Consider the following 72089-nt stretch of genomic DNA (forward strand, 5'->3'; position numbering starts at 1 on the left):
TCCCATACTTTCGATTTACAATTTTTATTTCTAAAAAAAATAACTTTTGCAATATTTAGAATCAATTTGAATGAAGGATTTGCATAATTATAATTAGAGAATATAAAATCACTTTGATATTGGTAATTAGTGGAATCCATAGCCCCAGTCTTCTCAATATGTTTCATATCACTTTTATTTAAGTTTCCTATATATTTATTTAAAATTAAGTCTAAAATCTGCTTTCACAAGTCTTGAACGAATCTTATTACTACAACAACTTTGAAAAAACATCAAATTTTTGGCCCCTCCGACGCGGACTTGTCTTTGGGCTAGATTTTTTTTGGTTTTTTTTTTTTAGGTTTTTTTTTATTTGTTCTTCTTTACGTTTTTGGGTTTTTGTCATTTTCTTTCAGGTTTTGGAATTTGGAGCGAAAGAAAATTTTGCCAAAGTTTTTGGTGAATACTTAAAGACTGGAGTAAAAGGCAAGGCGAAAGGAGCGAAAGAATAAGATTTGTTTTTATAGAAAAAAAGAGAGATGTTTTTATTTTTGTAGAATTTTATTTTTTTAGACTTTCTTTTTCTTTTGCACTTTTTCTTTTTTTGGACTTTGGACTTTAAATTTTGGGACATTATTTTTAAACCCTACAGAAGGGTAGTTTAAATATAAATTGTTTGCAGAGAAGGACGGTGATTACGATATCACCTCGGCCCCTCGGGTTCGTACATGACATAGGAGTCGTGGCCCGAGTCGACTACAAAGGTTCATCCCCCGTCTGGTACGGGAGGTAAGTTTGTCGAAACACTCGCGAATCCCCTGTCAGCGAGTTACTGTCTTCCTTCGTATGCATATATATTGAGGACTTGAAAACGGATGCTTTAATTTCCTAGTAAAGGGTAAGGACTTGCCATACAAGATAAGGGTTCAGATTTCATCACCGTTCTCTTCTTGTCGGCCTTAGGAAAACGACACCAAATGCGAACCTAAGCCTAAAATTTTGACTAGAACGAGACCGATAGGGTAACGAGCTTAACAGGAAAGTCATTCGAAAAATATTGTTACTCTTTTAAGCATACTTCGAAGTTCTTGACGGTTTCTGTAAGTTGAATGCGTGACTGCGCCGCTTTGTAATACCAGTGAGGCCTTGGGTATCAAAGCTCCACCGAGCTTCCCTCGCCTCTATTCAACTTACTTTGACTCGGATTGATTCCAGAGGGGTTTGCTTAAATTGTAACGAATTCCCGTTCGAAGGATTAGAAGCTGGTCTAGAAACAATCTAAGTGGAGCCATCATGATTTTTGTTTGCTAGAAATCAATAGGTTTGCTGTGGTGGAGTCAGCCTTGTTTGTGTTTGCATAGAACATCCCTTCCGTTTCAGGACTTTTCTTTCTGATTTTGTTTTTCTAGTGTATCCCGAAGTTTTTAAACGGGCTTGGAAAAGAAACACTCTAGGTCGTTTGATTAGTGACAAACCTAGTAGTTCTTCTTGTGAAGGCGTGGAGATCGAAGACTCTTCTTTTGAGAGCCCCGTTTTCGGAAACTTCAGTTTTGAGAATCTGTCTCTTCGTGAGGAAAGTACCCCAAGTACTCCTAGTCCTTTGGTAGTGCCAGAAATGGCAACTTTGAAAGCTTTGCTAAACCCAACTAAGACCTCTCGTCCGTCTTGTATCAAGTTAGCTGAAACCGAGGCAAATTATGAACTGAAACCTGGGACTTTACAGATGCTCCCAATGTTTTTAGGGAAGGAGAATGAGAACCCCTATTTTCATGTTAGGGAATTTGAGGAAGTTTGTAGTACTCTGAAAATTAAGAACCTAAGTGATGATGCGTTGAAACTTAGGTTATTCCCCTTTTCCTTAAAATATAAAGCCAAATCTCGGTGGTATAGTTTGGACTCTGAGTCAATTGAAACCTATAACCAACTTACTTCTTCCTTTATACATAAGTTTTTCCCAAGGCATAAAACATCGTCTATTAGGACACAAATATGTACTTTTTCCCAACAAGAGGGAGAATCTCTATATGGGTACTTAGAAAGGTTCAATGACTTGATATCTCAATGTCCTCATCATGGTTTGGAGAAGTTTAGGTTAGTTCAGATCCTCTACGAGGGTTTAGATTATTCAATAACAACCATGGTTGAGTCTTTATGCACAGGTGGGTTTGAGAATAAAACTGTTGATGAAGCGATGACATTTTTGAATGAAATCACCGATAAGACCCAACAATGGGAAAATAGTAGGGCACCCCAGAAAACAATTCTTCTAAGTAGAGGAAATGTTAATAGGGTAGAAGGATCTCATGAGTCAGATGCCAAAATAGCAGCTATAGCCAAAAGGTTAGAAGCCTTAGAATTAGGTCATTCTAGTGGTAGTAGTGGAAGTAATGAGCCTTTTTGGGAAGGCCATGCTGTTGAAGAGCAAGATAATGCTCTTTATAACAACACTAGGTTTGATAACCGACAGAAGTTTGACCGATATTCAGAAACCTATAACCCTGGATGGAGAAACCATCCAAACCTTTCTTGGTCCAAGGGCCAGAATCAAGGTCAGTCTAGTAATGCTCAGGTTCCCCCAGGTTTTGGCTATACTAAGAATCCTTCAGCTCCGGCACAGTTTCAGAACCCTTCGGATAAGAAGATTATGAGTTTAGAAGAGTCTCTTGCTTTGTTAACTCGTAACACTGTGCAGTTTCAGCAATCTGTTGCTCAAGGTTTAGAAGAAAATAAGAGAATAGGTCAGGCTAACTCTCAGGCTATTTCCGAGTTTAAAACCCAGGTTAGTCAGATAAATGAGTCTTTAAGAGAAAGAGGTAAGTTTCCTAGTCAGACTCAACCCAACCCTAGAGGAATTAATGAAATAGGTGAAATACCATCTGATCATGTGAATGCTATTAAAACCCTTAGGAGTGGTAGAGAGATAGACAACAAGGTTTCCATGCCTGATAGTGAACATGTTGTAGTTCACCCTTCTGAACCAGAAACTGAGGAGACTGATAGAGTCTCTAAAGAGACCAATGAGGGTTATATTGAGACCGGCTTTGTCCCTAGAGCCCCATTCCCACAGCTGCTAGTTCCAACTAAGAGGGAGTCCAATTTTAATTATATATTGGAGGTTTTTAAGCGGGTAACTATCAACCTTCCACTACTAGATGAAATTAAGTAGATTCCCTCTTATGCCAAGTTTCTCAAGGATATGTGTACGCGAAAGCGAAATCTTAATTTCCAGAAGAAAGCCTTTCTAGCTAGTCAGGTGAGTTCTATTATTCAGAATACCACTACTCTTAAGTATAAAGACCCACGGTCCCCTACCATTTCTTGCACAATAGGTAAATACCGTGTTGATAAAGCGTTGCTTGACTTAGGAGATAGTTTGAACTTACTACCATATCATGTGTACCTTAATATAGAACTTGGTAAGATGAAACCTACCTAGATGACACTTCAGTTAGCTGATAGGTCCGTTAAAATTCCTCGTGATGTTATCGAGGATGTTTTCATAGAGGTTGACAAGTTTATTTATCCAGTGGATTTTGTTATCCTAGATACCCAACCTGTCCCTGACCCAGAGAACCGGATACATGTAATTTTAGGTTTCCCGTTTTTAGCTACATCCAATGCGATCATTAACTGTCGAAATGGTATTATGAAATTGTCTTTTGGTAATATGACTACTGAGCTGAACATTTTTAATATTAGTAAGCTACCCTCTGAACTAGATGACTCGAACATAGAAGAGGTGAACATGATAGGAACATTAGTCGATGAGTCATTACCAAACACTTTGTTAGAATATCCATTAGAGAAATGCCTAGCTCACTTTGGGATTGATTTTGATGATGATAATGTGATTAGTTAGGTGAATGCTTTGTTAGATTCAACCCTTTGTTAGATACTAGTAATGGATGGAAACCTTAAGTCGAACCACTACCAGTTTCTAAGTCTACCATAATTCCTTCGTTAAAAGAGCCTCCTAAGTTGGACCTAAAACCATTGCCAGATTCCCTGAAATATAGGTTTTTAGGCCCGTCTGAGGCTTTACCTGTGATTATTTCTTCCATCTTGGATAGTGACCAGGAAAGTAGGATAGTAACCGTCCTTCAAAACAACAAGGAAGCTTTAGGGTGGACCATAGCTGACATTAAGGGTATAAGTCCCACTGTTTTTATGCATCAGATCTATTTAGAGAGTGATACCAAACCTTCTAGGGAGATGCAACGTCGACTAAACCCTAATAAGGTAGTTCGAAACGAGGTCCTTAAGTTGTTAGATGCAGGCATTATCTACCCCATTTCAGACAGTAAGTGGGTCAGCCCCGTTCAGGTTGTACCCAAGAAATCCGGTATTACTGTAGTCCAGAATGATAATAATGAGTTAATCCCGACCCGAGTGACCACGAGTTGGCGTGTTTGCATTGAATATAGGAAATTGAACAAGGTCACTATGAAGGACCACTTTCCCCTTCCCTTCATCGACCAGATGCTTCAGATTATGCTATTGGTGTTGTTCTAGGTCAGCGAGAAAACAAATTACTTCATTGATTTACTATGCTAGCAAAACTCTGAATGATGCCCAGTTGAACTATACCACTACCGAGAAGGAACTGTTAGCCATTGTGTTTGCCTTAGACAAGTTTAGACCCTATCTCTTAGGTTCTAAGATCATCATATATACTGATCATGCTGCTTTGAAATATCTTTTGTCTAAGAAGGATACAAAACCTAGATTGATTAGGTGGATCCTTTTGTTGCAAGAGTTTTCTCCATACATTAGAGACAAAAAGGGTTCCGAAAATGTTGTAGCAGACCACTTGTCTAGGTTAGTTGTTAGTTCCCCTGATGATTCCCTTCCTAGAAGGGATAGCTTCTCTGATGAACAATTTTTCTTTGTTACCCAATTACCTTGGTATGCGAATATAGTGAACTATCTTGTTACTGGTCGAATGCCCCAACATTGGGGTAAACAAGATCGTTCTAGGTTTTTAGCTGAGGTTAAGCACTTCTTCTGGGATGATCCTTATTTGTTTAAGTATTGTCCAGACCAGATTATTAGGAGATGTATACCTAAGAGTGACCGGTCCAGTATTATTTCTTTTTGTCATGATCATGCTTGTGGGGGTCACTTTACTGCTAGGAAGACCGCTGCTAAGATATTGCAGTGTGGATTCTATTGACCTTCGATGTTTAAAGACTCCCACGGTTATTGTTTGACTTATGAACGTTTCCAGAAATTAGGAACCATTTCCCGTAGGAACATGATTCCCTTGAACTCTATTTTAGTTGTGGAGGTCTTTAACGTGTGGGACATTGACTTTAGGGGTCCGTTTCCTAATTCTTTTGGTAACCTATACATCCTTGTCACTGTAGACTATGTCTCTAAGTGGATTGAGGCGTCTGCGTGTAAAGCCAATGACCATAGGGTTATGATTGAGTTCTTGAAAAATAATATACTTACACGTTTTGGTACACCGCGAGCTATAATTAGTGATGGAGGGTCGCACTTTTGTAATGGACCTTTTAGGATTTTGATGAAGAAATATGGTATTACACATAAGGTAGCTACCCCGTATCATCCACAGACTAGTGGTCAGGTAGAAGTTTCCAATAGGGAGATAAAACGTATATTAGAGAAAACAGTTAATCCTAATCGGAAAGACTAGTCGTCTAGGCTTACTGATGCCTTATGGGCTTACCGTATTGCGTTTAAGACCCCAATTGGAATGTCACCTTATCGACTTGTGTATGGCAAGGCATGTCACTTAACTGTTGAGTTAGAACATATAGCTTATTGGGCTGTTAAGCAGCTAAATTTTTCACTTGACAAGGCAGGAGCCCATAGAAAACTCCAGCTCAATGAGTTGGAAGAGATTCGTAGAGATGCATACGATAGTGCTAAGGAGTATAAGAACAAAATGAAACTTGTGCAGGATAGAAATATCTTAAGAAAGTCATTTTCTCCAGGTCAAAAGTTCTTTTGTATGATACCTGCTTGCATCTTTTCCCTTGGAAGTTACGTTCTCGGTGGACGGGTCCTTTTATTGTTCACACTGTCTTTCCCTGAGATCGAGACACCGGATGGTAGTAGTTCTTCGAAGGTTAACGGTCAGAGATTGAAACCCTTTTTAGAGCCCTTTCCTACAAGTGATATTAGTTTTTGATTTCTCTCTTCACCCAGGTACTATCTTTCCGACTTCTCTCTTTACTAATTCCTCATGTTACTTTACTGTTTGGTATTTCTCTTTCATTAGAAACATTGAGGATAATGTTAGATTTAAGTTTTGGGGTGGGGAAGAAACTTTTTGTTAGCTTTTAGTTGCAATAAATAAACTCCAGAGCCTAGAAATTTATGCTTATTAAGGTTGGCGCTAACCAATCTAAGTGGATGGGAACATCTTGGTTATAGGAGTTGAGGAACCAATATGATTAGATGGAAACATCTAAAGAGTCTATTCATAAAAGCATAGATCTCAGGTGTTAGAATTAAAAAAAAAAAAACATGGTAGTTTCGCCATATCTCGTTGAATCCTAATCCTTCTGTTTTTATTTTTTTAAGTAACTTGGTGGGGCACACGATTCAAGTTGTTACCTTTGCTAGGGTGGAATAGAGTGATTGAGATACCAAAAAAAAAAAATACAAAAAAAAATAAAAAAAATGAGACCAGACCATTAGACCAACCGGAATAAATTCAATAAAGTCGACCACTGGTTCCCTTGTATATGACAGTTGTGTTGACCTAGAGTTAGGTTTATTGACAACTGGTGCCCTTGTGTATGCCAGTTGTGTTGATATTAGTCAGACCGGTATCTCAGTCCATTAGGATAGGTTCACCTTGGAAGAGGCCTTCAGACAGATATGGGAAACACCGTTCACTTTTAACCATTGATGAGTGCTAAAAAGTGCATATTTCTATATATTTTTCTTGGCATTTAACTCATCTTTTGTGCATTAATTCTACATTTTATCCCATATTCTGTATTTTCATTGTTTTCAAGAATAAATATTTTTCTTACTTAATTTTGCATTTTTAGGTAATAAATAAAGTCTGGATGACTTGCGGAGCAGAAAAGAGCTGAAGAGTAGTGAAAAGCCGGAAGAAATTACGCAAGGAAGCCGCAAAGAATGGAGCGCACGTCCAAAAAGCTAGGAATGGGCTCAAGAAGGAAGAATTGTTCTTAAAGAAGATATGGGATTGGCATACCCAAGGCCCAAAACCCTTACCCAAACCCATTTTCTATATCCATACCCGCCTCCATTCTCAACCGTTAGATTGGATCCAACTCATCATCCTACGGTCGCTCATTCATAGAGCATCAAAATCTGAAGTCTCCGCCAAACACCACAGCGCTTAAATTCCAAGCCTTCAGATTAGATTGTATTTAGATCCTACGGTCGCTTCTTTTCCTGCGCATCAAATAGCGATACTTCCGCTAAACACTACAGCACCTAACCTCGATCTTCGCCGTTAACTTCGTTGTATCAAGACATCCGACGGTTGCTACCAGACTCTTCAGGGGTAGCCATCCGATTCACCTACAGCTTCGCATCCAGTGACTCAGATTCGCCAACATCTAAATCCCCTACACCCGACCAACACTCTAGTACCTAATGCCTATACCTTAACCAAACATACCCTCCATCATTCCCATCGACTTCTTCTCCCCCATTCCTCTGCAGAAACACCCATTCCGCCACCATCACCTCCACCTGCTACTTCCACTGCCGCGCCACCAAACGCCCTGCCACAACCACCTCGAGCTCACCACTGCCACCCTATCATCCTACACGCGATTGATAGCTTCCCCCATCCTTCTAGCCCTTTATCCCATCAACTTATTACCTAACCTAAACCCTAGGTTATGGGTTGATGGATTAACGTGTGCTAGAGAGAAATTGAAGGCATGGAGAGGTAGAGGAGGACAAATAGAAGCATGGGTCGACATCAAACTGGAGTGGTTGTGTCAAATTGGGTGAGTAATCCCTAACCCTAGCCTCAACTTTTTTTTTTTTTGGGGGGGGGGGGGGGGGAGTTTGGGGAAAATGTGTAGAACTATAAATTGAGCGCTGGGGTGTTGAAGAAAACTGTTCTTAGACTAGCCAAGTAACCACCCAATTTGGGTTAGGTTCACTTCTAATTTCTAATTTCAAATTCCAAATCAATTTAGGGTTCTTGTTTCTAATTTCAGTTTTAAATTTCAATTTTACTTTCAATTTATGTGTGTTGTTTAATTTATATCATTGCATGTTTCAATTCAGTTTTAGTTTAAGTTAGCTTAATTTGCATTTTCAATTCGAAATTAAATTTTAGTCTGTGTTAGTTTAATTTAATTTGTTAATCTATGTTAGTTTACTTTTAGTGTTTCAATTCAGTAATTGTGTTCAAATGTTTTGTTTAATGTTCACTGTTTCAGTTCATGTTTGTTAGTATTATGCCTGTTTTGTGTGAATGTGAAGCATTGGATTGATCGAGCAGTGGGGAGAAACTAGTGCTCACTAGTGACTGTGAGCAAACTGGTTCTCTTCCCACTCTAGTTGTATGCCTAGGCTCTCTTGTTTTATCAACTGTTAGCTTCTCAAATGTTAGGATTAGTTTACTGTTGTGTGTCAATGCTAGGTTAGAGCCTTAGAGCATTGAGTTGATTGAGCAGTGGGGAGAAACTAGTGCTCACTAGTGACTGTGAGCAAGCTGGTTCTCTTCCCACTCTAGATGAATGCCTAAAGCCATTGCCTTGGCTTTGCTTTTTTCCTTCCTTTTTTTTACTTCACCATCTCCCCTGCCCTTGGCTTAGGCCTTGGTTCCATTGGTCTTGTTTAGTTTCATTGCACTGTCACTTTTCCTCATTCCTTCACTGCCACTGTTATACTTTCACTTGTCCTTCATTTTGTTTGCTATTTTCTCCTGCTACTTCAACTTCTCCTGCTGCTGCTCCAGCTTGCTTCTCTTGCCCTGTGCTACAGCCACTGCTGCTGCTGCAACTGAGTTTGGCTCACAGCACAAGCCCAACTCATCATTAGGTTACCAAGCCCAGTTCTCAGTCATTACAAAGGCCCAGGTCACTTTTAAAGTAAAAGCCTGATTCAATCAAACCCTGAACTCAATTAAAAGCCCAGTGCACTTCAAGGGCCAAGCCTAGTGCACTTCAAGACCAACTGAGCCCAAGCTCAGTTCACTGTCAAGGGTATTCAAAGCCCATTGACATTCAAAGCCCAGTGCAATTCAAAAGACCAAAAGCCCAAACTGCTTCACAGTTAATCAAAGCCCATCTTGCTCTTATTGTGAAAGCAAAAGCTTCAAAGTTATTCAAAGCCCATTGATATTCAAGACCCGTTGGTACTCAAAGCCCATTAGCAATTTAGAAACCCAAAATAGTTAGAAACTACAAAACACACCCAGTCTCTGTGGATCGACCCGTACTTGCACGAGCTACAACCGACGACCGTGCACTTGCGGTATTACTGTAGGCCCGTTTTTATTACGCTTAATTTTTACGTTTTCCCGGGTCCACCAAGTTTTTGGCGCCGCTGCCGGGGATTGGTGCTGTGTTTTTCTTGTAGTTTTATTAGCTATTTTTGCATTTCACTGCATAGCATTTGCATCTGCATCTGCTTCACTTCATTTGTTGTTGGACCTGCTGTTCTGAACCTGTTTTTCCTCTGTTGGGACGCCACCAAGGAAAAGAACCAAAGCCCAACTGGGTTTTTGCAACAATATCAGAGCAGCTGGGCTGTGCTTAAAAGGTAACCCATTTAAGAGAACCCGAATTGTGGGCTTCCAATTTTTAATTGTGGGCTTGTAATATTAAAGCCAATTTTTGGGTTTTTATTTTCTGTTGGGTTTGTAATTAATTTTTCTGGGCTTGTTTGTTTAATTTGTGGGCTTGTTTAAATTCTTTCATTGGACTTGTATTTTGGACTCTGGGTTTAAACCCAGCTGAGCTTGTAACCGATTGTGGGCTTGTTTCCACTCAAGAGTGGACCTCGAAACCAAAGTTTTAAAACAAACGTCGGGCCTTAACCAACTGGGCCGAATTAAACTTTCAAAATTAAAACTTAGTGTTTCGTGGGCCGCATCCTTCCTCCCATTCCATTAGAGGACCAACAGTGGGCTTGCTCCCAATTTCAAAAACCAAAAATTTCTCCCATAAAAACCAAAGTTTTCCAAATGTTTCCCTAAAAACCAAAATTTTTCTTTTTCCCATCAAAACCAAATGTCTCCCGACAAAACCAAATTTTTCCCAAAAAGTCCAATCCCATTAAAAACCAAATTTTCTTGTAGATAATGTGTTAGTTCAATTTCCTTTTGTATATATTTTGTTCTCATCCATTGTGACTCCGAATATGTTGGAGTTTTGCCTTGGATAACGGAGTTTTAATTCTGCTTTCGCCGAAATCGGGTATTCTCTCTCCTTTTACTCTACTCAGCATGTCCCTTTCCATATGTTGCATTTTAATTCTTTCCATATTTTGAAACATTGAGGACAATGTTTAGTTTAGGTTTGGGGGTATAGAGTAGATACCACGATAATATGCCATAATTGAAAACAAGAACTCCCTCTTTTTGAAAAAATTTAAAAAATTCCAAAAAAATTAAAAAAATGAAAAATCATAAAAATGGAGCTCATTTACCTTGAAATGTTGACTCTTGTGCAAATATGTAATTTTTAGGAGTCTTAGTCTAGATATTTAGGCACCCTGATTCTAGCACAATTCACATAGTGATAAGAAATTTGCACGCGCACGATCTACCAATACATGTATAACCTCGATCTTCAAGGTGTTTGATAGGAAGTTAGATTGCCAATCACTTTAGAATACTGAATGAGACTTGACTAGCTTGTTCTTTGGTTGGCTGGGATAGAAGTTGGAGGATACGTTAAGAAAAGCAACCATAGAATTTGACCGGATGCATTCGATAAGGGCCACCTCCTGCTAAGAGTCATGTAATTATGTTTTTCTTTTTGTTCATGTATCAAAAGTGTCACTATGTTGTAAAGATCAAAGTTATTTCTTACAAAATATATATATATATATATATATATATATATATATATATTCAATCAAGTATTTATTTATTCCATGTTTTGTCATGTTAAAGACAATATTCTCTCTTGTTCCAAAAATAAAAGAGAGTAATCAATGTAAATAAGAGTCATGTAAAGAGTCATCTTTTTGTTGTAAATAGTCTTGTAATAAGCAAGGAGGGTGCAGCCATCGATGTATAATGCGGGTAAACTGAAATATCACCAACTCATTGGGTGAACATTCACAATTCTCGTAAAGCCGGACAGCTAGCTTGGCTTAGAATTCGGTTCTTAGCCTAAAAACTATCTCTTGGTGATTAGTAGTCATAACTTCAGGTCATTCTAGACACATGTGTAGATACACTTTACACTCTTATCACATGTCTTTTTTTGTTATCAGTGCTAGGATTGTGCCTTAGATAGCTAGATTGACATCTCCATTTTGCTGTGAGCTTAAACTGACTTGCACATGTCACATTTGATGGAATATGAGCTTATATTTTGACCTAGAACTTTGTAGGTACGTTCTAAGCAAACCTTCACGAGACTTAACTCGTCCACTAGGGACACTTAGTGGTTTAAAAGGCTTAGTGCATACGCTAAATGCATTCGAGAGACCAGCGACAGTGGTATAGGTAGGATTTCCTTAGTTTTGTTTTACTTGAGGACAAGTAAAATTCAGGTTTGGGGGTATTTGATGAGTGCTAAAAAGTGCATATTTCTATATATTTTTCTTGGCATTTAACTCATCTTTTGTGCATTAATTCTACATTTTATCCCATATTCTGTATTTTCATTGTTTTCAAGAATAAATATTTTTCTTACTTAATTTTGCATTTTTAGGTAATAAATAAAGTCTGGATGACTTGCGGAGCAGAAAAGAGCTGAAGAGTAGTGAAAAGCCGGAAGAAATTACGCAAGGAAGCCGCAAAGAATGGAGCGCACGTCCAAAAAGCTAGGAATGGGCTCAAGAAGGAAGAATTGTTCTTAAAGAAGATATGGGATTGGCATACCCAAGGCCCAAAACCCTTACCCAAACCCATTTTCTATATCCATACCCGCCTCCATTCTCAACCGTTAGATTGGATCCAACTCATCATCCTACGGTCGCTCATTCATAGAGCATCAAAATCTGAAGTCTCTGCCAAACACCACAGCGCTTAAATTCCAAGCCTTCAGATTAGATTGTATTTAGATCATACGGTCGCTTCTTTTCCTGCGCATCAAATAGCGATACTTCCGCTAAACACTACAGCACCTAACCTCGATCTTCGCCGTTAACTTCGTTGTATCAAGACATCCGACGGTTGCTACCAGACTCTTCAGGGGTATCCATCCGATTCACCTACAGCTTCGCATCCAGTGACTCAGATTCGCCAACATCTAAATCCCCTACACCCGACCAACACTCTAGTACCTAATGCCTATACCTTAACCAAACATACCCTCCATCATTCCCATCGACTTCTTCTCCCCCATTCCTCTGCAGAAACACCCATTCCGCCACCATCACCTCCACCTGCTACTTCCACTGCCGCGCCACCAAACGCCCTGCCACAACCACCTCGAGCTCACACACTGCCACCCTATCATCCTACACGCGATTGACAGCTTCCCCCATCCTTCTAGCCCTTTATCCCATCAACTTATTACCTAACCTAAACCCTAGGTTATGGGTTGATGGATTAACGTGTGCTAGAGAGAAATTGAAGGCATGGAGAGGTAGAGGAGGACAAATAGAAGCATGGGTCGACATCAAACTGGAGTGGTTGTGTCAAATTGGGTGAGTAATCCCTAACCCTAGCCTCAACTTTTTTTTTTTTTTGGGGGGGGGGGGGGGGGGGGGGGGGGGGGAGTTTGGGGAAAATGTGTAGAACTATAAATTGAGCGCTGGGGTGTTGAAGAAAACTGTTCTTGGACTAGCCAAGTAACCACCCAATTTGGGTTAGGTTCACTTCTAATTTCTAATTTCAAATTCCAAATCAATTTAGGGTTCTTGTTTCTAATTTCAGTTTTAAATTTCAATTTTACTTTCAATTTATGTGTGTTGTTTAATTTATATCATTGCATGTTTCAATTCAGTTTTAGTTTAAGTTAGCTTAATTTGCATTTTCAATTCGAAATTAAATTTTAGTCTGTGTTAGTTTAATTTAATTTGTTAATCTATGTTAGTTTACTTTTAGTGTTTCAATTCAGTAATTGTGTTCAAATGTTTTGTTTAATGTTCACTGTTTCAGTTCATGTTTGTTAGTATTATGCCTGTTTTGTGTGAATGTTAGGCTAAAGCCTTTGAAGCATTGGATTGATCGAGCAGTGGGGAGAAACTAGTGCTCACTAGTGACTGTGAGCAAACTGGTTCTCTTCCCACTCTAGTTGTATGCCTAGGCTCTCTTGTTTTATCAACTGTTAGCTTCTCAAATGTTAGGATTAGTTTACTGTTGTGTGTCAATGCTAGGTTAGAGCATTAGAGCATTGAGTTGATTGAGCAGTGGGGAGAAACTAGTGCTCACTAGTGACTGTGAGCAAGCTGGTTCTCTTCTCACTCTAGATGAATGCCTAAAGCCATTGCCTTGGCTTTGCTTTTTTCCTTCCTTTTTTTTACTTCACCATCTCCCCTGCCCTTGGCTTAGGCCTTGGTTCCATTGGTCTTGTTTAGTTTCATTGCACTGTCACTTTTCCTCATTCCTTCACTGCCACTGTTTTACTTTCACTTGTCCTTCATTTTGTTTGTTATTTTCTCCTGCTACTTCAACTTCTCCTGCTGCTGCTCCAGCTTGCTTCTCTTGCCCTGTGCTACAGCCACTGCTGCTGCTGCAACTGAGTTTGGATCACAGCACAAGCCCAGCTCATCATTAGGTTACCAAGCCCAGTTCTCAGTCATTACAAAGGCCCAGGTCACTTTTAAAGTAAAAGCCTGATTCAATCAAATCCTGAACTCAATTAAAAGCCCAGTGCACTTCAAGGGCCAAGCCTAGTGCACTTCAAGACCAACTGAGCCCAAGCTCAGTTCACTGTCAAGGGTATTCAAAGCCCATTGACATTCAAAGCCCAGTGCAATTCAAAAGACCAAAAGCCCAAACTGCTTCACAGTTAATCAAAGCCCATCTTGCTCTTATTGTGAAAGCAAAAGCTTCAAAGTTATTCAAAGCCCATTGATATTCAAGACCCTTTGTTACTCAAAGCTCATTAGCAATTTAGAAACCCAAAATAGTTAGAAACTACAAAACACACCCAGTCTCTGTGAATCGACCCGTACTTGCAAGAGCTACAACCGACGACCGTGCACTTGCGGTATTACTGTAGGCCCGTTTTTATTACGCTTAATTTTTACGCTTTCCCGGGTCCACCAACCATCTCTTATCCATCTTCTTAATCTTTCCATGTGATTGGTTGACTCCGGTTATGATGTACAGAAACTATCTGAGTAGAGCTCTGTCACTTATATATGAATTTTAGTATGCTGAGTGCAAACTTGTTTACAACAATTGGAATTTCGCATCAGGGTACTTCCTCCTGTAGTCAATGAGAGTATTCCAAACAAAGAGATTCTTTAGTGCTTTCCAATGTCTACGTAGATAGCTAGGGTATGGAGTAAAGGTTTTGTGGGTACACCTATGGTAAACCCTCCGGAGACAACACACCTAAGGTTTTGTAGTTTAACGGCTTGCTGCACGTGCTAAGTGTAGTCATTTTTATTTTCTAGATTATATTTGCTCGAGGACTAGCAAATAATAAGTTTGGGGGTATTTGATAGAGACATTTTTGTATCTGAATTGTCCTTAGTGTCTGTATTGCTAGTGCTTGATTTTGTACTTATTATGGTGTTTTTATGTTTGTGTAGGTGTTTTTGGAGAAATACACTTGTGTGGAAAAAGTTGCTCTAAAAGTGCTATTTGGACCCCTGGAGGACATTTGCTATACGGACCCCAGATTTGGCTAAGAGACACCCAAGGCACCCAAGGTTATGCGCAGCCCAAATTCATCCTCAGCACCCAAATTTGTCCTCAGCACCCATCTGCTATTCGCACCCCAGAAAAGGATAGGGGCACTTCATCTTCAACATTTCAAAAATAAAAAATGGCGGGAAAAAAACTTCACTTCACTGCAGATTTTTCGATCGGATTTTGGAGGAGTTTTTGTGCGATTCAATCGCTGAAACTTCATGGGTAGTTGTGATATGTCCTAACAGAGCTGGTATGGGTATTTGTTTCGATCAAATTTGGATGGATAACTTGGTTTAATCCAAACAGGGAGTTGGAGGAAAAACATGAGCTTGCGCGAGTTGTGAGGAATTTAAACGTGTTCTTCTCATGTTTGATGACTCGAGCAACACTTTGGACCTTGACAAAGATAAATAAGGAGATTTTGTAGATGTAGAAACGCGTGAGAAGCTAAATCAGGGAAGAAAATATTCCCAGAATATTTTCCATCAAGGCCGAGTTAAGAGAGAATTATCTTGAGTTATAGCGAGATTTCTTGGTGTTACTGGGTATAAATAGGTTCCTAGGATCACATAGAAGCGTTCTGGAGAGTTTGTGAGAGTTTAGAGTAACAACAGAGGAGATTGATCATGTTGCAGAGAAAACTTTTCTGCTCCTGCTAGGAAGAAAACGAAGAACAAAAGACCACCAGAGGCAGTCGTTTATCAACAGTGACAACGACAGACACATGAGGGTCGCAGAGATACAACAACAACAGTTCTTTTCTATCGTTCTTTGTAACAGTGTTTTGCAACAATTATAAACGTTGCAAACACCCGATTTTTCATTATTTTCTCTCCATTTCATCTTTGTAAACAAATTTTGAGCATGAATCAATACTTTGAGCAAGTTTATACAATGATGAGCTAAACCCATCCTCTGGGGCGACGGAGGAAGCTATTTCGCCAATAAAATGTGGTAATCTCTATTTTATTTAATTTATGCAATTATTATATGATTATTTTCCTTGATAAATAAATAGAAAAAAATGGTTTTTGTTAAACAATTTTTATTTCAATTGATGGAGCATACTAGCCTAGGGTTTTGATGTCCCATACTTTCGATTTGCAATTGTTATTTCTAAAAAAATCAACTTTTGCAATATTTAGAATCAATTTGAATGAAGGATTTGCATAATTATAATTAGAGAATATAAAATCACTTTGATATTGGTAATTAGTGGAATCCATAGTCCCAGTCTTCTCATATTTTTCATATCACTTTTATTTAAGTTTCCTATATTTTTATTTAAAATTAAGTCTAAAATCTGCTTTCACAAGTCTTGAACGAATCTTATTATTGCAACAACTTTGAAAACACATCAAAAGCATGCCTCCAATAACTTGCAGTATCTCAAAGGCTAATAAAGAGGAAGCTCAAAAGGTTAAGGATTGTCAAGGAATCAATACAGAGAGGAAGAAGAAGGGCATATCAAACATCATGTATGATTATGATTCTGATAGTTCAGTTGGATCACAAGATGAGTCATGTATGTTGGCTTACAACAAACAAGATCCAACCAAAACCCAATAGATTCGTTCTGATAGTATGTCTCAATATATCCAAGGTTTTGACGAACTGGAAACCAATCTTGCTATGACTATTCGACATCAAGATTGGGTAAAAGAGAAGTATGAAGGAACAAGAGGAATTCTTGCTGAGCTCAAAGTTCTAATTGAAGAACTTGAAAAACAAGAAGTGGTTGCAGACAAGTCTCCTGAGACATGCTTTAAGAGTTTGAACACTGCAGAGACCTCAGTGAACAATAAGAGCACCAGTAGAGATTAAGTTATTTACTGTATTACTTAATCTAGAATAATAGACATCAATTTTTGATTTCTTTCATTGATTGTATTGGTCTATTAATGAATAAACTATTATGAATAAAATTATTTAATTGGTAATTTTTCTTGTGATAGTTTTCGGTTTACATAGCCTGTGCTTGAATGCATTTATCTTATTGCTATGTATGTTTATGGAATGTTTGATTTCGGTTTTACTACCTTAATATTCGATCTCATATATTGTAAACCCTTGTGGTTTGGGTGACTTTTTGATTTAGCAGGATTAAGTTCTATCTCATGTTGGTAGGATTTATCAAAGAATCATGAGGGAATCTGGTAGAAACAATATGTGAAAAAGTCACAATATGTTGAATCGGTTTTTGGTTTAGCATAAAAGCATATGTGTTTAAACGGTTTTCAACTCTTGCTTGCAATTGTTAAAACCGGTTTTCAACCTTTCTCTGGTAAAGGTTGAGGGTTGTTGTTATTCTTTTGTTTTGGCATAAAGAGGACAACATGATGATATTTCGATATCAATTCTCCCTGGACGAAGATGCAAACATATTGGAGAGGTGGATGCGAAATTTGAGGTAACAATCTTGTTAGTTAATTGTTTTCCTGTTTAAGAAAAGCCTGAGTTTATATTATATATATTTATTGCTTTTGCTTAACAAAATTTCGGTTCAATTGATGTTTATTCCATGATGTGTGTGTGGATGTGTGTGATTCAATTGGTTCCGGTTAAGAAAAACTATTGTTATCTTGCTTTATTGTGTGGTATCAATTGTTTAGGCTTACAAAATTTCGGTGCAATTGTGGTGCTTTTAATGTCTATGTTGTCTCAATTGCTTCCAGTTAAGGTGAATAATTATGCAAGTTGATTTATGTTGGTTTGTATGAATTATTTACGGCTTAACAAAATAAAAGGTGTACGTGATGATTTTTTTAGTCCAATTCGATTCCGGATAAGAGAAACTCAGTTAATTATGATCTTAGTTAGACTTATCAAAATGAGGTTTCGGTTATTCAAGTCTAATCGGATGCCTTAACAAGAAATGCTAATTAACTAAGCTAGTACTTGTCTTGTTTAAAATCGAAAGGTTTAAGTTTATGGATAATTAGAACCTGATGAGAAAAATAGAGTTATCTTTATTTTGGTCTTATCGAATTAAGCAGTTGTTTTTGAACAATAGGTTTATCAAAGGGACTAAAGTGATTAGTTGTTTTTTTTTTGTTTTGCTAAACTATATTGGAAAAAAAAATTCGGAAAATTGTTTCCTTGGTAACATATCAAAATAAAATACTTGTAGTTTCGGCTTTGATAGTGGTTATCAGAACATGATGTGTGGAATCCTCGTGCCTAACTCTACAGGTTGTAAGTCTACACATACTAAGGGGGAGTAACATGTCATATAAATTGGTATAACAAAGACGTGCGGTTTAACAAAGCTAATACTCTTTTTTTATTATTATTATAATTTCAACAGCGACATTTTCAAGGATTGAGTGTAAGCAGTTTACTGTGCTGTTGAATTCAGGAATCAAGCGGATGTGTAATGAATTCTTGTAATTTGTTTATCCATATGATGTAAGATTTTTGTCACTAAAATTGACAAAGGGGGAGATTGTTAGAGCATGGCTCGGTTGAACCCACCAAGCGTTGGTATGTGAAGTTTGGTTGTCATATTTTAGTGAATCAAAACTCATGTTAAAAGTCGCTTGATTATGTACTAGAGTCAACTTCGTATAGGTTAGCTTGAAAGTATTAGGATATGAGACATTAAAAGTATTGCGAAGTCTTGAAGATGTGAAGAAGCAAGGAGCTACAACGACTACAATTATCCTCCCACTTGAGGTTAGTGATATTTGACTTGAACTGTTTCATTCCCTAACGTATCTTTCAAGTCATGCATATTGAAAACAAAACTGCGAAGCATATTTGAACTCTAGATAGACATAGTATTAAGGAATACAATACGAAGTTTATTGCTTAACCATTAAACTTTGTAGATAAGATATCACCATAATCATTTGAATGCTATTGTGATTATATATGGGTAGGTGAGGATTTCATACTAGGGAACAATGTTTTACATATGTTCTAAGGAAGTATGTTCATAAACTTGTTTGTGAACCGAAAAGGGAATTGCCAGGTGTTATTGGTTTTTTTATTCATTGCATATCTTTTGAACAACCAATATGAGTGATTGAGTATAGCCGCTCACAACTTATTTTTGTTCTTGGTAGAACTATTCACAAAGGCCTGACTTATGGATTGGTATGACTTTTATTAATGAAACAGATCTTAAGTAATCACCTGAGATGGTATGATCAGGTTTGTGACTTTATGTCTGACCAAATATGGGAAAGGGGAACCGATCCTCGTAAGAGGTGCAGTACATCACAAAGGGGAACCGATCCTTGTATGAGGTGCAGCAAGGTTTATAGCAGAAAGGGGAACTGATCTTATGGAGATGTGCAACACGTTTTTAGGCAAAGGGGAACCGATCGATCCTATGGACATGTGCAACACATATAAGTTAGATACCATATATATGTGGGGAACCGATCTTAGTACCTAGTCAACCGAATTTTGGAAATCTAGTGTGACTATGCACAATACTCACATGGAAGATAGAACCGAAACTTGTTTTGGTAGAACCGTTAAACCCAAAATTGTGTTGAATGTTTGTTTGATCAATCACATATCTCTTGAAAGTCAGATGAACCAATTCTAAACTTGTTTGGAAGTGTGGAAAATCGGTTTCAAGGTTGTAAGTGTGAAAGAGAACTTACAAAGTAAGGATGTCGACATACTTTGAACATGTGCTGTGAATGTTTATTTATTTAATTGTTCAAAGTTATTCCCTAATAGCTAAGGGAAGAAAATCCCAGGATCGAAACATAAGTAAGTTAAGAATCTTTTAATTAAGGTTATTAATTTTATTTTGTAGGGAAATATAAGAATTAGTAATGTGTATTTACTAATTAGATTTTCCAAGAGATTTCGATCATTATTTTTGGACAGAGCATTTCCAGGAATTATGGAAAACGAATTTGTGATTTAGTGAATATGTTGAGAATATTTTTGGTTTTGGAAATTCCTTGGTGTCCAAACTTCCTTGTCTATAAATACTTGAAGTTTTCCTTTCTAGCAACCTAATCCTTCGTAACAACAGACTTCCTCTTTTGTTGTTGTTACTGGTGTAGCCGCCTATTTGGAGAGGAGAGTAACCTAATTAGGCGAAATCTCTTACGGGCGCTCAGTTTAAAGTATTCTTTTGTATTGAGAAGCTCTAGCATGTACCGTTGGTGGGAAACTAGATAATTGCGGTTTATCTTTTGCTTTCATTGATTTGATTGACTAACGGTAGTTGAAATCTGATTGCACCTGGTTTGTTTATTCTTAAGAATCTTATCTTCTGATATAAGATTCACTCAAACTAGTTCAGAGTTTCGACAGGGATCTTTAGACTGTTGTTAGTTCTAAAGACGATCTTGTGATAATCCATTATTAACATACTCTTTTCTGTGCGTGATTGATGACAAGAGATTCAAGTGATTGTCTGCAGGTTGTCATTGAAGATCTAAGTTGGGTTTATAATCTTTGGTGTGCACAATAGTTGTTTTGGTAAAAGAGGATCCAATTAATAATCGGTTTATCCTTGTGGTAGATTGGATTGATTAATTGAGTAGATCGGCATCAACACAATTCTTTGGATTAAGAGTTTTGTTGGCTTAATCTTAAATGATTACTTCGGTAATTGAACATAAGATAGATCTAAGGACCCGAAGAAGGAGTTTATGTTAAGATAAACGGAAGAGCCTTTATTTGACTCATATCACTTGGTTGAATATAGTTGATACCAAACATATTTGTTGTTATTTACTATTTGGAATACGAACCAAAGGAATTGTTCCAAGTACATGACTTATTTATAAGTTGGAGGCGTGGGAATACAGACGGAACTAGGTGAACTATTAGTTTAGTTGCTTGGTCTCAACTATACGAAGTTAGGTGTAATTTTGTGTAGCGGCTTAATCATGAGAGTATTCAATTCTGGAAAAGGTCCCGGGGTTTTTCTACATTTGTGGTTTCCTCGTTAACAAAGTCTTGTTGTGTCATTTATTTTATATTTCTGCATTATAATTGTTTTATTATAATTAAAGTAAATTACACAAACGTTAATTCCTATTTACTTGATAAGCAATCCTATTGTGTTTGGTTAAGTATGAACCTTTGTATCAAGTAAACATACTTCGTTGTTGTATTGTCTCGATCTCGTATCCATAGACGATCACACGAAATGTGGAACGATTAGTTGTATTGTCTCGACTCAGTCCATAGACAATCACTTTCGGAGAAATGACTTATAGGTAGGAAAAGTTTTAGGTTGAGGTATATTTGGGTACCCTCGCATTTTCAATTATGTTTGACCATTTTTTGTACACCGAACAAATCTCATGAATGTTAAGTCATTTGAGGTGTGAACAATGCCATTATAGATGTAATATACCAGCGCCACATAATGCCTCTCAACAGGTGATGGCTCTTCAGTATCTACCAAAAACCAAATATGATGATTAGCGTTTGGTTGAACTGTCTATCAACCCATAATGGCAGTTATTAGATATTGAGAATCGGAAGAGTCTACAATTAGGCTAATGGGGGTGTACCAAATTAGTGGGGGGCGTACCAGCCCCAAGGCAAAACAAGTTTTCTCTTATATGATTTTGGACACCCCCCACTAATTTGGTACACTACTATTAGCAATGTTGGAGTGTAGGAGTTAAGGAGGAGTTATGATGGGTTTAGGAATTGTTGCGCATGCCTTTGAATAGGCGTGAATATCTAAGGGACGAGACGTTCCACCGAATGTCTTAAATGACTATTAATGGCATCTTCTCTACAAATGGAAATTAAACAGCGAATTTCCAAAATATACAAAAATCATCCTAAAAGATCAGTCAAGGAAATTAAGAAAAACATAGATTAGAGATAATGGGTGATCAAGGAGGAAACAATGCTAACGGAGATAATCAGCCTTCTGCATATTTTAACTTCGCCAAGAAAGTTGCAAAGACTCTGTGTACTAGAGAGTTGGAGAATTTGATGGTTTTTCTGCAGCAAGAGATTGAAAAGAGAAATCGTCAGATTGAATACGAAAGAGTTCGTTAGGAAAATGCTCCACAATATGAACTATGGAAGAGGAAGAGAATTGCAAGAGATGTGAGGAAATCTAGAGAAAAAGAGGGGAGACGATTTTTTTGGAGAAACACCCGCAGTGCAACCGAAAGTGATTTTGAAGAGAAAGGGAATGATTTTAGATAAGTGATGACCATGAGAGAAATTCTGAGACAGATAAACAAAGTAGTAAGAGCGAAAAGAAGATGGTGGATGCATGGTATGAAAGATACTTAGCAGAAAAAACAATCCCTCGGCTTTTTGCAAGAAGCATGAATGAGAGACTGAATGTTGATTCTGATGGAGAAACAATTGATGGTCTTGATGAGAATGGTGAACCAGTTGAGGTTGGATATTTGGAGGAAGAGAATGAAGATGATGAAGGAAGTGAAGATGCAGGTGATGGAGGTTATGGAAGTGCAACTGAAACAGGTAGTCAGTATAGCAATGAGTACATCGATGATGAGATGGGCATCGACGATGATGACGGTGATGATAGTGCAACTGAAAATTCAAATATTCAGCATAGCAATGAGAACAATGGTGATGATTCTGAATAATCATCCCTGGAACATCAACAAGATTTCAATGGGAAAGCTTCGATTTTGTGAAATTGGACTAAGTGCATCTTCGTGAAAATTCAAATAAATCTTGTAGGTGTTTGCTGATTATTTTTCTCATATTGATGAAGCTGCTGACAGAATAGGTATTTGTTTTCTTGTGATTATTTTGCTATCTCGGTTGTTTTTCTTTTTTTTGAACATATGGGCTTGTTTTGATATTGTTATGCAGATGGTAACTGCTAACAGTTTTAGTAGTATGTGTGTAAGGTGTTTGCAGGGGAGTTCGAACAGTCTAGTTTTTCCTGGTATGAATAGTTAATCTCTCAAATGTTTGAGGGAATTAAAGACTAGGTTTTTGGGTCATGTTTTGATGGTAATCTTGTGAATGAGTTTGATTGTAATGAAACTACTTAGTAATTAGGGGTCTGATCAGTAATAGTGATGGTATTTGTAAATCTGGTTAATGAAATTGCAATTTCGGTTTCTTTTTATATGTTTATTTGAATATTGTAGGTTACATTTGGTATACTGGAGATGTCTTTGTGATTTCCAATAAAAGGAACAGTGGTATGTTAACAGTAGTACAAATCTTCACATTGGCCACACTTAATCACCGTGTCCATAGGCTTTTGGTCATGGATTTTTTTCACTCCAAAAATGTGGCATCAGGTGCCGTGAAAAAGAGGTATCTTTATGGCTACACAAACTTTGAGTGGCTATAAAATATGATTTACCATGGCCATAACTCTAAAACCGTGTCTATATGTTACTCATTATTTTTTTTGTAGTTAAGAATTTTCACTATCACCATAGCCATAGGATCCTTATAGATACACAATTTGATTTGACCGTGGTTAGATTTTACCTTAAAGCCACATAGATTTTATTTTAACCTTGGCATTTGTTACATGTATATGGACAGATACGATCAATGCTTTGGACATGTTACATGTATATGGACCTTATATTTTGGACAAAAAAAATCAAAATGGTTAAATAAATTCGCTTACTGCCTCGACTAAATAGGCGTGTCTAATGCCACCCAACACAATAGACACATACACAATTGGTAGATGTGACCATATACTCATCTATGACTACGGGTGATGGCTTTAGACTTAAACCCATGACCAAAAGGTGCCTTATGGCCAGAGTTGATCGGTTTAAGTTTAAACCCAAGACATAATGGTACACTATGGCTACAGGGTAACATAAAACGTAACTATAGTTAAACATATGAACAGTATACACGCAATTAATCTGAAACATGGCTAGGTTGTAAACCAAAAAATGTGTCCAACGTGAAGGTTTGTACTAGTGTAAACTGTGGTATGTTGAAATGTATTATATGATTTATGAATTCACTAAAGCATTATCTGAATTCTATCAAGAACTAGAATCCTAGTACAAGGTAAGGGAACATATTACGAATCCTATTTCTCTCCGCTTTTCATCTAAAATGCAGAAAATGCTTCTCAAAATATACTACAATCTTGATTCACTAATGGTAACAATATCCTACACCCAAACACTATAACTGAGTCTAAGTTTATCAACAAAAGGTACAACAAGTTGTAGATCATCTGTCAAAGCCGTAATAACTTGACTCAAGATTAAGTCTTGTGAAACCTACATGATTCCACTGACCCACAAAACTACTTGGTGCTGGTGGAGGCATATACACATCTAATTCTAATCTACAATGTATTTGACCACTGACCCAATAAACTACTTTTGGCAATGAATTCATAAAGAACTAGAATCTGACTAGGCAAAGGGAACAAATTATGAACAATAACTTCTCTTTGGTTTTCATCTAAATTGTTGAAACTGGTTGAGATTCTCATTAGAGCTACTGCTTCAATACACAGTCGAATGATTCACCCATTTACAAACAAATGGAGATATCCTATAAACAAATTGTGACATCCTACAAACAAGTAAAATACTATGTCTGACTCAGTCTAATTATCAACTAAACCTACAAAGTACACTGAGATATTCTTAAAACATAATAAAATATACTGCAACATCCACAATTCCATATACAAATCTTCTTAATCATACTCAACAAACACAAAAACCAATAAACCTAAAATCTACAATCACATATAAATCTAAAAGATATAGATTTTCATAATTAAACACCATCAGAAATTGATCATTGAAATTCAAACCAATAGTTTCTAACCTCCAATTTGTAAAATTATTAAACCCCCAAATGTTGAAAAAACAATGATTCAGAGAAAAACCAATAAATGAAATACCTTAGATGATGATAACCCATATTTGCATTTCCAAGATTGTGAATCAGTGTCAAAACTTCTATGAGAGATCGATTCAACTTAAATTTAGAGTTACATCGATGATTCACAGAAAAATTGACTGATTCGTGTTGTTAGTGAAGTTCTCTGCAGCTGCATCTCAATGTTTTCGAAGCTCAAATCGATGGAGTAAAATGGACGGATAGGAAAAGTGAAATGGGTGGAGAAATGTCTCAGACTCTCAGTTGTTCTCGACATATTTATTCTCTTTTAATTTTCGCACAATTAAAAAAAATGGAAAAATAATTTCATTGATTTTAGTTTTGTTTTCTGATTTTCGGTAATTAAAATGAAGAGTTATAATGGGAAACAAATGTTGGAGAAAAAAGCCATAATCGTAGGGAGGCTGGGTAGCCCTTGAGTGTGTGATGAAATTGGGAACTGATAGTAGTAATAGAGACGCTAATAGTAGTAAAGGAGGGTAAAAATGTAACTGGGCAATTTAAGTTGAGCATAGGAAGGTAATTACCCACAACCCTCCCGAAACTCTGTAACAGATACCAATTATTGCAACGATTATCCAACGTTACAAAGTTACCAACGTCGATACAACGTTATTCAATAAAAATCCGTTACAAAATCGGGTGTTACAAAATCCATGATTTCGTGTAGTGATTTATCTCCGATATGTAAGATATAAAAAGTAATCACAACAGTTTCTTCGTCTCAGACTCTTGTGATTCCGCAATAACTTCTTATGTTAATCAGGTAGGTTATTGTGAGGTGACTAATATTTCTAGGCTCCTCTTCGGGAGTATAGGACCGTATTATTAGTTGTTTTTCTTGTTCACCTTGATATTTATCTTAAGATGGAAACAACAAATAGAATAAACTTATCTGTGGAAGACAGATTTTTTTACAAGTCTTCGACTTTGGGTTGTAGAAACTTCTAGGCTGTCAAGGACGCTAGCTAGGGAAATCAATTGTGCAGGGTCTTATGAGATTCAAGAGGCGTATGGAACGCGATTGTACCTTAGTCGGTGTGAGACTTGGTTAGGGCTCAACTATATTCCAGTCCGAAGTTAACTTGTAGTATGCTAGAGTTTGTAGCTGCTTAATATAGCGTGGTGTTCAAGTCTAGACTAGGTCCCGCAGTTTTTCTTCATTTGCGGTTTTCTCATCAACAAAATTCCTGGTGTCTGTGTTCTTTATTTTTCGACTTATATATTTACATAATTGAAACATCACATGTTGTGCGTGGTTCAATCATAGTCGATAAATCTGACATTTTTTGTTGGATATACTTGATTGACACTCGAAAATTGGTTTTTGGTACCATCCGAGTTATTCTCATAACAATCAGGTTCATGGATTCTATCTGTTTGATTTACTGGTTGAGTTGAGAAAGAAATAAAGCTCTTTAATATATATCCTGATTGAGACTCAGTAACTTGGTGCTCCCAGAATCATATTGGAGTTTAGTCCATGCAGATCGCCGAACGAAATAGTTGGGTATGCATGTAGGCCATGTATTTTTGTGCGGCCGGATGCCAAAAAGAACAAAATTAAAGCTAGATGGTTTGTAATAAATTAGATTAGACTTTTATTTGCGTCTGCTGTCATGTATGTGACCATCTTACACTAAAGTGCAAAAGGACGGAAACCAACTAAATTACTAGCATTTCCGGCTTTCCGCTGGAGATTTTATGGAACACGGACAACTGATTGATGCGTTGTCATCGGAAGGAAGCGGTATCAACTAAGGTTTTGATGAACTTCTGGCTGGTTGGATCACCGTTCAGGCTAAACAAATGCTGCTACGCCATGGTCCTAATTTTATGGATAGTATTGGACCGGGCTTATATATATATATTTCAATCTGTCCGATTTGGGGCGTAGGGATCGGTATAAGATTGAAGCCGAAACACGTGAATTAGGTTTAGGGTCCGACGTCATTTAGTTTCTCTGATAAGGGCCTCCTTCTCCTTCCGGCGATTTATCTATCCTCCTCCTCTTTGGTGTGGTTGGTAATGAAAACCCGAACTTGTTTTTATAATTATGTATAGTTGACACTCATATATATATATATATACAATTGAAGCTGGGTCTGACTCATCTGACTCAATCCCACAGTAGTAGCTCATTTTATTAATCTAAGCATGCCTAATTTTATATATCAACTCTCCTGCACTATCATGCCTCAAATGCCTCTCACTGAGTAGTCATATTCCTCTTGATTGGCAGGAGTCGGTATCGTCCTACTCGGGTTACGGTGACTATGGAGGATTCTTCTCAGCCTCCCCTTCATGATCCTTCCCACAAAGACCAGACTATGGAGGAGCCTCCCCTTCATGATCATCCTGATCACAAAATTGATGATGGATATGCCTCCTCCTCTGTCAGCACTATTTACTCAGACGAACTGTCATTGGAAAGTGAAGATGCCGAAAGCGACGGGGAACGCACCGTCCAAAGCGCCTCTTCATCTTTAAATGAAGTCAGCAACACCCCTGCACCTGCACCTGCACCGTTCAGTGGTTGTCATGACACAGATGACTCAGAAAATTATGACTCAGATGATGAAGCAGCACAAGAGTCAGGAAGTGTGGGTATTAAATATCAGCATTTTTCCAGTTTTACTTATTTGCATCCCTAGAGTATGTATTTGGATGATGTCTTAAACAACAACCATATGTTTTCTAGGCAAAGCCCACTGTGGAGGAGTGGAAGATGTCTTGGCCAAAGGAAGGCGCACAAACAGAATCTGCTCGTGTCCATGTATATGGATTTTATAGGAAACGCACGCATTGCGGAGGAAATGCAGTTATTTTACGCAATAAGTCTGCACACCCAATAGCTACTAGAGCCAAGGTCTCACCGGATGGAAAATCTTATTTTTTTCAAGTGTTGGCTGGATTAGTAGCTGGTCTCCGTCTTGCTGCAGACCATGGCTGTTGTAGACCTCTTGTGCGGTGCAATTCCAGTATTGCTGTTAAGCTTTTCCGCCAAGTTTCCCCTTGTGGTTGCGGACGCCAAGGCAGCAGCAAGAAAAGCAACAACTGTCACAAATGTGTAAGGTTATTTGTCCCTTGTTTGAGTGATGATTGCTTGCCTCTCTTTGAAAAACTGGCAGGCGAAAAGCTAGGTTCCTTGGATTTTGATGACGTGTTGAGGAGGTAATAAACCCGCTCATTATCTGGCAAAACAAGCAAAAGAGAAAGCACTGGTGTATTTCGAAAATAGAAAACTGGTGGATTACGAGGCTAGCATGAAACCCGATGAGTTTCCAGATGAACTAGTATCCTCTCTGTTGTCTGATTCAGATCATTCACTACAACTAGGATGCAAGGGGTAGGCTCACAGGGTCTGTAAGTCCATGCAATTAATAGTTGTTATTTATGCCCGAATTTCAATGTATTTTGTGGTTGGTTCTTCAATTAATATAGCAAACTCGGTCTTGTATTCCCGTGGTTGGTTCTTCAATTAATCATCCCTTTTTACCCTGATGATAAAGACGAGCATTTTGTCGGTGCAGAATAAAAGAAAAACAAAAACGATTGAGAATTAGAGCTAGTAAAAGCAATTAGGCAGGATGGCATTAATGTATAAGGGTATTTAATGATTTATGTAACTCCATATATATAGATAATGATCTCCTTTTCTATGCTTTGACAGTATTAATATGTCTGCCTCATGAATAAACTTGTTGCGACCACCCTCAAAAGATGGTACACACAAATGACCCTAATCATTAGAGAAATAAACCGAGTTTTTAATAGCTCATAGCAACACCATTGGAAATACTGAACTAGTGAACTGCGCAACTGATTTTGTTTGCCGCCCCAACTCATACCTCATATTGATGGGGTACCCATTTCTCAAATCCCAGTGAAACTAACAAACTTCGAGCAATCTAACAAACTTATAACAAGTAAAGTGGTGCTTTAGTTATTACCCATTTCTCAAATTCCAGGTTTTGACTTCCGGTTACCAAACCCAATTTTTATTTTCTGATAAGAAGGTTGAAGAATCTGGAACGTGCAGGTCAATTGTGCGTCCACACTCATTACAGCACCAGCATTGTCAAACTCCAATATGGTAACCAGTTGTGGGTCGGCAAAGAATTTATATCCATCTTCCAAAACCTGATGACAATCACAAATGAGACAAAAACGTGAGACCAACCAACTAACCGAGTCATACTGCTAATAAGATAATTTTGATTTCACAGAGTATGTTGAAGGGGTTAAATTAACCTGGTGAGCTTGGCAAGTCAGGTCGAAGTCATGACAACATTAACAAATTACCTACCTCAAACAATCACATGGTGCCAGCTAACATTCACAAACACACTACATAGCGAAAATCAACCTAAAATCCAAACTAAGGTACACGCTTGGAGTTATTTACAGCCTAATAACAAGGCAGAGAATGTTATTTCTGCATTCTCTTATGCACCTCAAACCACTACCCATCAAGAACACGTCAGACGAATTTGAAGACTAAGGGCAAGGGGCTCAAATACCCATCCGTGCTCAACTAAAACAAGAATTACCCCTAAAACAAAGTTTTCATTAGGAAGAACCAGCTACAGCCATGTGTTGGGGGGCATTTGTTCCACTGGAGTACAAGGGTTTTCGCCTAGCTAAAAACCTAAAACAAGAACCAAAATTGAAACCTTGAAGAACACAACTATACTGCAATATTTGTTCTTTTATTCTTACACCTGATTTACACTCAATATTTTTCTTACATGGTTAAGACCCAAATTTTGATTTTTGTGATTACTGTACATATCTAATCGTTATGATCATATTTACCTATTTCATTTTGCTTTGAAGATTGAAATTAAAAATAGACTGCATTTTCCAGTACACTCTATCTATGTGGTGTAAGAATCATCAGTTAAGACAAGTGCATGACAAAATAATTTAGCCAAATGAAGCAACAAACCAGAGTGGCGGTGGTCTCATAACCCACAGGTCCCAGGATCCTTATCGAAACCTGACTCTGATATTAGCAGAGAAAGGCTTCCCAAGCTTTTTTAGAATCATGCAATTCAAACCAATTTAGTTACAGAACAAATATTTTTTGAAAAGAAAAGATTCATTGCAGAAGCTGACTAAGAAGTAGAACTGACTCGACTTGACAAAACTAGCAGTTTCTAATGTCCGGAAACGAAAGTTTCTAATGTCGAAGACGATCAAATCACTCTATATGAGATCATTCAAGACCAAACAGAACATAGGAGGACAATCCTGAGCTAAGCAAATCAAACTCCTTGCCAGGGTGATGTGAAGAATCATTTGCAACCTCTATAACTGAAGTTTTCTGGAAATAAAAGGTGAGTGAATTACCGCCATGGGAACTCGCTAGTGTCTATTCCAGCTTGGTGAAGCTCGTCGACATACTGCAGTGCTTCTCAGCACTCTTCTCTATCATCAAAAAATTCTTTCTTTCCCTTCCTCCCCCATGGCCACAGCGGCCCGTACAGCTACACGCCTGATGCCATGTAAGAAGAGCTTATGTCCATTTGGAAGAGGAGGATGATAATCATTCTCGCCATATTTCTAATATTCCACCATTCACCATCCTACACCGGACAGCATGTCCCAAGGTACCCACTGGTGTAGGTACAACATTATAAGTTAGTCTAACAACATCCAAAATCGCTCAAGACTTATCTTCTGTTCAACATTAAGCAAAGAGAAATGGAATTAACAGAATGCGTAGCTCAGAACTAATGGAGGTTATGATAAGCGTTCCAGGCTGAACATGATCTATTTGCTGAGAGACCACAGTCTATTAACGAAATGCCCGACTAATACACATGTTATCTCGTCATTATTTACAAGGGATTCAGAAATGAAGTTAGAGATAAATGTCAGTTCAGAACTTTAATTGGTGCAGTCTAATCTGTATATTCATCGATCTTCCGTCCTTGGGTTGTCAGAAGTCAAAAGAGTAACATCACTTTTTTCGGTAGCTATCTTCGCTATCGTTGGTATGTTCCCTCTGTCCCTCTTACCACCACATTAAGCACTCAGATAAGTTCAAGAGCAAATGTGATTTAAATTTTCATCACAAAGGAGTGGGAACACCAATATGTATTTTGAAAAAAGTTCCAGGATAATGAGGCATTCTCATTTCCAACCCCCGAACCAGAAGAGAGAACGAACTAACCAGACAAGCAATAAAATCTTACTAATAGAATAATATATTACTAATAGAATAATATAAAATTAAAAGCATAATTGTTTGTTTTAATTCTTCGTTCAAAGGTTGTAATTTCTTTTTTTAGATGCTGTAACTGATGAAGAGTAATATATTACTGTTTCATCTAATAGAAGAACACCTAAGTTCTTCTCTTTTGCTTTTGTTTTAAGAGGAGCAATTACATGTTGATGGAAGGGGACATACTTGTGACAATTCTTCGTGGCGCAAGCTCCCTTACATCATCGACAAGGCATCAGGTTTATGAGCATAGTCTACAATTACTCCAAATGCCTGTTCTTCATCTATTGACTCACACCTGCCTGGTACACCATCAAGTATCAACTTCTTCAATCCCTCTAAAAATGTCTTGCAAAGGTGCTCCCACAGCTATGCCAACTGACACAACCGCAAGAATATTGTAGATATTGTGCCTCCCAAGCAACCCTGAAGATATCCCTTGAGGGGAGTATTAACCAACACCCGTGTCTCAAAAAGAGAGAGCTCAAATTTCAATACATCTGCACTCTTATTCTCCATAGCAAATGTGACAATAGGTATTTTCAGGTTCCCTTGCGCACTGAAGAAAGGAGCATTTGGGTCGTCAATGTTCACAATCTTTCTATGCTGATCTGGGACTACCATTTTTGCAAAAAGGTTGGCCTTTGCATCTCTGTATTCCTCCTCTGTTTGTTGAACATCCATATGGTCCCTAGTAAGGTTTGTGAACACAGCGATATCAAAATCAACTTCATCACACCTTCCAAGCGAAAGTCCATTTGATGAAGCTTCCATAACAACTGTCTCAGCCCCATTATGAAGAATCTTAGCCAGCATCTTCTGGACCAAAACTGCATCCAGAGTCGTATTCAGACACTCCAATATATTATCTCCATGAACATTTTTAGCTACAGTACTCAACATCCCAGTTCCCAAACCCATTGCTTCATACACGCTTCTTACCAGATACGATGTAGTTGTTTTTCCGTTCCTACCTGTAACACCAATTACAGACATTTTTCTTCGATGGGCTTCCATATAAAAAGAACCCACCAATGCATCAAGAACTGCATTCGTGTCCTCACCAATAACCAAAGCCGTACACCCCAAAGTCTCATCTATATCAATCTCTTTACTAGCAACAACCGCAACAGCTCTTCTTTTATCAGCCTCACTAAAAAACAAATGTCCATTCGTCTTCATCCCAACACAACTCACAAACAAATCACCGGAACACATCTCTCTAGAATCATGTGCAACACCAGTAATCTCAATCTCTAAATTCCCATAAACCGAAATCGGTACAACCCTACTCTCATCAAGTAATTCAGCTAAATGTCATCTTAAATTTAGGCTCTAATATCCTAGGTTTAGTTTTACCATAATTATCAAAATCAAGATCAAATCTATCTATAGTAGAATGAGTCCCACGGCACTGAGTAACAGAGCACAACTCGGAACTTTCTAGGACCAAGGCACTGATTAGCGGGCTTAATCAATACCTTGGTCCTAGACAGTGCCGAGTTGTGCTCTGTTATAGACTTGGTATCCCTTTGTTTGCTTAGAATGGTTTATGCTCAAGTTGTAGCCGGTCTATGGATATATTCGGAGACCATACGCTTCATTATGTTAAAGATGTTGGGAGCAAGTTTCGACATGATCTTGTTCGTGACGTTGTGTTTGACATTTACTACAAGGCTGGCGTACCTGCGCGTAAGGAAGTATCTCTTGGTATTCAGTCAGATGATGACATAGACTTGAGGCATGCGGACATTTTTGTTCTCAATTGGGAAAATGGTCGAGATGTTTGTACGGATGTCATTGGTGTCTCGCCCTTCACTAGTGATGGTGTTCGATCATTTGTCCCAGGAAAAACAATTTCTAATGCAGTTTCAAGAAAGCGCACTAAATATTTGGGCAAGTGTACTTGTTTGTGTTATGGTCTGGGTGTTTTATCCTTCTCTATTTTAGGGGAGCTTGGTGACGACACTTTGTGTTTTTCAAGCGTCTTAAGAATTGTCTTGTTAGTAATGACGCTAGTAGTGGTTTTGGTAGTTTTATTTTTCATAGATTAGGCGTTATTATTCAAAGAGGAGTTAGAGCCCATCTTGTTGCTAGGCTACCAACCAAAAGCTGTGTTTGATCCATTAATATCAAATAATTAGTTTTTATACAAAGAAAATACCATATCAACGCTTTAAAAAAACAAAATACCATATCATATCTTTTATACTTCCTATATAAATACAATATCAATATCAAATCATATTTTTATAAACACAATATCCAATCATATTTTGTATTACCTATCTAAACACAAGTTTAGACAATTTGGATGTAGATACAGACAGTGAAATAACTCTAGACTTGCAAAATTTGATCGAGAAGTTGGGCTATCGCAATCATGTTGAAGATGTCCTAAATTATCGAGAAGAAAATGATGTTACACAGTTGTTAACCGATGAAGAAATAATCGAGAACGTTATGGGAACTGAAAAGATGTGGAAGAAGATGATGAAATTTCTACGATAGAGCCCCCTTCACGAAACGAAGTTATTAAATCGACAATCACATTGAATAGTTTCTTGGTGAGCTATGAGAAAACAACACCAAAAATCCTTACAATGATGAGAAAAATTAGACATGAAATTCAATGCGATATTGATTTTAGCAAAAAACAGAAGACCATTAAATCATTATTTAAAAAGTCTTCGTAAATCATTAATGTATTGAATATATATATAATGCATTATTAATTTATATTTCATATGGGACCTATATAGGTAATCAAAAAAGTATTATCTATAATTTTAGCGAATTAGTAATTTGGCATGTTGTCCCCGACTCGGGACCGGCCAAAAATATTATTTAAGAGAGTTTATTAAATAATCGAGTATTAATTAAAAGAGTTTCTATTGTAATTCAATCTGTGGTTAGTAGTTTCCTTTCCCATCATGCGTCTGTTTTCCGTATTCCTATGTTTATTACTGATAAAATGATCTCTATTCAGATGAGATTATGGTGGAATAAACAAAAGGAGAAGAGAAGGTGTTATTTCATAAAATGGAAAGAAGTGGCACAAACTAGAGAATTACGTGGTTTAAATATTAAACAGACTGAAATCATGAATTTCGCCTTACTTGCAAAACTTGTTTGAAAAATGTTTCATTCTCAAGATGCTTTATGGTTTAAAATCATGAAAGGTAAGTATTTTCCTCTTACTATCCTTTTAGTCATGGTATGAAAATCGTACGATTTGAATCATCGATTAGAAAAGAATCTTTACTAAATAGTCTGTTTTTTTCATGCGATTTTACCCTTCACTAAATTAATATTCGATTCACGAATCAACATACGATTCGATTCTTAAAAGTAAAAAACGATTCATGATTTAAAAACTTTGCTTTTAGTAATCCTCTTAATAATACTTTTTCAAGGGTATGGAATGCTATTTGTAGGGGCTTTGCAAGAAATATGTTGTTTGGGAGGTTGGAGATGACTCTTCAATCGGTATATAATAAGATAGAATAATATGTTTTTATTTTCTTGAATATCATTTCATTTTTATCTCTAATTTTATATGATCTTAACAATTGCTATCATGAGTCATCATCGAGTGTTCCAAATTTCATGATTTATATGGGATGATACCGGTATTGATAGGGGCTGATACCATTTAACCGATCCAATGGTCAGGATCGCTTAATATTTTTTTGTCCCATATGAAACGGTATCAGCCCCCAGTAAACTGGTATTAGCCCATATCAATCATGCCAAATTTGACATATCTATCAAATTATTGCAATACTTTCTTTAAGGCATTGACTAAATGTAATCTACATTTAAACTACATATAACCTTTTCTCAATGTTTAAATATTGTTGATAAGCTTTATGTGGGTAAACAAAATGTAACTTTTATCGTCCTTCATGTTTTCATCTTTTATTGGTTGTTGATAATTTGCTATGTACAACATGCATTTGTATTTAATGAATGAGATCCATCAACGTCGGATACAATTGTTCTAGACTCATAATAAAATATTTATACAATTAGCACAATGTTTGAAGTTTGTTTTTAGTAGTTGAGATTAATAAGATCATCAGATAATTTATGAAAAATAAACAACATTAACAACATAAACCTATTTTAAGAATATCTCGTAATAAGATCATCTTATTGACTTAAACTAATACACAGAGTTTTACAAGAGATAATGAAGGACTATGATGATGGATTCTGACAAATTATAGGTTTTATAGGGTCTGGTGTCTAAAATCAAATTATGACTATGCTTTTTTACAAAAACCAATACAATAAATTGATAATTCCTCATTTATATATAGTTTATAAATCTTAAGATGGTATATAATCAGAGAATTAACTTGGAAAATAACATCACAAAAATATTAAATCATGATTAGAAGAAAAAATAATCTGAAAACAGGAAAGTATATCTCAGCAGGGATGATGGTGGTTCCATCCAATTACATAGTGGGTTTTCATTGCCCACGTTGCCTATGGGTTTGTCACTAAATTGTTTTTTTGGTGAGGGTTTATTTAGTCAAAAGAAAGGTCACATTTAGTCATCGCCTTTTTTAATCTCAGTAGAGTTTATGAAAATTTCATTTACCCAGATCTGATTCTTGAAATCAATTCAAGATTTTTCAACTTCTTGATCTGGTTTTCTCGAAGTTACTCTCATAAAAGCTTTATTAGCTCAGATTTCTTGTTTCTTGAATTTGATGATTTTTGAATATTTTCAATCTACAATGCTTTCAAAAATTGCTAGTTGACAGGATCTTCTTTTACCTCCGGAAATGATGGCTTTACTCGGGATCTGTATAATTCAGGCTTCCATTTACCAATAATGCGAATTTTATTTCTTTAAAACTTGTTCCACGAGTTACCTCCTTTGAAAGAATCAATTTGGGTATATCGGATCCATGTTGATCTCCTTGATTATGTGGATGGCAACATTTAAGAACCACCTCGACATATTATGCGTAATGGTGCTCAATCTCTGAATCCAGCTAGGCTATTAGCTTAAGGTGGATCGCTTTGTTTCTAGTTGTTCTACTACAACATATAATTGAAGCGGAAACATAAAAAATTGGTTTAGGGTTCAGTAAAATTTAGTTAATCTTTTTCAACCTTGTTGTCGATCCCACGTATTTGCATTATTTATATCTTTTCATTTTGTCGGCACAGTGATATTTGTATCCTCGGTCAAAATGCAAAACGGTGTAGGTTGATCATTCATTGGTTTGGGTATACGGCCAATTTATACAAATTGAAAATTGGACGCAATTAAAATTATAACTAACCGAAACAAGAAACCTAATTCCAACAATACGCAGATTCGCATGTATTTTCTCACATACCCATTACTTTTAATTCTTTTTTAGTTGGAAGAATTGATTTGTAATCATCAAAATAGGTTGAAAATGGGAGTTACAAGAGGAAGTTCGGTTAAGAGAATTGTAGAAAACCCAAGATCTGCTAACCGAACTTCCTGGAATTAAGAACACCAAGAACAGTTTCGTTAAGATAGAAAATTTGTTCTTAACCGAATTCTGGAGTGCGCTTGTTTCGTAAATAAATTTTTCCTAACTGAACTCATTCTTCATAGGAAAATGCTAAGTTCGGTTTAGTCGAAAATATTTTTCTTAACCGAAGTCTTCTCACGATGAAAGTTCGGCAAGAAAAGTAGTAAACTCGACTAAACCAAACTTTACTATGTATACTCTAACATAAGAGTTCGGCTACCTCTCCTGGAAACAAATAGTCGAACTAACAAAAACCTCCATTGTAGTTCGGCTACTTGCGTCTGTTAAAACACTATCCAAACTGCACTTCCAGAAAACTTCGGCTATATGTTCTTCAGAAATCGTAGCCGAACTTCTTTGACCTAGACGAAATAATTCATTTCCGGATCTTTGTGAAGGTTGACAAATACTCTAGAAGATATAGGAGATTCTGATTCGGAGGAGGATCTATCATCACTCGAATCAGTCATTTCATATTCACATGTCTCAAAATAAAAAAATTGGGTTCACAATCCATCTTCTTCTTCTTCTTCTTCGAACTCTCTTAATAACTCTTCTTAATCATTAACTTTTTTTTGATTGCCATCCAAACTCCTTAAATTGGAGTGGGTTTTAGCATTCGAATCCCTATATATCTCCGCAGTGGGAGGGAACATGCCAATCACCATACCACTTGGTGATAGGCTTCTTAATCAGTAACTAATAATTAGACAAGGGATGCTTTAGGTTTACTTCTAAATAACCTCCTAAAATTGAAATGATGGTTCCCCATAAAAAAGACATGATGCCCAGAAAACGGTTCAATTTTTTCTTGAAGCAAGCACTCCGACATATTGTTCTTTTTTTCTTGTCTTTTTTTTTTTTGTTGAAAGAAATCGACTTGTTGTTCGGTTTAGCTAAGTTACTTAGTTCTTAACTTATTCTCACATTAGAGTACTGAAAAATGCAACTGATTGTGTAAGAGTGTAAACTAGGTGTACGGATTCCCGGATAATTCCATGAATTACTAAGAGTAAGTCTTATGGTGGAATCCAACCTATTCCAAGTGTGGAAAATTCGTGGAATGTCAAGTTTAGTGGCTTCCAAGTTGGGGTTTTCCATAGAAAATCCAAGCAAGGTTCCATGGTTTGATGGAAAGGTCCGTGGAATCCATCTAAAGAATAGCGTTAAATGCAATTAAGAATTGAGCTAAAAAAACGCAATTAAGAATTGCGTTTTTTTTATCCGTAGATTTAAAACGAGTTGTTGAAATCTAACGGCTGAAAAAAAAGCTTCATTTTTAATTGCGTTTTTTTAGCTCAATTCTTTATTGCGTTTTTTTTATCCGTAGATTTAAAATGAGTTGTTGAAATCTAACGGCTGAGAAAAAAGCTCCATTCTTAATTACATTTTTTTAGCTCCATTCTTAATTGCGTATTTTTAGTTCCATTAAGAATAGCGTTTCTACTATTCCTCCGTTGCACTTGTGCTTCCATCCACAGTTCCAAATGCTGAGGTGGTGTGGAAGATGGAAGATGGATGATGGATGGATTCCACCATAAGACTTGCTCTAACCATGGAAGAGTGTAAACCAGGTGTAAGAAAAAAAAGGTTTAATGGAGTTACAGTATGCTTTGGTTTTTCAGGGTTTCAGTGTTTGTGCATTCTTTTTTGAAGTTTTGACTTTTGAGTGACAATCGTTTTCTTTCAGCTGAGGGTAAATGAATTGATTATTTTGAATCACACAGTGGGGCTTTACGGAAGAAAGTTCGTCTGATGGAAGATCACCAAGAAGATGTTATCTTACTGGAATGAATCAGAAATTCAACCGGTTTATTGTAATTCAACTTCTTTCTTCCTTGATCAACCTAATTTTCAAATCAAAGTTTCTAGTAAGATTTTGATTTATTGTATTTCACTGATTGTAGAAATTACGTTCCAGTAGGGGCAAATGCCCCCTATGGAATACTTGTTTTAGGGTGTGGAGGAATTTTGGAAGTGAAAAATCTGCACCTTTTTGTGGGGGAGTTCTTGTTTTAGGGTTTTAAGAAAGCAAAAACCCTTGCATCCCAGTAGGGGCAAATGCCCCCAATACATGGCTTTAGCTGGTAGTGCCTCATGGAAAGTTAATGTCTTTAGGATATCAGCTAAGAGAATACAAAATTAACATTGTCTGCCATAGTAAAGAACTCCAAGCGTGTACCTTAATTAGTTTGGATTTAGGTTGATTTTCTCTATGTAGTGTGTTTGTGAATGTGAGGTGGTACGTATGAAGTAGGTAATTTGATAATGTTGTCATAAGGTCACAGGTTGAGTACTGATATGGGATTGCTTGTACCGTTCGGGGTTGGGATCATATATGAAGCATCCATTTCTTCTCTTAAATTTAGATTATTTTGAATGTAGCAGCGAGATTTCGCAATGTTGATGTCTTTAGGATATCAGCTGCTGCCTGTCTAGATTAGCATACCTCGAATACGTGTTGGAGAAACCAGAGATTATTCAGGAAAGAACAAAAAAACTAAGTTGGCGATCCTCAGCTAAGTTGTTTTCTTTTGGTGGGTTGTTTGCCAGTAAAATCCTTGACTGTATTTCATTAAGTTCCATACAATATTCTCTAATTCTTTCGTAACAAATTTGTTTTCAATGGGGGAGAAATGGGTATCCCGGCTCCTCTCCTATGTCAAGACCAGTTACATTTCTCAAGACTAACAATTTCGGAATCAACCCAAGGAAAGGGGAGGTGTCGTTATACAAGAGAAAATTATTGCATCCTGATCTGGATAACTGTGAATACGAGATTGTTGAACTCCGTGAAGTGAAACCTCAGCTGATACACAAGTATTGGTTTTGGAGCAGGACTTTGAGATTGTTCATTTTGGAGTAAAAGAAATTGTACCTAACAACTGCGAGTGAAATTCAGTAGAATAACTTTAGTTTTGCTGATTGATATGTATAACGATCCTAAGCTGCATCTGTAACAATGAACCGAACTCTTTGTTTGTAGTTTTGCTGTTTAGTATGTTGCATTTCCTTTTCTTACTTGAAAACAACACTACGGATGACCTCTATTTACGTAGGAAAAGGAGAATTAGAATCAGGGTTTTCATTCAGTTTGTTTCCTGGCTTACAAGGATATTCATAAGTATCAAACCCATTAAACAAGTACGACAATTTGTCTTTCCTTAGTTGTGAAATGTTTATTTTTTTTCTTCTTGAATTAACTGATCCTTATCTTAACTTTCTTGCACTTTTGCTGTTCAGTAAAAAGGGGGAAATTTATCAGTGACAATCACTGCTTTATGGGTTGATTACGGACTAGTCATATTTCAGAAAAAAATTGTCATATGAATCAATTTTGGTGTTGTACAAACAAATTCCCTTGTGTAATGATTTTGGTGATACAATTCAGTTCTGCTATTTGTTGTAGTGGTTTTGGTGACAAACTGCAAGCCAGTTTTTCTTAACTCATTCTTACACCATATTTACACTCAGCCCTTCTCACCAATGCAGATCTTCCTATTGAATCATCAAAATAGCATGTGCATCGCATCCTTGAGGAAATGCCAGAATTTCTCTTGTTCGGCCATCAGTTCCAACTTTTAAATCAACACCTTGCATACCTGAATCTTGGCATGCTAGTTTTGATTTTTAAAGAGCTTCAAGATCAAAGAAATGAGTGAAAAGTAATGTTCATTCCATCACTGTGAATTTGTTTGTACAACACCAAAATTGATTCATAAGCTATTTCACTTGGGCAATTTAGTACTACAAAAAATTTCAAAAGAAAAGAAGGATTCATTGAAAAGCTAAGAAGCACAATTGACCAATTGATATTGTTTATCTTTTTGTCGGCTGCATGACAACCCAATGCAAACTAGAGCGAGATACAGAGACTGGATGCCCATTCTTTTATAACTCTGCAGAGTAGTAGCCATTCATTCACATACTATTCTGGAGTCCTTTTGGGCACCCCTAAAGCAGTTGTCACTGATGAATTGCTCCCTTTTTACTGAACAGCAAAAGTGCAAGAAATCTAGTGATATTAAAACATTCACAAGGGGTTTACTGGACGATAATAAAGAAGCAAGGGTACTTAAAGGGGAACTACAGCAGTACAAAGTACAAACAAGATAACGATCAGTTACTGTCATCATTCCAACAGATTGAAAGGAACACTGCCTGGAAATTCAAGAAGAAAAGATAAATTTCACAACTATCTGATACCATAGTGCTGGAACACTGCCTGAACCCTGAATTGGCACCACCCATGCTTTAATGTTAAGCATCAATTGGCTTGGGGGAATTAAAGGAGTCTCACAAAGCTGCTGCAAATAGGTCATAACTCAAATTTTTCTTAACTGGTGGTAGACAATCTGTATTTGTTAACCTCTTTAACATTTCAAGAAACATCCTCGTGCACTGCTACAACAACATATTTCATCCTAGCTTTCTACTTCTACATGATAACATATCATGTTGCTAATAAAGTTCAAATGCATTAACAAAGAGATGGAAAATGCATGGTGAAACACAGACCAGTATCCTAGTAATATCAACATTTCCATAAGAAATCAGAAATTACAAATTATACTGAGCCATGAAGTCTGAATTGAACCTACTGAAACTAAAAGAACATTATATTAACACTTGAAGAAGCTCTTGGAAGTGCTCTTAGCTGGTCCCTAAATCGCTTCACTTGTTTTACTCGCTCGGGGGAGCCAACAGTATAGCGAATAAACAGAGCTACTTCCTCCAAAACATTGGCACTTTGCAATAAAAAACCCAAAAGCTTGAGCTCGTTATCACATCCTTCGACCTCTGTTATCTCAACATACCTGAACTTAGATAGCACGCATGGCAATGACGACGTCGCTTCCCAATTCTCCTCAATGTCTGGTAAACCTGACTGTAGTCAAACATTAAAACAAAATGATAGTAAGAAATGCATGAATACTTCATCTGTTTGTAACAAAAACCAACACATAGTGAATAAGATGAAGTGATTCAGCTTGACGGTGAACTAATAAGATGAGGTGCTTCAACTTGAGGGCGAACTAACATAAAGCTAAATTGGATGATTTCTGACATACTTTTGATGTTCCTTCAACATCACTGAACAAATCAAAGTTGAAGAGTTTGGTTAACAACTACCTCTTTCGATGCAAGGAGTATGGATTTTAAATTTGGGGATATCTTGAGTAAGTAAGTTGTTTGCATACAGCCTCTTGTAAACCACACTTTCAGCTTCAAGTATTGTAGATTAGAGAATTCAGGGAGCTGGCAGTCCAATAGGTCAGGTGCCTTTGAGAGAAGCTTGAAAAACAAAAGAAAAGTGTTATATAGAATAAAGTTACAGCTAATTCTACCATGCTTAAGTATCGGAAACCAAATGATGTTCAGCAAGAAAGCTAATTCTACCATCGCTGCAACTAGGCAATACTACATATTTGACCAATTACGAAATATTTTCATGATGATTAATGAAATGAAAAGGCAACAGCCATACCTCCAGGAATCCAGATGATAATTGTAGATCTTTCACGTTATCAATCGCTCCAAGAAACTCCATCATACGTTTACCATAAATGCCACTTTGTTCTTCAGACAACCGCAAGTATGAATTTGCACTTTCCTCTTTTTCATTTCTTACTAAAGACATAGTAATATCAGCAGTGACTAATGAAGAAAGGTTCCTTAAAGAATACTCTTGTGACATTTCATCTTTGCAAAAGAAGGACGTGATATTCGGAGCATTTAACTTGATAATTGATCCAGCAGGCACCGCAACATAATTTAGCTCAAGGGTTTGTAGGTAAAGAGAATCAATAGTGAGATGATTCAAATCAGTCTTCCATGTATCACAACGTATGATTCTCAATTCTGAAAGTGGGCAACTTGAGCAAAGACTGTTAAAGGATTCTATACTAGGGATTTCAAATCCATCCAGCATCAGCGAGTTGAGCTGGTGTAAACTCATTCTTCCGGATTGGGTTTCGAAAGAAGTACAAAGACTGTTCCATCTAGGGCTTCACCTGGGTATCACATTTGACACTATGCCAAACCATTCAAGGAGATTTTTAACTTGCAAAGTCGTTACAGAAGGTCCAGTTCATAAGAGTTTTCGTCATCCACCAGTATTGGAGGAAGATTTTTCAGCTCAATCTATTATCAACTTAGAGGGAGTCCAACAATTCTCCATACATGAACCGAAAACTAAATACAAACCTCTTGGTGGTTTATCAGATACCTTCATTATTCACCTGAATACGGAGGAATCTATCATCTCTTCATCCTCATCAACTCCAACTTTCCCACCTGGTTTCGAGCCTGCAACCTTAGATATTTCAGATGATGCTTGTTCTCACTCATGCACTGAAGAGCAAACTGTGGTACCCAAACGTCTTGTGGCTGAATGTAGGCGTCTTGATATCTCCCCAATGGCAATTGGTCAATCTAATGTCAAGACAAAAAGAACAAAAAAAGGGATAAATTCATGTTATAAATGAATTTACAAATTCTTACATGGAATGTTAGGGGTTTATGCTCCAGTAATAGAAGAACCATTGTCAAGAAGATGATACAGCTTGTTAATGCTCCCATTATCATCCTCCAAGAAACCAAGATGATGCGCTGCTCTGCATAAAATATCTCCCAAATTTGTGGTAACCCTAATTATGGTTGGACATATCAGCAATCGTTGGGAAGCTCTGGTGGTATGTTAATCTTGTGGAATAAGGATTTTGTTGAAGTACAGGACTCCCTGGTGGGTGAATACACATTGTCAGTTCACTGCACAAACAAATTTGACGGCTTCCAATGGATCCTGACAAATGTTTATGGCCCTAATAAACCTCATGACAGAGGTGAATTTTGGGATGAACTGGATAATATTTGTAGATTATGGGATATCCCTTGGTGTTTGGGAGGTGACTTCAATGTGATTACTAAGTGCGATGAGAAGAAAGGCTGTAATAAAATTACAAAGAGCATGGAGAACTTCTGTGAGTTCATCTACCAACATGACCTTATCGATCTCCCACTCAAAGGAGCTCGGTATACCTGGTCTAATGGGCAGTCTAATCCAATCATGAGCAGGCTGGATAGATTCTTAATATCTCCTTCTTTTGAGTCCCATTATCCTCTTGTTTCCCAATTAGCAAAATCCCGTCCTACCTCCGATCATATCCCCATTCTTTTAGATACTTCAGACCCTAGTTGGGGCCCTAGTCCCTTTAGATTTGAAATCATGTGGTTCTTGGAGAATGGTTTCATGGAATTATTGGAAAATTGGTGGACTTCCTTTTGTTTTGAAGGTACTGCTAGCTCGGTCTTATGGCACAAACTAAAAGCTCTGAGGGAGAAACTTAAAGAATGGAACAAGATCACTTTTGGGCACACAAGTACAAAGTTGAAATTCCTGTTATCAGAAATACAAGGTCTCGACAACATAGCTGAAGAGTCTCCACTTTCTAATTCCCAGATTCAAGATTTGGTGAACTATAAAAAGGACTTTGAAAAAGTCACAACTATGGAGGAGGTATCTTGGAGGATTAAATCCAAGACTAAATGGTTTCAGGAAGGTGATAAAAATACTTCTTTTTTCATAAGAAAGGCAAGTGCAAGACGAAGGTATAACAAAATCAAGCAGTTGTACATTGAAGGTACTTTGGTGGATGACAGATTCAAGTTGCAAGAGCATATTGTTGGTTTTTATGAGAATCTCTTCAAGGAAGAAGAGATTATCATACCTGTGTTGGAAGGTATTGATTTTGATTCTATTAATTCTGTTGAATCTGAAATATTGGATGCTAACTTCTCTGAAGCTGAGGTCTTACAGGCAATTAAAGATCTTGGTCAGGATAAGGCTCCTGGACCGGATGGCTACCCAATTATGTTCTTTCATAAATGTTGGAGCTTCATTAAAACAGACATTATGGATACGATGAAAGAATTTTGTGAAGCAGATTGCATTGATACCAAACATAATACCACTTTCATTACTTTGGTCCCTAAAAAAGATCATATAGAAACTATTAAATATTGCAGACCTATATGCCTTCTTACTAGTGTCTATAAAATTTTATCTAAGGTACTTGCTACTAGATTGAAATTGGTTATGACAAAACTTATTTCACCTGTACAATGTGCTTATATTGAGGGTAGACATATCATAGACGGTATTCTCATTGCAAATGAGTTAGTGGACTCAAGATTAAAAGCTGGGAAACCAGGAGTTATTTGTAAAATAGATCTTGAGAAGGCGTTTGATAGAATCAATTGGAGTTATCTAGAGCTCATGATGCACAAAATGGGTTTCAGCAGGAAGTGGATCAAGTGGATTAAATTTTGTTATTCTACTGCCACCTTTTCTGTGCTCATCAATGGGTCTCCTTTTGGTTTTTTCAGCAGTTCAAGAGGTGTTAGACAGGGCTGCCCTATATCTCCACTTCTTTTTAACATTGCTATGGAGGGTTTCTCAAGATATATTGATAGAGCAGTTAACTCTCAGTTATTTAATGGTTTTTCTATTGTGCAGAATGGTATAGTGGTTAATCATTTGCATTATGCAGATGACACCATTTTCTTTGTAGACAACAACAAGGAGGAACTCACAATTTTTTTTCTATTCTTCGCTGTTTTGAATACATTGCAGGTTTGAAAGTTAACAAAGCTAAAACAAGAATAATTGCTATTGGCGAGGTGCCTCTTATTAGTGAGTGGGCTGTTGAGTTGGGATGTGCAGTAGATACTATGCTTTTCATGTACCTGGGAATGCCCCTTGGTGCGAAGCCTACTTCTAAAGCTATTTGGGTTCCAATTATTGAGAAATTTGATGCCAGACTATCTGTATGGAATCAAATATCACTTTCCAAAGGAGGCAAGTTAGCTCTTCTGAAAAGCATCTTAACCTCACTGCCAATGTATTATTTCTCTCTTTTCAAAGCTCTGATTTCTATCATCAAGATTCTAGAGAAGAAAATGAAGAAATTCCTTTGGGGTGGTAGTAATTATTCTCATTTGATTAAATGGAACGTGGTCTTTGCAAACAAGGAAAGGGGAGGTCTTGGTGTGTTGAACTTGAGATTGTTGAATTTAGCTCTACTAGCTAAATGGTGCTGGAGATTCGGAGTAGAAAAGTCTCACCTGTGGTACAAGCTTATAGAGGAGAAATATGGCCGCAATTTTTCAAATTGGGTACCGGGTATGGTGACTTCACCCCATGGTGTATCTTGTTGGAAAACAATTTCTGAGGTCAGTGTTCTGGTAACCAAAAATTAAACTTTGGGTATCCATTCTGGAGGCATGATATCATTCTGGAATGATAAATGGGTCGGGAATACATCCCTTACAGAAAATTTCAATCTTCTTTCCAAATTAGATAGATTACAGTGTGATAGTTTGGCTGATCATATTACACCTGATGGTGCTTGGAAATTTGATTTCAAGAGAGACCTTAATAATTCAGAAGTAGCGCAGTTTGCTGACCTGTTATGTGTCATTGGAAGTAATCCACCATCCACTGATGACTTATCGGATACGAGAAGGTGGGATCTTCATACTTTAGGTTGTTTCACTGTTAATTCTCTATATGAGAATTTTGTTGCTGCTGAGGGTGTAGCTGATTTTCCATATCATTTTGTCTGGAATGCCGGAGTTCCTCCTAAAGTTAACTTCCTAGTTTGGTGTGCAGTACATGGTAAAATGAATTCTTTGGATATGTTACAACACAAAGGTATGCACATCTACAGCTCTTGTGTTCTTTGCGGGGATAGTTCCGAGTCTCAGGATCATATTTTACTTCATTGTAAGGTAGCTCACAATATTTGGATGGCTGTTACTCCTTCGAAACGTTGGTCTTGGGTGTTTCCAGGAACCATGTTTAGTTTTGCTCTATCATGGTCTTTCAATATGTTGTCCCCTTCAGGTAGAGTAGTGTGGGACTTGTTACCAGCTGCAGTCATATGGGTTTTGTGGAGAGAGCGTAACTGTCGTACTTTTGAAGAAAACTACAGTTTCAAAACAGATGCAGACCTTGCTACAGATGTTAAGTCCCTTGTTTTATCATGGGCAGAAGCTTGTGGAAAGAAGGTTCACCTGAACTGCTCTTATACTGTATCCAATTGGGAGACGGTATTCTCCTAATTTTCTGTTTTTTGCTTTTGTTTCTGCCTACCTGTTGTAGACATTTGTAAATTCTTATCTCCTTAATGAATTTCTCTATTCTTATCAAAAAAAAAAAGCTGGTGTAAACTCACCGATGTTGGTATATTAAATCTTGCGCCCTTATTACTCCTGGTTTTCAATTTCAACTTCCTCGATGATTTACACTTAAAGACTTGGCGAGGAACTTGACAATGCTCACCCACAGGCATGTCAAACTCTATATGTAGTTCTTGAGCATTATGTCTTACAGCTGCAAGAATCAATTTTACCAGGATCTCCTGAAAATGCCTTATCCAGAAACAGCCTAAATCTCATAATATCTGAATTGTCGCGAAGAAAGAATACCATTTTCACGAAATCAGTAAAACCAGAAATCGTTCCACCAAAATGATAATCATATTTCAAGTATAAACTGCTATTGAAGTTGAGAAATGGTAGAGAAATCCAAATCTCAGGCCATCTTTTAGATAAACACACAAGTTTGGACAGCATATTTCATATCCATGAACGATAGTATGTGATGAATCAGACTATCTGATAAGCCACTGATTCTATCTTCGCCACTACTTACATCCATGATTCTTAATTTTTACTCAAAACCCTAAGCGAACCCTAATCAAAATTCTTCAGAAATGGGGTTTAAAGATTACCTGATGCTCAAGAAAGAAACTTCTTTTGATTCATCCGATTTCGTTTTGTTGTTTCTAGAAGCGTTACCCTTATTTTGTTTTCGTGATTTTACTGGGAGAGATACCAGTGGCTTGACACGTATTCATCACGGTGTGGCTGGAAAAGAGGCGGATCGATGAAGGGTACCCAAATGCAAAACGGATCCTTCGGCTAGGAAAAGACAAATCATTACATATATTTCATTCGGCCAACCACTGCCGAATATGGGGTATTACACAGATATCATGGAATGAGCCTCGAAGATTGAAGAACGAATAAAAGCATTTGGAGAACTTCATCGACAAAGATGTATGTGAAGACTGAACCATTCTATTTACTCCTTAACAACCGGATACTATTAGAACTGACCAAAGAAACCAACCCAGCCCAACTACTTACATAAAAACAAACCTAAAAAGTTATATAACAAATTGTACCCAATTGGACATTATAACGTCCAGAAAATCACATAAAAAACTGTGCCCAGTTGAACAATATGGTATCCAAAGAACTGATGAAACAAAACCAAACCCAATAGCAGTGATATTCCTGCGTTTCCAAATAGTCCAGCCGATGGTCGATAGAAGAACGTGTTATAAAAGACTAGTTGTTGAGAGGTGTTCGATACTCCAGTCCTTAATCATGGTTGCTAATAGGGGTACCAACTTTTTAGAGAGTGTATTAGAAATGTAATATTTTGGCTCTTGTGAATTTCAGTGCACTTCCTAGCAATCCGGTACCCCTATTAGCAATATTTCCCTTAATGATTAAGTCAATACAGTTCAGTATAAGCCACTCCAACCTAACGTAGGACAAGAAATTACTCCATGTACCAACGGAAGTTGGAAGAAGGGGATTATCGAGACAACCATTGTATCTTTTATGCATGTATTCATCTCTCCCTGTTACTTTTTTTTTTTTTTTTGATCAGTCAATAGGAAAGATTGCACACAAGCCGTGTGTAGGCGTGTACAACTAAAGAGAGCACATAAAATTGGCTAAAACAGAAACACAAAGAAGAACTAAAAGCGATCTCCCCCTGTTACTTAGAACTCTAATCTCGGCATTTAACAATTAGACTAAAAGCCATTGTATTCAAAATCATCCAAAATTTAAATCTTTGAAGTAGTAGATTAAACCGAATTTTCAATTCACAAGGTAATTCTGTTTCCTGAATTTTTGTCTCAATGTGCAATTAAGCTGCTCGAGGGTGTAAACACACAGGACTTGATTTATGACCTAACCCTCCACTTATGTACATAATCAAAACTTTCTTTAGAAAACCCACACAAAAGCCAAATCAGTGAGTTACATCATATCTCTTTATCCCCAAAACAAGTGTTTAGGTAAACAGTTTAGATTAGAGATTCCAACTTACTACTGTATTCTTAACAAGTCAAACAAATTTGGTGAGAAGATGAGATTAATTGTTTGTTAGAAGTTGTATCAACCCCACCAACTTCCCCACAATCCCAATGCTTTTCCTAGTAATTTACTCTACTTCACTCCATTTCCAACAAAACAAAGCACTAATATCTCAAACAAGTATATGACTACAAATAAAAAAAAAAGTTGATGAAAGTCACAACTCTAAACCCTACTATTTATTTATTTTTATTTTGTTTTTTTTTGAAGCATCCGTAGGCACTTGCTGTTCATGATTTATAAAGAGATACCAGTTCTACTAAGTGTTGATACCAATGTAGTCAATATAGGCCGTATCGGCCGATACATCGGGAATATTTCGGATATCGGCCCAGAACGATAAGATAAGAAGGATATCAGGGATACGATATTTGCCCGATAATTGGCTGTATCGGTCGAATATCGGCCGTTTCGGTCAAATATCGGCCGTATCGGTCGATACGAAATTTTCCTACATTTCCCGATATGAGACGGTGTTGGTCGTTTTCTATAAAGTTTAAGGGTAATTTTGGCGAAGAAAGTCTTCCAGGTGGTAATAGAGGTGCATGTAGCTCTCGAAGCAAGTTACCAAAATTACTCTTTTGTTTTTTTGATAAAATTGATGTTATCTATTATATCTTATCCGAAAATGTGTGGAGAAAATGTTTAATATAAAATTATAGTCTCTAAATCTAGAACCGATATTATACCGATATTTCAACGATAATATCCCCGATATAAAATTGTACCAGTGTATCGGTCCCGGCCGAGATGAACCGATATCCGATATTAACTACATTGGTTGATACCGTTTCATATAGGACAAAAAGATTCCACCGATCTTGACCGTTAGATAGATGAAATGATATCAGCACTTAATAGGGCTGGTATCCCCCTTTATAAATCGTGCTTGCTGTTCATGCATATGATTTAGATAATCTTTGAATCCATTTATTAAACCCTAGATTGCTAATAGGGGTACCAAATTATTTGGGGGTGTACCAAATAGGACAAAACTTGGCACCCCGTTAGCAGCCTTGGGATTTTAGACATCAAGGATTCAAGATTGCTATTGATTCATCATGCATGTGTCCTATAGCCGAGAGATCAATATATACGCATCATAAAACATCACATGGTCATTACATTTAGGGTACGAACATGGAGTTTAATTATGTGTTGGGGAGTTGATATATGAAGGACGTACGTAGTAGTTATAACTTGCAACTTCTTTTTGGCCCGGCCTAGAATAAGTCGTGCTCATCTTTTGTTGCTATCACGCGTAAACATAAATGCCATATGCTACTTAAATCGAGCGATTTTAGACCGCTAGACTTGGGAACCGAATCCTAAGATTTCAAGCCATTTAGGGACTCATGATAATGGCAAAGCTGGCTCCAATCAGAAAGTCTCAAAAAAATCAATCCATTTCTTCTAGTTGGATGGGATTTCATTCCGTGTGGCTATAATCTACCTTGTTATTTTCTTCATCAACTCCTCAACCACAATCCCAAGCCCTTTTCATACCTTTATTCTGCTTCCGACAAGAAACCATCGTATTCAAGCACACGCAATAAATTCATCCCCATATTATATTAGAGTCTTAAAATATACTCCATATGTTCTTTTTTAATATGCCAGTTTTTATAAATAAAAGTTTCAAAAAAATAGACTAGTTTCTTAATTGGGAAAGTCAAATATTACTTTAAATGATTAGTTATTTATAATACTACTCAATTTACTTCTTTTGATGACAAGTGTCATGGGGACCATTTCAGCTCACTTCTTTTATTGACAAGTGTCATGAAGACCATTTTCAATGATTAGTTCTCTTAATTTTCTTAAATTTCGCTAAAAACAAAATCAGGATATTAAAAGAGAAATTTCGCTAAAAACAAAATCAGGATATTAAAAGAGAACTGAGGGAGTAGTACTAGAAAGTCTAGTACCAATTTTGCCCCAACGACATTTATAGTAGTGGTTTATTGCTGTCAGAGAACATAATTTTGGAACACAGAAATGACCCACAGTTAGCTCGTTTGGCTGTAACAACTAACAAGAATTAAACCACACAATTTTGACTTCTTTCACATTCTTTTTTTTTTTCCTAATAATTCACACTTTTGTCCTAGAAAACCAATTTGTGTACCTATACCCAAATTTTAGACATGCCATGTTGTGATGTTTCTCTATCCAAATGCATCTTCGCTATTTAAAATCCTACATTATATCTGAATAATTCTTCTGCATTCGCCGAGAAAAATACTGAGATTTCTCTTGTAATTTTTCTTCCAAGATTTATTTTTAGTCTGGTTGTGAAAATTATGTTTCAATAAAGTATATTTCATGGAACAATATTCGTATTCAATTGTCATGAAAATTTCGCACAAATTCCTCTTGGTGGATTATACTACACCACCAAGTCCAAATAGTTTTCTAGAAGCATATTTTGTTTATTTTTACCACTCAAGATAGACAAAAAAGAACGACAAGTAACAAAATTTGACTGACCAAAATTCTAAAAATTAAGTAAAACAAAAAAACAGAATCTGAAACAAACAACCCCAAGGGGTAACTAAAGTAATTTACCACCGTACTCAACATCATTTAAAACCTCCCCCACTTTCCCACCTTCCATCTTCCCTCCATAAATGAGTCTCTGAGTCTGAGTTTCTCCCATTAAAATCCCCATTCATCTCCTCCACCATTCTCATCTTTCTCTCTCACCCAAACCCATTTCTCTGATCTCTCCAATTTCTCCAAAAATGGCTTCAAAGGCCAAATTTCCATCAATCAAACAATGCAAAGATCATATAATCAGAGGAACAGAGTCCATAGCAGCAGATCTTGATGGAACTTTATTAATCTCAAGAAGTTCATTTCCATATTTCATGTTAATAGCAATCGAAGCTGGTAGTTTGTTAAGAGGTTTAATCCTCTTATTATCAACCCCTCTCATTATATTTTCATATCTATTCATTTCAGAATCACTTGGTATTAAAATCATGATATACATCTCTTACTCCGGTTTGAAATACCGCGACATCGAATTGGTTTCTCGGGCCGTGTTGCCTAGATTTTACGCAGCAGATGTGAGACAGGAGAGCTGGGATTTGTTCAAGAATTGTAAGAGGAAAGTTGTTGTTACTGCTAATCCAATTGTAATGGTGGATTATTTTGTCAAGGAGTTTCTTGGTTGTGATAAAGTTTTGGGGACTGAAATTGAAGTTAATCCAAAGACAGGTAGAGCTACTGGATATGTTAAAGAACCTGGGGTTTTGGTTAGTAAGTTGAAAAGATCTGCCATTTTGAAGGAATTTGAAGGTGAAGATGGACCTGATTTTGGTATTGGTGATAGAACTACTGATCATGATTTCATGTCCCTTTGCAAGGTAATTTTTAATTCATTCTATAATTTTAAATTCTCAAATTTCAGATCTGAACCCTGATTTGTTTTATTTTCAAGAAATTGATGATTTGTGGGTTGAAATTTCATTAAATGATGAGTCAAAGTTGGTTTTCCAATTTGGTTCAGAGTTGACCATGGTTGAATTGTTTCATGTGTAATGCCATATTTGCCATGCAATTACTGCCTGCCTGCATATATCTCTGACATAAAAATTGCTACTATTACAGGAAGGATATATGGTACCTGCAGACCCATCAGCAAAACCAGTTCCAATGGATGAACTCAAAAGCCGAATCGTCTTCCACGACGGTAGACTCGTTCAAAGACCCGATCCACTGAACATACTCATCACATTCTTATGGCTTCCATTTGGTTTTGTTCTCTCACTCTTTCGAGTTTACTTCAATCTTCCTCTCCCTGAACGAATCGTTCGATACACATATGGATTACTCGGTATCAAACTCGTGATTAAAGGAACACCACCACCTAAACCATCCCATGGTACACAAGGAAATCTTTATGTATGCAACCATAGAACAGCATTAGACCCAATTGTTATTGCAATTGCCCTTGGTCGTAAAGTCTCTTGTGTTACATACAGTGTCAGTAAACTCTCTCAATTCCTTTCACCGATTCCAGCCGTTTCGTTAACTCGTGACCGTGAAGCCGATGCAGCTAGGATTTCAGCATTACTTCAGAAAGGTGATTTAGTGGTTTGTCCAGAAGGAACAACGTGCAGAGAACCGTTTCTACTCCGATTCAGTGCCTTGTTTGCAGAGTTGAGTGACCGCATCGTTCCGGTTGCAATCAACACGAAACAGAACATGTTCCATGGTACTTGCGTCAGAGGGGTTAAATTCTGGGATGCATATTGGTATTTCATGAACCCGAGACCTACATATGAGATAACATTTCTTGACAGTCTACCCAAGGAAATGACGGTGAAAACCGGTGGGAAATCAGCCATTGATGTTGCTAATCATGTTCAGAAGGTTCTAGGTGGAACTCTTGGATTTGAATGCACTGGATTAACTAGAAAAGACAAGTATTTGATGTTGGGTAATAATGATGGCAGGGTTGAATCTATGAAGAAATGAAGAGAATGTGGCAGTATGTAGTTGGATCATTCGCCTTACGAAAGGTAGTTTTGATCATCATTGGCTGAGTTTTATTTAGGTTAATGTGGGAGAGACTGTTATTAATGTACTGATTCTATTATGTATTGGTTAAACTCTGGTGCAGTGCCTTAGCATTTGATGCATTTTGGTTTGTGCATCTTTTATGAATTGAAAACATATGATTCTATTTTTGTGTTTGGTTTTACTCATTCATAGGCATCTAAACATGAGTTACAAATTGTATGTGCATATGTCTACATGTTCTTGTCCCATATCTGTTCATAGATGCAGAAAACTGGAAGGGGTGAGAGGGCCAAGTTTTGCATTTCTGGCAAAGTTGTGCAGCCATGAACGGCCAAAATAAGAATATTGATGCAAGACCCTTTCTGAACCGCAACACAGTTTCTTTTTTTGTTTCTTCTCTTTGTGAAGTATCTGGAGTACTTGTCTTGTCACCATTTTTAAAATCAAGACATACCTGAAACTATTGCTATGATAAATTCTTGACCAGACCTCGGTCCATGGATGTTTACTTGAAACCTTTCGAAAGCGAATCAACTGAATTCATAATCGATTATTCAAATCTTCTTGATGTTCATAATAGTTATCATTTCTAGGCTTTGCATTTTCTTGCATCCTAAATCAATAACAATAGTATGAATTTACGAGCAAGGCTACATCATTTAAGCATCATCAATTGAGCATTTGCGGTTTGAAAGCTGAGCATTTGCTGTGTATGACAACCATTGAGCTTTTTCAACTTTTTTTGCTGCACCAACTGGTATGTCTTCTATCACCTTCTCATGACCCTGGGGGTAATAAATCCCAGTGCGACTGTCTGGAACCCACCGAGTCGTCGATGCATCTTCACCGTCCCCATGGAGATGGTAAGAGCTCCTACTTCCATGAGGAGAACTCTCTTTGTGGTAGCCTTTCCTTTGGACTGCCCTGTAAAAAGATAAGAACAAGATTATAGAACCAGAATGTAAAAGATCCGCGACGGAAGTAATGGCTTTGAAATTCTTACTTGAGGATCTTGCAGTTGATGGATTGAGCTCCTCTAACAAAAGAACCCACCATGATGATATCTTTCAATCTCACTCACTCACTCTGCAAATTGAGAAAAGAATGTGAAGAAGTAGGAGCTAAATGGATACCCTTTTTATACACCTTGCTGCACAATAATGATGCCAGGGTATGGGTCTTGTCAACTTGTGAGTTTATGTGGATGCTTCATAAACACAGAAATGGTCCATATAAAGTAGTGCTCAAAACTGTGTGCCATGGGATGGGAAGAAGATATGGATATCAATGATTTAGGGTAAAAACCGTTTTGCTCTGACATCATGATCTGCCTGGAGTTTAGCTACAGGGAATTGCAAGTTACTAAGTTCCAACCATTTTCCCTGTTTTCTTCTTCTTTTTAACTGGAAAAAGCTACTGTAATCCTTCACATAGCTACACGATATCTAGGTGTTCATCTCTGCCAAAGTTGAGCTGCCATGAATGGAGAAACTGAAAATCTGAGCTCATAACATTGTTAAACTAAAGAAACAAAAATCAATCTTCATTTATGGCGAATAATACAGATCAAAGTACATCCTCAAACATACATACTATTCCGAATGATCCTTTAATGCACACAACCTAGCTCTGAATCAAAACTATACATGGACAATACACACACACAACCTAGCTCCGAATCGAAACTATACATGGACACATTACACATATTTCTCCCTGGATCAACTTTCAGCAGTATATTATTCTCTCAAAAGCACATAAACATTATATGTAACAACAACACAATAACGATGAACATGTATACATACAATCAGGATATGAGAGTTACGCCGATACTGGTGTTTCTGATTTCTTTCTCAGGAGCAATAACAGACGTGGAAAGAATGATCTCTTCTTTTTCTTCTTCTTCAACATTACTTCTGGAGAAGACTCGGTTTCTGAGAAATCTTCTTGTGCAAATAATTTCGAACTGGAGAGAGACCTTGCAGGAAGAGTGACTTCTGCTTCTTTAGTGTCTTTTATCACATCGAAGCTTCTCCTTGGAGCTCTAGGTGGAAGATTTGGCATTTCTCCCCGACTAGCCGCTAAATCATTGGCTTTTTTGCGCTGGGATTCATGTTCAGATCTCCACTTCCTCAACTCTTGTTCTATCCCTAGTTTCCCTTCCTTGGCCTTCTCTGCATTCTCCAATGCCACTGTAAATGCTTCTTTCCTTGCAATCATTTCCTTGTTCACTTCCTCCAACTTCTCTAAGCTTCTTGTTTCAGATTCTTTGGCCAAATCTATCTGGGAGAAAGCTTCCTCCACCTTCATGTTAGCCCGCACCTCGGCCTCATGGGCTGTCTTACTCAGTTCATAATATTCCTCAAGTGAAAGTGTAACACCACCAGATGCCTCGTCCGAACCAGTTAAACCAGCTGATTCACTCTCCTCTAAGGCTTTCACTGCTGCTAGGGCTAACTTCTCCGACGCCCTAGAGGCTTCTATGTCCTTTTGAGCGGCAAGTAATCTGCTTTTAATAGTACTAACTCCAGCCTTGGCTAGCTCTGTCTCTTCCTTGGCTTTCCAAAGCTCTTCTTGAGCCAATTTAGCTAGTGACTTGGCTTCATCAGCTTCATGAGCTGCTTGATGTAATTTCTTTGGCAGGTCGATCATTTTGTCTCGAGCTTCCTTCTCTCTCATCTGAATTACGGCTATTTCTGACCTGTTCCTGTTTAGTTCAGCTTCCAGAGATGCAACTACTACGGATGCCATTCCCTCCCTCTGTTTCATTGCTGAAAGTGCTGAGTTTTCTTTTTCAAGCTCTGATTTAAGCGACACTGCAGCAACCTTTAAGAGATTTACTTCGGTTGTTGCTTTTTCGATATTAAGCTTTACTTCTTCAAGCTCCTTCTTTGCAGAAGAAATTGTTGCTTGTAAACCTGTATGTGATTTACTCTTAGATTCCCCTAGCTCATCTTTCGAGGTCTCGTTTTCTTCACCGCTTTCCTGGTTCAATTTTGCTTGCATATAAGCTGCTATTTCTGCTTGCAAATTGAGCAGCAATGTTGTTGCAGACTTCAGCTTTGATTTGAGATCATCTGCTGATGAAAGTTGCTGATTTAGCCTCTTTAGATCTTCTTCTTTCTCTTTCAGTTCCTTTTCCCAATTGAGAGAATCCTGTTCTCTGGCCATAGCCGCACCGATTCTTTGTTCCTCTGCCTCGAGATGTGCAACATGCGCAGATTCTAAGGATTCCTTTGTTGTGATTAGCTGTAATGTCAGTTCCTCTACAGTCTTCTCAACTTCCCTGGAAGCAGAAACAGCTTCCTCAGATCTCTTGACAGCTATGTCCTTTTCCGCGACTAAAGAAGCATACTCTGATCGCAACTTTTCCGACTCATCTTTCACGGATATCAACTCTTTAACTGCAGAAGCGTGCCTTGCCTTGGCAACTTCAAGTTGCGCCTTGGCAGCAACACTAGCTTCATCGCCAACCCCCTGCTCCAACTCTTCAACTCTTAGCAAAGCGAGTTCAGAGTCTTGTTTTGCCTGTTGTTCTTCAATTTGAACACTTTCTAGTTTCAGCTTTAATTCTTCTACAAGCCTCTTCGCGCTATCAAGTTCATTTAGTACTTCGGTCTTTGAGTCTTCAGCAATCTTTGACTGCTTTTTGTACTCAGGAATATCCGCTTGCGCCTTCCCAAGTTCTTGTTCAAGAATTTTGCGCCTCTGAGCCAAGCCATATATAAATTTCAGCACATTGAAATCAACCAAGAAATCATAATTGATCCAGAGAAGTGGTCAACAAATTTTACAAAGTTCTTTGTTAGTTATGCATGTTAAATTGCAAAGGAATTTGCTTAATTAACAAACTTGATGGAAAGGAAAAGTTCGTGCTAGAAGCCTAGAACCCGATATCTTCACAACATAAGAACCATCAAGTCCTACAGATTAAAGGGACAATGTTTTCCAATATAACGATATAAACTGGAATGACAAACAAAAGGAACCCATCATAACTTCAGCGCATCATTTTCATATGAATAGTGAATGCGGAAACTAGAAAAGGAGAAAGAAAGAAACAAAACAATTCTATTCTCATGCTAAAACAGTTATCACACATCTATATCACAACACATAAAAAACGTTGAATGCAATTGTAGAAGTTAAACTGCTAGAAGCAAACATAGTGCACAATACACACCTCCAAACTCTGAACTTTATGTGCTTTCCAGTCCACAATTCCTCCGAACATGGATACTGCTTCCTTAACAGATTCAAACGGTGCTGCAGTATCCACCAGTGCCTTGTGCAACGAAGTTGGTTTTGCTTTTGAGCCCGGAACATTGGACTTGTGTGCTGTACTATTTGGCACCACCGTCTGATGCATTTTAAGCTCGTCGGATTGTGATATCTTATTAACATCCAATGCAGATATTGTTACTTCACTGGAGGCATTAGAAGAAGGTGTTACATCATTTACAAAAACCTCATCAATGCTCACACCATTCGGTTGGTGAACTACATCCTTTGACGGCTCATCTATTGTTTCAGATAAACAAGACGTAGGAGCGCCTGGAGCATCTCCCAGTGATGATGTTGCTTCATTTACCGAAACATCCTCCACGGCAATAGACCCTCCATGAGGTGTGTCTTTAACTTGTTCATCTAATGTTTCAAATGAAACAGATATCGGAGTGATTCCAACTTCAGAAGGACTAATTACAATTTCCTTAACAACAGCTTCAGAATTCTCTTTATTCTCTATACTCAAATCCGGTGTCATTGTGGAACCATTAGAAACAGTCGGTACAGCTGCTGTCGTAGAACTTTCCATTGACTTTTCTTTCACTTCTGATATGCTCAAGCTCTATGTTTCCATCCAACCCATCAAAAGATGATAAAAACTAATGTAAAATTGATTCAAGAGAGCTGTTTCTCTACTTCCCTTCTTTGTCTTCTCCTATGAACCTCAAATTGAGCTCAGGAACTACCGAGAAATCAACCTAAAACAAGCATAATTCGATGCAGGGTTAGTCAAAGTACGAACCCTGAATTCAATCTAAACCCACAATCGCAAAACACATATTGTTGTTGAAAACCAATGAAGTTTTAAACTTTAATATCAAAATGAATCCTTTATTGAATATGCTAAAGCCTGTAGCTTATTGATTAAGCTGATAAATTAGAACCATCAATCATTACCCATGATTGATTCTACATAAATAAAGATACAGTTTCAATGATTACTACCCATAAATTCTAATCTCAATTTATTAATTCAGATGCTTCTATTAATTACCTGTAATTAACAGGATAAAGAATAAGAAAAATTTAATTAAGAAAATCAAATATAAAACTTACCGATAAATTACTGATAAAAAACCAGATCAGAAACCAGGAGCTGTGATGATGAAGAAACCAAAATTTGAAAGGTGAAGAGGGAAAATAATAATTAATATGTTGATTCCAGAGAAAGAGAAGGAAAGTCGCTAACAGAGGCTGCGAGATAAGAAAACTGTACGAAGAAGAAGGAGAAGAAGAGAAAAAAAAAGTATGTGGGTCCCAGACATCCGTGAATAGTGGGGCAGTTTCTAATTAATGACCATGTGACGTGTTTCCTTTTTTTAGTGTTAATTTGCGTTACTTCCTCCGGAGAAGATCATAATTTGAGTTATCTCCCCTACAGAACAAATATTAGTAAAACCTCCTCTCGTCACTTTTTCCATCCGAACCCGGTTAGATAAGAAGATCATAATTTGAGTTACCTCTCCTGGAGAAGATCATAATTTGAGTTACCTCCTCTAAGAGCATCCAGCTGTACGAAGCAGCTGACTCAGCTAACCGGGTTTGGATGAAAAAAGTGACGAGAGGAGGTTTTACTAATATTTTTTCTGTAGGGGAGGTAACTCAAATTATGATCTTCTCCAGGAGAGGTAACGCAAATTACCCCTTTTTTTATTTTTGTGTTTGGTTTTCCTTTCGACCTAATACAAATAAAAATATAGGGGTTATTTTTCTAGGTGTCGCCTACTAGTCAACTAATGAGTGATTGTCAAGGGAATATATTCGAAATGAAAAGTTTGGCAAATCAGTTGGAAGTCTGAGGCACGATTAAATGTTCATGTAGAAGAAAAAAGAAGAGCGAAAAAAGGTATTTTCTTTGGTGGAATTCAGCCGTTGAAAGTGTTTCTTTTAATATTAGGTGTCAATGAGTTTTCAACACCAGTCGTTAAGAATATAAGAGTGTGTTTGTTTTCTCCTAACTCATCTGAATTTGACTCAATATATTTTTTTTTTTGAGTCACATTTCATTCATCTGACTCAAAAATATAAATCAATGATTTGTTTCAATGAGTGAGGGATATTTTATTACCTAATTCAAACGGGTCCGAATCAGGGGTTAGATCTGAATCAGATCACGAGTCAGACCTGACTCAAAATAAAAAAGAAAACGTTCTGACATTTGTTTCGGGCCGAGTCAGATCCAGATCCCAAATTTACAAAAAACAAACACACTCTAACTCGACTGTTGAAAGCTTCGTTTAATATCATGGGCTGACGAGTTTCAAATTTAAAGCGTCAGTTCAACAATTGAATATCTCTTTAAAAACCGGGTGTTAGACAAATTTGAGACATCTCTTTAGTAATTATGTGCTTACGAATTTAGAATTCAAATCGCTCATATCATTCGGACTATTTTACTATACCACTGCACTACAATGACATTTGCAATAGGATACGGCGGTAAGCTCTGAAGCCTAGTTAAGTATTATGACCTTATTACGAGACTAATTTTATTTGTATATGATTTATAAGATGGAAAAAAAAACATTTTAGACTAATTATTTAACAAGAAGTAAACAATTTAATCAAAAATGATAGATCCACCATGATTTGTCACCGAGTGACACAGACCAAAACCCCACCCCCTTATTTTTCCTCTGGTGGGTCCCAGGGGCTGTGAGAGTCGGTGCATATCACGGGATATAATCTCGGTGTGTCTAGCATCTTTCGAATTTAATCGCATAAATGTATTAAAAAAATTAGTTTATAGACTTTTAAACAAAAATCAACACATAAACACTGGTTAAAAAACTACGAATAGAAAATTTTAACTGAATAATTGTATTTAGATATAAAATATATACAAAATCAAATAAAATTCTAGTTCGCAAATACCATTCCGATTCGATCAGTTCGGATATATTCGCGAATCAATCTTGAGGTCCATATAATCCGGGAACTAGATTCGAAGTTTAAATAGTTCGGAAATATCATTCAGATTCGATCAGTTCGGGTACGTTAAGAATTACTAACTAGGCTATGAAGCATACCAAGTAAAGTTGTTGGAGCAGCATATATGACCCAAGATTAGTGGACCTTGGTTTAGGTCCATGTTGTCTGTGATCGTGGTAGTTGTCTCAGGTGCACTAGTTCCATTTATTACACCTACTTCTATCTGTATCAACTACCAAATTGAACGTGTTATAATAGCAGTATTTATTTCTTTTCGTCTTAAAGAGAAACTCAAGGAATCGATGCAACCGGTTTTACCGCCATCGCCACCGGCAAGCAAAATGCGGATCTTGTTTAATCGATCACCTTGAAAATTGGGTCATATCATAAAGAGGCTCCGTATTCTCCGATTAAAATTTTGCGACATCATACCATGCCCATACCCTTACTCTGGGCATCAGTAAAAGCTAACTATCACGGTAGTTTATTGAGGAATGCAACCAGGTTTGTTGAAACCGGAAACGAGTCATTTGTCCAAATATTTTTAAAACATGATTTAATTGGACGAGGAAAAATTATTATGATTGAAATGAACACCAAAAAAATAATAAGGATAAAATTGGATTCATCCTGACTTAAACTTAAAAAATAGTAAGGATGAAACTGGATGCATCCTGATGTAAATTAAAAATAAAAAAATATTTGAAAATGGGTAGGATGAAACTGTTTACATCGTGACTATTTTTACATTTTTGTCCATTTAAACAGTATCAAAATCTAAATGTCCTTTTCACCCAGAAATTATTGATTTTGGTTTTCTTAACCAATTTTGTGTTGCCGGAATGAGTGGGCAAAAATCTTTTCCACCATGTCACAAGCTGGGTTGGAAGACCATTTTATGACGGTTATGACAAGAAAATGTTAAAATGACTAAAATTAGGCGCAGCAGCAAAGCCTAATTTGCCACAATGACGCAAATTATTGCTTTTAACCTCTGTTGTTAAAAAATTATTTTGTGACATGAAATCCGCCGTGTAGCACAAAACACAAAATTTGCTACATTAACTCAAATTTTGCTTGTTTGACGACCCAAAAATCTACCATGTGAGCACTTGGGATCCCGTCCGATTCATCCGTTTTTTTTACAGGTGAATATCCGATTCATACTTTAGTGAATGGATGGGAGAATAATTTGTGGGATTTGGATTGGATTTGGGTGCTTTCTTGAAAATCTGTTGGGCACCAGACACCTACACCCGTTACATGAAGGGTATATATTGAAGTTTGGTAAAATATTAGGCTAGAACTTATTTACATATGCACGTTATACATTTATCTCCTCAGAATTTACTCCATTGAATTTTTAGGACTTAAACTTGAAAAGCGAGGGAAAATAGGTATAACTTAATTTTGCACTTTGTATTAATGAGTTGTTGTGTTAATTATTGTTACTATGAATTGTTGTATTTATAGATTGAGTGTTGTCCATGTCACTAGCTATTTATGAAATTCAAACCATTTTTGTTAGTTTTTTATATTGTATAATATTAAAAAAATACTAGTTTTATCATGCATATTCAATCCTTTCATCTGCTCATTCGATGGATGTAATTCAGTTGGATGCGAATGACAAATTTAAAATCCGTCATATATAGGAAATGATGCAGATGAGTGATGGGTGCTTTGGATCTCCCTTATGGCCTAAAATTTAAACCTTGACGCGAAATTTGACCCAAAATTTAAACCTGTGTTCTACATTCTAAGTAATTGTACACTAGAATATTCATTAAACGACTTTTTATCTTTCTCTTCTGTCTCCCAAAAAAAAAATTTTAGACGATTCTCGAACCATGTTTTCAGAGTAATCTCTCACATGTTGATTTCCTAGCTAGATGAGGGGATAGCGAGAAGGGGAGTAATGATCAAGTCGGGTTAAAAAATTGAGCAAAATTGATAGCTTCCTTCAAATTCAGTTTTCTTTTGGGAGTCTTTTTTTTTCGATTTTCTCTGTTTTGTTTCTGTGTCAATCATTTTTAATCCTGTTCTACTTTAATCTTTAATTCTTACCCACAGTACACTCTATCGATAGTTTTTCTCATTGTCTCAGTAGATAGCTTTTGATTTAAAACAACCTAATTTCGCTTTTGATGTAAATATTTCTTCATTGCATTATTAACCTTATGCATGCCACATCTCTCTGATGATTGTCGGTCACTCTTTTCTAACCCTAAAGGATTCATACGAAGCCTTTCTTATTTGTTAGAAAATCTCTATGGAGTTCTAAGTCTCCATGAATTTCTAAAGTGCGGCTCTAAGTAGATCCAATTCTGAATGGAATTTTTAATAGTGTGACTCCTAACATGCTATTAGTGTTATTAGGTTCATATACCACTTCCAAGTGAAAATTTCAATGATCCGTCTCTATCTAGTGGTACTCTAAGGTTCATATTTTCTTAGTTTATGAGTGCTCTATCTCTTAATATCATGTTCTTTCGCCGGATTCTGTTTGTCTAATAGATTCGTATGAGTGTCTCCACTCTATGTTCTCTAACATCCTTAGAAAGTGTATTATATCCATCTCTAAATTTCACCTATCTTCGATTTAGAACAAGAATTTTAAAAACCAACGGGATCAAGAATACAATTTATACTAGAAAGGTTCAACACTTCATATGCATGCAGAAATAAAAACTACCTTAAACATAACAACATCAATTCCTATCCACTTAGGAATAAGTATTAGTCTTTTAAAAACATAAGTAAAACATTTAAAAGAAAAACATTCATGCATTAACATAACCAAAAATAAGAAAACAAACAGAATGAAAACACACGTTCCACCATCCTTTATTGCACTTTATGTCATCTAATCGCTGATCTTTGATTCTTCATAATGTCATTTTCATCTCTTAAGCATATACTTAGTTTCCTTCATCTGAACATAAGGGGTAATCCACCCCAAGAGGCATTTTACCTCGGAAAATTGGCGCATCTATAGGAACACCTTTATCCACCTTAGCACGAATTCTAGCTTTAGTTCCATCAAGTTTTTCTAATACTCTTCACTAAGGTTGAAATATACCAAAATCTTAGCCTGTATTGGATGTAAAAAAGCTTCAAAATATCAATTGGAACAGTAATAACATTGAATCTGATGTAATTGTCCTTATCTGCATCTTATTACCCTTGTGGATGAAATCACTGCATCTTTAGGTACCCTAGTATGATAACAAGCCATAGTTAATCTTAATCTAATTTTATAATTCTTAGAAGCTTGTTGATCTTAAATTTTTTTAAACCATTTTATCTTCCGGTTTCTTTCCTTTATATTTGTCATCACAACCCATTAATTTCCTTACCTATTCCCATAACCCATTAAATTTGAGTCTAAGTTTTTGAAAAACAAGATACACGACAAGTTTCTTCGGTTCCATCATATCTTTCTACACGCATTTAGCCGTGTGGCACTTATATTAGTAGGCATTTAGCGTCTTACAATTTGATACACGGCATTTGGAACAATTTTTGAATTTAATTGCTTTAAGGTCATACTAGTAATTTTCCTTGTCAATCTATGATTTTTTTTAGAATTTTTTACCTACTCCTTTATAGTTACAAATTTATATTTTAATCTAACGATCTGATTTTTCAACGTTGTTTGCCTGAATCATCTAGCTTTAATGGTCTGATCCTAGTTAAGTTGCTTCTCCCCAAAAAAATTATGATTATCCACCAAAATATGGGAAAAGAAGAACAAATAGTTTTATCCAAAAAAATTACACGATACTGCCCAATATTTGATCAGTTGTATTGGGACTTATGTTAAGATCATGGACTCTCATGGGACTCCATATTGCATCAGAAATTCCTGTTATACTTGGCATTGAGTCTAAGAGTTTTTTTCCATACCAGGAGTAGCTACCATCTAAAGTACTACTAATCATAGCCAAATTTAAAGCCATAAAATTACTTGTGTACTGGTTGTGGTGCTCCAGGATGCGACTTCAAACATCTTCTTTTCCACTTTTCTTCTTTGAAATCTTTTGCCAATCTTCTCAGCTTGTATCCCTTTGAGAATTTGAATTGTTTGGTAGGAGTCAAATTCTAGTTCCATTTTGCTTCCCATTCCAGTTTCCCATTGAAATTTTTGCTGAGAGGTGCTCTTTGCTATATCTCTTGTGTCTTCTTGTGGGATTGTCATTCCTCTATGTCCTCTGCAACAACCTACATAGTCAGTCAGAATTAAAATTATACAATACCTTCCAGCGTTTGGATTTCTAGTAAAGGCCTTATTGATTTTTAAAGTTGGAAATCCAGGGAGTAGCCATTACAATCTGAATTCTACAAAATAATTATAATCCAGAAATAAAGTAAATGACACATCAAGATTTTGTTAACGAGAAAATTGCAGATGCAAAAAAATCCCGGGACCTACTCCAGTTTTGAATACTCTCAGAATTAAGTCGATATACAAAGACAGTACCAACTTCGTATAGTTGAGATCAAGTAAACTACCCCTAGTTACCTAGTTTCCCAGTATCTCGACGCCTACAACCAATCTGGCCAACGCACGTGAATCCTAATATAGAGTCCACTATTTTAAGTTGCTTCAACCTCTCTGAAGAATTTAAGCACTCAACTCTTTGAATCGTCTTCCAAACAGTAAATGACTAATATGTTTAGTAACCACTCTTTTATCTCAAGAAGTTGATCAGAGATATGTTTGTTGAATATGACAAAGGATTTTCCGTTTAAAATCAATTAAACTCCTTTGTCGGGTTTTAGATCTTCCAAGATCTGGATTAAACAAATTAACCAGATCAAGTCAAACAGAACTACCAGATTCGGATATTGAAGAGTACCACCAAATGATAGCTTGTCGATCTAAACACGACTAGTCAATAATAAGTCTATCAAAATATAAAACATATTTAGTCGGATCCCAGCCTATCAAGTTTGTGCACGAAGCAAATCATGAAGATACAAAACCAATAAGAAAAATCTTATTGTCTTCAAACTTCAATAGTCTTTTGTACCTGCACAATAGGAAACTTCATTCCTGACTTATGATCGATCAAGCACAAAACATAGTCTCTCAAAAACTCTTGATATAGTTTTAGTGACCTTTTGTTAGAAGATAAGTCTCTCAAAAATAATCAAACTAAGTCTGATACCTTAGTGGATATCACAATTAAGAAGTCCAATAGATAAGCATTATACTTCGTAATTAAATATACCAATATAAAACACTTATCACTATTCATATATATTGTTTCTTGACACTTTGATCACAATATGATGATCCAGTCTATTATACTAGAGTTTCACATATATAACTTCGCATGTTATGTCTTCAATCAGAAACGACTTGAAAGATAACGATATAGAAATGAAAACAACTCAAATCATGTATTATTAACCTCAAGTGGAAGTATGATGTTATCGTCGTTGTCTATACATTTTCGGTTCATGTCTTCAAAGCAATACTTGTATGTCTCAACATTTCTAGAATTCCTAGTCTAACCTAACGAAGTTGACTCTAGTAATCTAATCAAGCGACTTATGATTTTAATACTAAAATATGACAACCAACCTTGACATACCAATGCTTGGTGGGTTCAACCGAGAAATTCTCTAACAGGGCAAGAAGTAATTCTCTCCATATACTTGTATAGTGAAGGGATAATTTATGAATAATGTGTTAAGGATTCTCTTTGAGAACTGCAAATTTTACAAGTATCTTCGATATCGTTGAGATTTTTTTTTGCATTCTCTTTCTCCAGTAAGTAGGATAGCATTTGCTTGTTTCCAAATGAACATTCTAACCGAGGGTGAAGTTTGGAGATACCATATTATACGCCATTTATTCCCATTAGTGTTCGTCTTGTATTTTTTCTTAGTAATATCTTATATAAAGACTTTACTGTGAAGATCCCATCTTTAGTAAGAGGAAAATTACTTTTTCCTCTTGATCAGGTCTATCGATATTTATTCTTCTTATCATATCAGCTACAGTTTGGCTGAAATAGAGGCTAAGTTTACTTTCACCCAACTGTTGCCCTCTGTGATAAGATCTTTCACTTGTTCCAAATTTTGGGGACGGTTTCTAGGTTTGTCAAGTGGAGGTTGGATATAAGGTATCCACTTATCACTTCAAATGTTAATCTTTCTTCCATTCCCAATTTCCAAATTGCCAATTTTTTGTATGTGAGAGATATCTTCCAGTATCCCTTTCCACAACTAAGAATCAGTTAAGTTTGGCTTTGTGGATATGTGCATTATATCCTTGTCTTTTAAATACTTTGCATGCATTATTTTAGCTCTTAACGTGTCTGGTTAATTCATCAATCTCCAACCCACTTTATTTATCATTGCACTATTAAAACGTTTCAATGTTCATTATCCCCAGGCCTCCATTTTTAGTCGGAGTGCAAAGTGACCCCCATGCCTTAAGATAAATAGCATTAAAAAATTTTGGATCCTTCCCCAAAATAAATCCCTTTGTATTTTCTTCACTTCCTTATAATTTTTAAAAGTATTCATTTGGTAAAAACCCATGGTGGATGTGACTGATTTAATCAACACTATTTAACCTACCGTATTTACATTTATGCTTTACCACTCAGCAAGTCTATTTTTTATCATGTCAATAATAGGATAAAAATCTTTCATCTTTGACGTGTTAGTAAAAAGCAGAGACCCCAAATAATTATCATCCAAAGGTATTTTTTTCAACTTCGACGATTTTGATGATATCATTCTGGATAATTTCGTTAGTGTTATTACTGAAAAGAAAAACAGATTTGGCCACATTTATCAATTGGCTCGAGCAACTACTAAACCTGTCTAGGGTTTCCAATATATTTTTAGCCCAATTGTTTGTGGCCTTGCAAAATACTATGCAATCATCATCAAACAACAAATGGCTAACAGAATGAGCATTTTTCACAATGTTCAAACCAGTTATTAGTTTCATACTCACAACATGCATCATCGTTCTTGAAAAAACCTCCATACAACTGATGATAATATAAGGGTATCGAGGATCCCCTTGTATTAATCCTCTAATTGGTTTTTAAAAGTCACATGGCACCCCATTCAGAAGAATATAAAGAGTGGTTAAATAAGGTTACACCAATGGCTAGAAAAACCTAGTTTTTGTAACACAACCAACATGAATTCTCATTCTACTCAGTAAAATGCTTTTGACATTCTATCTTAATCCCCATCCAACCATGTTTATCCCTTCTTTTTCTCATATTATGGATAGAATCGCGTGTTACCATAGTGCTATCACTTATTTGTCTTCCCGGAATGAAAGCATATTGAAAAGGTAATATAATCTTGTTGAGAAGATGTTTCAATCTCACAGAAATTATCTTATATATTAGCTCATAAGTGGTGTTACACAAAGCTATGGGTCTGAAATCAATGGGTCAGGTTGTAGTTTCAACTTTAGGAATCAACGAAATGAAATAAAAGTTCATCTCCTCAAACATATGACCAGTTTTAAAGAAATTTTGAACCATGTTTACCAAATCAACTCCTATGATTTCCCAATTATATTAAAAGAAGTTGGGTGGAAATCATTAGGACCGGGTGCTTTGGTTCCTTCTATAGCAAATGAGACATTTATTATTTCAGTTTGATAAGGATTGCAACCAATTTGAGATTATCCTCATTATTAATGACTTTAGGAATTAAACGAATCATGTCAAGATTTATGAGAGGATTACTAGTTCTTGCTATTTTGCTAAAATGTTTAGTGAAACATTTAGCAACACAATGTCTATCTGAGTACCAAATGTCATGGGTATCTTTTATATTCTCCACTCTATTCCTTCTATATCTGGTTCTGGCAGAGTTATGAAAATAAGAGGTACTAAATTTGTGTCCGTGCTATGCACCGGGCACTTCTTTTAACTTGGTGTGCGCGGGCTTCATCCCGCCCCGCCCCGCCCTGTGGCAATGCATTTATGATTTGGTGTGCGCGGGGCTTCGCCCTGTCCCGTGGCGATGCACTTTTGATTTGGTGTGGCAGGGAAAATACATTAAATAGGTGGAGAATATGTGCAGATTTTATTTTTTTCCTTTTAACTTGGTGTGCCCGGGGCTTTTCCCTGTCCCGTTGTAATGCATTTTTGATTTGGTATGCGCGGGACTTCTCCCTGCCCCGTGGCAATGCATTTTTAATTTGGTGTGCGTAGGGCTTCGCCCCACCCCGTGGCAATGTATTTTTGATTTGGTGTGGCGGAAAAAATATATTAAATAAGTGCAGAATAGTGCAAATTTTATTTTTTTTTTCTTTTTATTTTCGCAGAAAATTTGTAGATTTTTTTCCTCCTATATATATATATTAATTTGGAAAAAAGTGTCCTAATATAGTAGTTATTCAATTCCCAAATCGAATTTGAACTTCCATAAAATTCTAAACACGGTAAGTTAGGTTTTCCTTTTAAGTTTGTAATTTTTAAACTAATCATACGTTGCCAAGTGTCCTCGCCTAAATATTATCACATCATTATTTCCAAACTGAATCCGATTTCCTTTTTTTAATCTCTTTCCTATACTTTTTAAACCAATCATACATTATCAAGTGTCATCATCAAAACTCTCATTTCACAAAACTCAAAACAGGCCTATTTAAGCCAATAAAAAGCGAGGGTTTGCTCACCGTTCTATGTGGAGGTTTTATTTGTCTAGGCCTTTAAATCTTTAGATTTCCGTCCCCAAATCCATTGCTTATGAATGCTTATTATTAGGCCCATTATGGCGTGACTTCTCAAAACGCACTCTTTAAGCCCATATTGCATTGTGACTTGCTAAATGAGCCCATGCATTAAGCTCTTACTAAGAACTATTTTTTAGGGACCATGGTCTTATTAGGCCAACCTCCCTATACTTATAAGGGGTGTCCTAAAGTTAGGTAAATACACATTTACCCTTTTATTTTAATTTAAATTAAAACTAACCTAATAACTATATAAATCTAATCATATACATCTAATTTAAATGAATCTATTAACCAAAATCAAAATCAAAAACAAAAATTGGAGGGGAATCGAAATTTTTTAGTTTTGAAAAAAAAATATTCTCTTCTTCTTATCTCTTTCCTTGACGTTCCTCGTTCGATTGGGAAACCCATCAATCGTTTTTAATTTGGTTTTTGATAGGGTAAATTGAGTAGAAATCATCAAATCATTGGGTAAATTAAGTAGAAATCACCAAAATATGGTTTAAATGGAAGTTAAAGTGGCATGTTCGGTTAGGACTAGTTTAAAAAAAACTAGTTTTGTAACCGAACATTCTGAAACCAAGAACACGAAGAACACTTCGGTTATTACAAATTTATTTTTTCGTTACCGAACTCCGAGTTCGGTTGGTTCACAAAAAATAGTTTTAACCGAACTCCTCATTGAAAACCAATATATTGTGTTCGGTTGGTTCGCAAAAATAGTTTTAACCGAACTCCTCATGTAAAACCAATATATTGTGTTCGGTTGGTTCGCAAAAAATTATAAAACCAGTTAGTAACCGAACTCTACCCATAATACCCATAATACCAAAAATAAATAAAATAATGTAACCGAACTGTGTTATTTTTCCCACTATGTTGAGTTATGATTTAACCGAACTTTGACTACTCTGTTCGGTTTGTTCGCAAAAAATCTTGACAAACCGAACTCTTCACTAATTGCATACATGTGGAGTTCGGTTAGATATGCTATTGGGTTAAAGTTTGCGAGCCAACCGAATATTACTATGTAAATTCTATAAACAAAGTTCGGTGACATATCTGTTTACTGAACGACTAAAACCTCCATTAAAGAGCGAGTTCGGTAACCTGCGTGGTCAATCTACAAAAGATTGTGTTGCTATTTTTGGAAATGAATTGTGATTTACGTATACAGAGCATCTGATCTGATTACACAACTAGTTTCTAAGTTCAGTTCTTGTGCTTATAACGTGCTCAAAAAGAATATTTTTTTTGCCAAATATCCCCTATGGACTGACTGAAAACCCCATTGATATTCGAATTAAATTGAGCGAATTCCAAACATATATTCTCATAATAGACTAATTAAACATTAAGAATTCAAGTTGGTAAACAAATTTCAATAACAAACGTCATTGGGCCAAGTCCAAACGTAACCTGGTGGCTGTTATTTTTACCCATGAGTTAAATGCATCATGTACCTGGACCTTGTCTAGTTACGCTTCATTTTCTGTTTCAAACTTACCTGCTCATGATGCAAGTGGTAAATTCCTTGGCTCTTGATAACCTGAGTGAGTTAGAAACTCGTCGGCACTAAGAAACTAACATCGATGAACCATATGCCCAAATGAAGAAGGGAGATAGAAAATTAAAATCTTCTTCGACTTATTTAGGCAGGAGGGAGGCATGCATTTCTGATTCCCTCGTATAAGTTTGGATAGACCTTCCTCCCTCTAAATATGCTGCCGATAGTACTTGATTTGTTTTCTCTTCTTTTTCCACGGTCAATTTTAGTGCTAGAAAGGGCAAAGAGTCTCTATCAGGCAGCAGGCATTTAACCAAGTTTTTGTTCTTTTTATGTATCTGATTATTTCGTCAACCATATATATCTTAGCGAAGTTTACATCATGCTTGTCAAAAAGGGCTCCGGCAACGTGATGCATTTCCGAACCCTAGTAAAATACGCGCCCCCATGCCTTTCCTTAATTCTTTAAGAAATAAAAATCCACATACTATTAGGATATAAAATTAGGAGGGGAGATTTTCATCTCTATATATATATACACTCCTCTCTCTTCGAAACACACAACAATCTGTCTGTCCCTCTTTATATATTTTCTTGGAAGCTAAGGTTTTCGCAGTTTTTAATTTGTTATCTGGAATATAAGAGATGATGTGTGGAGATAATTATCATCATCATCCTCGTGTTCCAAGAGGATGTGTGGCAGTATTAGTTGGTCAAAAAGAAAAAAGATTTGTAATCCCAATTACTTATTTGAATCATCCAAAATTCATGGTTTTACTGAATGAAGCTGAAGAAGTGTATGGGTTTCGTCACAAAGGCAACATAACTTTACCTTGTGATGTCGACGAGTTCGTTATCGTGCGAGGTTTGATTGAACAGCAGATCATGTCAACTACATGTGCACCCCGCAACCACCAGCATCCACAACCATCACCACCACCACTTTCTCAGCCGTTGTTGTTTTAAAGCCCTCTAGGGTTGGTTCTTGATGTAAATTTTTTTTTTTCCAGCCTCTTTTGAGGTGGAAATTTGATTAATTCTTTTTCGTTTGATGATGACGAAAACATTATGGTTTCTTTGTCTTAGTTGAAGTAGGAATATGATTTACGTATCCAGACAGAGTATCTGATTTTCTCCTCATTCTCAGATTCTGGCGGCATCTTTTTTTTTACTACCTATGGCCTGAATTACACAACTAGTTTCTAAGTTAAGCTCTTGTTATTATATCGTGCTCGAAAGGCTATTAAGAACAATATTTTTTGCCAAATATTCTTCACAAAATTGTGTCCATTTCACCTATACTAATTTTTACTCGTCCATTT

At 36.7% G+C, this 72089-nt stretch overlaps 4 protein-coding genes and 2 pseudogenes across 4 annotated transcripts; 1 reads left to right on the top strand and 5 right to left on the bottom strand.

The window, feature by feature from the left end:
* Window positions 1-1958: 1958 nt before the first annotated feature.
* LOC113307255 lies at window positions 1959-2058 on the bottom strand (annotated as a pseudogene).
* Window positions 2059-29347: 27289 nt separating this feature from the next.
* LOC113304978 lies at window positions 29348-32673 on the bottom strand (annotated as a pseudogene).
* An 8468-nt stretch (window positions 32674-41141) lies between these two features.
* On the bottom strand, window positions 41142-42494 carry LOC113304979 (F-box/LRR-repeat protein At2g42720-like). Its single transcript, XM_026554099.1, has 3 exons — window positions 42024-42494; window positions 41669-41830; window positions 41142-41423 (listed from the first exon to the last, which is right to left on the bottom strand). The coding sequence occupies exons 1-3, from the start codon at window positions 42492-42494 to the stop codon at window positions 41142-41144; spliced, it is 915 nt and encodes a 304-aa protein (XP_026409884.1).
* Window positions 42495-51408: 8914 nt separating this feature from the next.
* On the top strand, window positions 51409-53478 carry LOC113304272 (probable glycerol-3-phosphate acyltransferase 8). Its single transcript, XM_026553345.1, has 2 exons — window positions 51409-52146; window positions 52391-53478. The coding sequence occupies exons 1-2, from the start codon at window positions 51520-51522 to the stop codon at window positions 53258-53260; spliced, it is 1497 nt and encodes a 498-aa protein (XP_026409130.1). The 5' UTR covers window positions 51409-51519; the 3' UTR covers window positions 53261-53478.
* A 425-nt stretch (window positions 53479-53903) lies between these two features.
* LOC113304273 lies at window positions 53904-54506 on the bottom strand. The gene is made up of 2 exons (XM_026553347.1): window positions 54309-54506; window positions 53904-54229 (listed from the first exon to the last, which is right to left on the bottom strand). The coding sequence occupies exons 1-2, from the start codon at window positions 54359-54361 to the stop codon at window positions 53965-53967; spliced, it is 318 nt and encodes a 105-aa protein (XP_026409132.1). The 5' UTR covers window positions 54362-54506; the 3' UTR covers window positions 53904-53964.
* Window positions 54507-54827: 321 nt separating this feature from the next.
* LOC113304271 (protein WEAK CHLOROPLAST MOVEMENT UNDER BLUE LIGHT 1-like) lies at window positions 54828-58800 on the bottom strand. The gene is made up of 3 exons (XM_026553344.1): window positions 58652-58800; window positions 57492-58293; window positions 54828-57016 (listed from the first exon to the last, which is right to left on the bottom strand). The coding sequence occupies exons 2-3, from the start codon at window positions 58122-58124 to the stop codon at window positions 55130-55132; spliced, it is 2520 nt and encodes an 839-aa protein (XP_026409129.1). The 5' UTR covers window positions 58125-58293; window positions 58652-58800; the 3' UTR covers window positions 54828-55129.
* Between the last annotated feature and the right edge of the window lie 13289 nt (window positions 58801-72089).

The sequence above is a fragment of the Papaver somniferum genome, chromosome 8 (assembly GCF_003573695.1).
Source record: "Papaver somniferum cultivar HN1 chromosome 8, ASM357369v1, whole genome shotgun sequence".
Classification (NCBI taxonomy): domain Eukaryota; kingdom Viridiplantae; phylum Streptophyta; class Magnoliopsida; order Ranunculales; family Papaveraceae; genus Papaver; species Papaver somniferum.

What these genes read in the sequence shown, in the direction of transcription:
- LOC113304979 (XM_026554099.1), bottom strand. Translation starts at nt 42,494, where the DNA reads ATGAGTTTACACCAGCTCAACTCGCTGATGCTGGATGGATTTGAAATC. An exon ending in TATCATCTGGATTCCTGGAG is followed by an intron (nt 41,831 to 42,023) that starts GTATGGCTGTTG and finishes TTGTTTTTCAAG; the next exon opens with CTTCTCTCAAAGGCACCTGA. An exon ending in TACTCCTTGCATCGAAAGAG is followed by an intron (nt 41,424 to 41,668) that starts GTAGTTGTTAAC and finishes GTTTGACTACAG; the next exon opens with TCAGGTTTACCAGACATTGA.
- LOC113304272 (XM_026553345.1), top strand. Translation starts at nt 51,520, where the DNA reads ATGGCTTCAAAGGCCAAATTTCCATCAATCAAACAATGCAAAGATCAT. An exon ending in ATTTCATGTCCCTTTGCAAG is followed by an intron (nt 52,147 to 52,390) that starts GTAATTTTTAAT and finishes CTACTATTACAG; the next exon opens with GAAGGATATATGGTACCTGC.
- LOC113304273 (XM_026553347.1), bottom strand. Translation starts at nt 54,361, where the DNA reads ATGGTGGGTTCTTTTGTTAGAGGAGCTCAATCCATCAACTGCAAGATC. An exon ending in ATCAACTGCAAGATCCTCAA is followed by an intron (nt 54,230 to 54,308) that starts GTAAGAATTTCA and finishes ATCTTTTTACAG; the next exon opens with GGCAGTCCAAAGGAAAGGCT.
- LOC113304271 (XM_026553344.1), bottom strand. Translation starts at nt 58,124, where the DNA reads ATGGAAAGTTCTACGACAGCAGCTGTACCGACTGTTTCTAATGGTTCC. An exon ending in ATAAAGTTCAGAGTTTGGAG is followed by an intron (nt 57,017 to 57,491) that starts GTGTGTATTGTG and finishes GGCTTGGCTCAG; the next exon opens with AGGCGCAAAATTCTTGAACA.